This window comes from Chlorocebus sabaeus, chromosome 16 (genome assembly GCF_047675955.1).
Source record: "Chlorocebus sabaeus isolate Y175 chromosome 16, mChlSab1.0.hap1, whole genome shotgun sequence".
Lineage (NCBI taxonomy): Eukaryota > Metazoa > Chordata > Mammalia > Primates > Cercopithecidae > Chlorocebus > Chlorocebus sabaeus.
This window is the reverse complement of record NC_132919.1, coordinates 41276267-41346799: the sequence shown is the minus strand read 5'-3', so window position 1 is coordinate 41346799 and position 70533 is coordinate 41276267. Positions and strand designations below refer to the sequence as shown.

General features: G+C 46.9%; 1 protein-coding gene and 1 long non-coding RNA gene across 10 annotated transcripts; one reads left to right on the top strand and one right to left on the bottom strand.

Annotated features, from left to right (window-relative positions):
- Positions 1-14489: 14489 nt before the first annotated feature.
- LOC140708654 (uncharacterized) lies at positions 14490-25891 on the bottom strand. Of its 2 annotated transcripts, XR_012088810.1 has the most exons (3): positions 25548-25866; positions 20359-20491; positions 14490-19648 (listed from the first exon to the last, which is right to left on the bottom strand). It is a non-coding gene; the product is annotated as an uncharacterized lncRNA (long non-coding RNA). The 2 variants fall into 2 exon arrangements; XR_012088809.1 differs by having other exon boundaries at positions 14490-20491; positions 25548-25891.
- Positions 25853-62094, top strand: AKAP1 (A-kinase anchoring protein 1). 8 transcript variants are annotated; one of them, XM_008011367.3, is made up of 12 exons: positions 26463-26574; positions 27067-27231; positions 46210-47941; positions 50773-50906; positions 52540-52666; positions 53238-53365; positions 55207-55384; positions 56854-57004; positions 57598-57665; positions 59117-59190; positions 59711-59773; positions 60985-62094. In XM_008011367.3, exons 3-12 carry the CDS (start codon positions 46234-46236, stop codon positions 61057-61059), a joined length of 2706 nt encoding a protein of 901 aa, XP_008009558.2. In that variant the 5' UTR covers positions 26463-26574; positions 27067-27231; positions 46210-46233; the 3' UTR covers positions 61060-62094. The 8 variants fall into 8 exon arrangements, with proteins under 8 accessions (XP_037849429.1, XP_008009556.2, XP_008009558.2 ...); XM_008011366.3 differs by lacking the exons at positions 26463-26574; positions 27067-27231 and adding exons at positions 36225-36691; positions 37303-37475; XM_037993501.2 differs by lacking the exons at positions 26463-26574; positions 27067-27231 and adding an exon at positions 25853-25870.
- The last annotated feature ends 8439 nt before the right edge of the window (positions 62095-70533 follow it).

The following is a 70533-nucleotide window of genomic DNA, read 5'->3' as shown; positions in this document are numbered from 1 at the left end:
CTTTGGGAGGTGGGAGAATTGCTTGGACCCAGGAGTTTGAGATTAGCCTGGGCAACATAGTGAGACCTCATCTCTACAAAATAAATAAAATAAAATAAAAATTAGCTGGGCATGGTAGCATACACCTGTAGTCCCAGCTACTTGGGAGGCTGGGGTAGGAGGATCATTTGAGCCCATAAAGTTGATTATGGCTGCAGTGTGCCATAATCATGCCACTGACCTTTTTTCAAATAAAGGAAAAAAGCAAAGTAAAGCAAAGCAAAGCAAAGAAAAGAGAGGAAAGGAGAGGAAAGGAAGGGAGGAAGGGACGGAGGTGGCAAGTTGTGCCCACATCTAGGGATAGATCCAAAGAAGCCTAGAGTCTGTGTTGTAGGATTTTCCTGAGAGCAGCACTATTCATCCAGGATCAGGAAAGTGAAAAACCGAACAACCAGACAAAAAGCAAAAACCCACCAAACAAAAAACACAGTAGGATGACTGAAGCCTTCCAAGAGAGGCCGGTACTTTTTCCATCTCAGGGCATCTGGTCAGTTTAGCTTTGCTAAGTTTTCTGGAAAAATTGCTTACTGTTACTCTTTCTTTTATAGTGACATGTTCTCTTATTATCACATAAACAGTGGCTATGTACAAACTATATAACTGCAGAAGAATGAGCAAAGTAAAATATAGTAAGAAAAAAAAAAATCACCCGTAATTCTACCCATACTAATCACTGTTAAAGGTTGGTGTATAACCTTCCAGTCCTGTGTATATGTGTTTCACTAAAAATGAGATCATACTGTAACGACTTTTTCAGAAAACAATGAACATGTATCATATAGCATACATATTGATGAACTACCAGCAGGGAGAAAAAACAAAGAAATTGAAATCAGTTAATATTTCATTGGTTGTACATCTGCAGTAATCATTACATTCAGCTATCTTTGCTATTTCCTCTACTTTCAGTCATGTAAAAACCACCAGTTCTATGAATTTTTAAAATTTCATTGTCATTAAAGTGTTTTGTTGTTATAAAGCTATATTTGTTAAAGGAGGGAGTTAGACCACATTTTATTTATTTATTTATTTATTTTATTTTTAATTAATTATTACTATTATTATTTTGAAATGGAGTCTCACTCTGTCACCCAGGCTGCAGTGCAGTGGTGCGATCTCGGCTCACTGCAACCTCTGCCTCCCGGTTTCAAGTGATTCTCCCACCTCAGCCTCCTGAGTAGCTGGGATTGCAGGCACATGCTACCATGACTGGCTACTTTTCGTATTTTTAGTAAAGACGGTGTTTCACCAAATTGGCCAGGCTGGTCTCAAGCTCCTGACCTCAGGTGATCCACCCTTTCATAGTTGATGGGAAATTAATGTGAAGCTGCTGAAGGCCATTTTTGTTACGCCTTGGGGAGACATCCACTGAGAATAAAGCCCAGACAAAGGACAGATGGATGATTGATGACATATTTGAGTACCTGGATCCAACTGTGTCTGAAGCCAACAACCCCTAGACTTAGACGAGCCAGTAAATAAATTCCCTTTTCTGCTTAGGCCAGTTCTAATTTAGTTTTTGCCATTTGCAACTGAAAGAGACCTACAGTATTCACCGGGCTCATCACAAATATTTAAAAATATTTAAATATTCCATGATTTTTGTCCATAACATAATCTATTTAAACTGAGTAAGAGTTACTTCTAAATATGTTGTCTATGATCTCTTCTCTCACTTTAAAACCAATTAAAGTAGTAACCTCATTTTGAGTTCTCCATTCTACATGGCAATCATTTAGTGTATTTTAAATTATATAATTATTTTTATTTTTATTTTTGCAGAGATGGAGTCTCACTATATTGTCCAGGTTAGTCTCGAACTCCTGTGCTCAAATGATCCTCCCAACTTAGCCTACCCAAGTGCTAAGATTACAGGCATGAGTCATTGTGCCTGGTCATTTAATGCATTTTTTAAAACCTGCATTACATGATAAACATTTTTGCATCACATAATTTCCATAAAACCTAGAAAATGTCCACTGTTTTCTATAAACATTGAGCCGTCATTGACACAAATACCATTATGCTTGATTTTTTTTTTTTTTCTTTTGTGACAGAGTCTCACTCTGTCACCGAGGCTGGAGAGCAGTGGTGTGATCTTGGCTCACTGCAACCTCCGCCTCCCAGGTTCAAGTGATTCTCCTGCCTCAGCCTCCCAAGTAGCTGGGACTACAGGCATCCGCCACCATGGCTGGCTAGCTGGTATTTTTAGTAGAGACGGAGTTTCACCATGTTGTACAGGCTGGTCTGGAACTCCTGACCTCAAGTGATCTGCCTGCCTCGGCCTCCCAAAGTGCTGGGATTACAGGCGTGAGCCACCGCGCCCGGCCTATGCTTGATTTTTTAAATGCTTTTTTTGTAAAATTGCCTTTATTTATTTATGGAGAGAGGGTATTTCTCTGTAGCCCAGAAGTTGTTGTAAAACTCTGTCACAGTAATAACAAAAGACTTTGTACTTAGGATATAAAATATATGTATTAAAAAATGTAACACCAATTTCTGCAATTTCTTTCTCCATCTAAAATAATTTTGGTATAAAATTAAATACTCAGTTATCTGCCATGTTCATGCAGTGGGAAGTTGTAATGATTAATTTGTGGATTTTTCTTTTTTTTTTTTTTTTTCTCTTGCCTAGGCTGGAGTGCGGTGGTGCAATCTTGGCTCACTGCAACCTCTGCCTCTCGGGTTCAAGTGATTCTCCTACCTCAGCCTACTGAGTAGCTGGGACAACAGGCACCTGCCACCACATCCAGCTATGTTTTTGTATTTTTAGTAGAGACGGGGTTTCACCATGTTGGCCAGGCTGGTCCTGAACTCTTGACCTCAGGTTATCCACCCACCTTGGCCTCCCAAAGTGCTGGGATGAGCCACCACACCTGGCTCATTAATTTGAATTGAATTGCATTTTGCTAGAAACATCTTTATGCTATTAGAAGGATGTGATCACCATTTTTTAGGATCACCATCCAAAAAGCATAACAAAGCCCCAGAGGTTTTTGATTTTCACATTCAATTGCAGCTTTTATAAATGCAATTTTCTTCACATACTAACGGACACGCTGGAGTTGCATTTGGGTTTTTGAGTTATAAATTTGTTACAAATAATTCTTTTCTTGTTCTGGTTTTGATCAATAATTCAGTCTTCATTTAGGGAAGAATGTGAAGTTGTATGGATTTCATCTGATCTTTTCAAATTATGGGTTTGAAGATATTTTTTGTTCATTATCATACGATTAGTAATTAAATCTTTATTAAATAAGGAATTCGTAAAAGTCCTGTCTGCAAATTTTATGTGAGTCATGCTCAGCAGATGTTGATTCACTTTCATTGTTTTCAGTTTTTAGAAATTTAAGCAGACTGCTTTCTATTTTATCTTCTTTCAGGCTTTTTGTTCTCTAAGTTCCACTTCTGTATTTTCTTTCTCTTTTTCTCTCCCTCCCTCCCTTCCTCCCTCCCTCCCTCCCTCCCTCCCTCCCTTCTTCCCTCCTTCCCTCCTTCCTTCTCTCTCTCTTTCTTTCTTTCCTTCCTTCTTTTTTTTTTTTGACACAGTTTCACTCTGTTGCCGAGGCTGGAGTGCAGTGGTGAAATCTCGGCTCACTGCAACCTCCACCTCCTGGGTTCAAGCACATTTCCTGCCTCAGCCTCCCGAGTAGCTGGGACTATGGGCTTGCGCCCCCATGCCCGGCTAATTTTTTTTGTCTTATTAGTAGAGATGGAGTTTCACCATGTTGTCCAGGCTGGTCTTGAACTCCTGACCTCAAGTGATCTATCTGCCTCGTTCTCCCAAAGTGCTGGGATTACAGGTGTGAGCTACCGTGCCCAGCCCATTTCTGTATTTTCAATCTCAATGTGATCTTGACTTATACTGATTTAAATTATTTATGCTTATTAAATTATACTTATTTAAATTAAACAATTTTAAAATTATTTTATTTAAAAATATTTAAATAAAGCTGAATTTGTATTTAAATTTCTGGAAATCCTAATGTTTTTATAAAAATTCTTAACTCTAGCATTCAGTGTCAATCTGGTTGTCATTGTATTTGTCCATGTAGTTGCCAATTCATATTGTTTCATGAATGTTGTCTCTATTCCTGAGTATATACAAATATAAGAATAATAAGATTTAATGTTACAAAATATTCAGCTGTCACTTGCAACTGTTGCAAATACCAGAATCATGCATCACTGACAAATGGTACCTTGTTATGCAAGAATCTATTGCATTTGTGCTGAGATTTGACAAGTTCATTAGTCTTTTCTTTTTTTTATTAATGTCTCCTCCTCCCTGAGATCTCAAGTAGTGTCTAGCTCTATGTTAGCAGCAGCACAACTTACAAATCTCCAAGGCATTCTGATTAATTTCCTTTTTTTGTTTCAAGGACATAGGGCTAGAGTGTAAAGAAGGAATTTCTTGGGTACTGAAACGGTGTAAGTCATGATAACAGATGGATGGGGTATGTGGGTTGTACCATGCCAGCACTAAGGGGCAAATATCAAGTTGCAGACACCTATACATTCCTTAATATACAAATGTGTTGTGTTTGTTATATATGCGGTCCTCCAAAGCTCAAGTTCCCTGCTTGCCCGGGTTAAGGGCAGTGGTCACTTTGGATGTCGTCTTAGGAACTAGTCAAAGATCTTTGGAGAGTGGGATCTCCGGCAGACTAGAACAGGGAAAGGAGCCATGCTAGGTGAGATTTGGGAGACAGGGCAGAGGCAGATTTACCATGAGGCCCACATTTGTACAGATTGCTTCAAGGTTTTGGTGCTTGCCTGATTTTGTGTTCTTTTTCTTGAAGATGTTCCCAGCTCACAAAAGTGAAGTTTGAAAAACTTAAGGCAGGATATCAGAGCCCAAACCAGACAGGTTCAGGGTAGTTCAGGGCAGGGTTCTCTTCTGGTAGTGTCCTGGAATACTCGACAGGAACCAAAGGCATATGAGCTGGGAGCAGAAGATCTGGGCCAATCCAGTAGGGTTTTAGAGTGGCTTCTGCAACTGCAACAGTGAGGTGGGGTGTGGTGGGGCGTGGTGGCTCACACCTGTAATCCCAGCACTTTGGGAGGCCAAGGTGGGTGGATGCCTTGAGTCCAGTTTTGTCATGGGCAACATGAAAAGTCTTATCTCTACAAAAATTACAAAAATTAGCCGGGTGTGGTGGCGCGTGCCTGTAGTCCAACTACTCAGGAGGCTGAGGTGGGAGGATCACTTGAACCCAGGAGGGAGAGGTTGCAGGGAGCCGGGATCGTGCTAATGCACTCCAGCCTGGGCGACAGAGTGAGACTGTCTCAAAAAAGCAAAAAAAAAAAAAAAAAAAAAAGAAAGAAAAAAGAAACTGCAGTAGTGAGATTCATTTAGAGCAGCTGTGATCAACAGAAATATAATGAAAGTTACATGTATGCTTCTGAATTTTCCAGTGGCCACATTTAAATAAGTAAAAACAAACAGATGAAAGTAATTTTAATATTTTATTAAACCCCTTATATCTAACATGTTAACTAAGTCCTTAAAATCTTGTTTTGTTTTGTTTTGTTTTGTTTGAGATGGAGTCTTGCTCTGTCACCCAGGCTGGAGTGTAGTGGTGTGATCCTGGCTCCCTGCAACCTCTGCCTCCCCGGTTCAAGTGATTCTCTTGCTTCAACCCCTTGAGTAGCTGCGATTACAGGCACCTGCCACCACTCCTAGCTAATTTTTGTATTTTAGTAGAGATGGGGTTTCAGCACGTTGCCCAGGCTGGTCTCAAACTCCTAACTTCAAACGATCCACCTGCTTCAGCCTCCCAAAGTGTTGGGATTACAGACATGAGCCACCATGCCAGGCCTGGTGTGTATTTTATACTTATAGCACATTTCAATTCATATTAACCCCATTTCAACCACTCAATAGCTACATGTGGCAAGCGGCCACCATATTGTGGGCAGCACGGCTCTGCCTCTGCCTGTCTTCCCATCAGCGCTAGCTGGGACACTGTAGTAGTTTCCTATTGCTGCTGGAATGAATCACCCTGAACTTAGTGCCATAAAATGGCACACATTTATTCTCTTACAGCTTTGGAGATAGAAATCGAAAATGTGTCTCACAGGGCTAAAATCAAGACGGTGGTCAGGCTATCTTTCTCCTGGGGACTCTGTTCCTTGCCTTTTTCAGCTTTCGGAGGCTGCCCATATTCCTTGGCTCATGGCTCTGCACTGCTTGGACTTCTGCTTCCATATTCACATCTCCTCCTCTGACTCTGACCCTCCTATAAGGACCTTTGTGTTTACAGTGGGCCCACACAGATAATCCAGGATAATCGCCCCACATCTCAAGATCCTTACCTCAATGACACCTTTATGGTGTAAGGCAGCATATTCACAGGTTCTGAGGATTAACATATTTGGGGAGCCATGATTTGGCCTACGATAGATGCGTAATAGCAGGGGCTATGGTTACAGAGGAAGAGTGCTCAGGCCTGTAGCCAAAATAGGGCTAGGGACAAAGGAATGATACCATTTTGTCCACAGTAAGAGTAAAGAATGAGCTGAAATTCCATAGGAGGAAAACCAGGGGAACCTGAAGGCGTTGAGTCTCAGGTGCACCTATGGTTTGAATATTTGTCTCCTCCAAAACTCATGTTGAAATCTAGTTCCTAATGTGGCAGTGTTGAGAGGGGGCAATTTAAGAGGTGATTGGGTAATGTGGGCAGAACTTTCATGAATGGATTAGCCCATTCGTGGATTAAAAGGTTAATGGGTTCATGGATGAATGAGCTATCATGGGAGTTAGACTGACGGCTTTATAAGAAGGGAATGAGACTTGCTAGCACACTCAGCCCCTTGCCCTGTGATGCCCTGAGTTGCCTCCAGAGAGACCCCACCAGCAAGAAAACCCTCAGCAGATGCAAACCCTCGACCTGGGATTTCTCAGCTTCTAAAATTATAAGAAATACATTTCTTCTTCTTCTTCTTTTTTTTTTTTTTTTGCGATGGAGTCTTGCTCTGTCGCCCAGGCTGGAGTGCAATGGTGCGGTCTGGGCTCACTGCAACCTCCACCTCCTGGGTTCAAGTGATTCTCCTGCCTCAGCCTCCTGAGTTGCTGGGACTACAGGCGCCCACCACCACGTCCAGCTAATTTTTGTATTTTTAGTAGAGACAGGGTTTCACCATGTTGGCCAGGCTGGTCTCGAACTGCTGACCTCGTGATCTGCCCACCTTGGCCTCCCAAAGTGCTGGGATTACAGGCGTGAGCCACTGTGCCCGGCACATTTCTTTTATTTATAAATTACCCAGTTTCAGGTATTGTTATAAAGAACCGAAAATGAACTAAGAAGAGAGAAAACCTGGCCAAGGCCCATCCCAACCAACCAGCAGTCTCCCTATTCTACTCCCTGTTCTATTGATTGATTGATTGATTGCCATTTAGTAAACTTGTCACAGTTACAAGTCCTAGAACAGAACTTTTCCTCCAAAGATTTTATATGCACACAGACACACAAGACACACACACACACACACATTTTGAGACGGAGTCTAGCTCTTTCACCCAGGCTGGAGTACAATGGTGTGATCTTTGCTCACTGCAACCTCCACTTTCCAGGTTCAAGCTATTCTCCTGTCTCAGCCTCTCGAGTGGCTGGGAATACAGGTTTGCACCACCACACCAAGCTAACTTTTGTATTTTTAGTAGAGATAAGAGTTTCACCATGTTGGCCAGGCTGGTCTCAAATTTCTGGTCTCAAGTGATCCGCCGGCTTTGGCCTCCCAAAGTGCTGGGATTACGAGTGTGAAGCACTGTGCCTGGCCCAAAGATCATATTTATTTCACGAAGTTTCAAGCCCAAGCCCTCACCACTACTCTGTGCCACACATGCCCATAACCTCAGTGCCAAGTCAGAGGCTGAACTCTCTATGATGTGCTTAGTGTAGAGTGGATCGTTTAAACATTAAAATATTCATGGAATGAAAAAAATAGGTACGTTGCATTTTACCATAGGAAAACAAGTAAAATGGGACCATGTACTCCTGACCAAGGACTCAGAACTAAGTCAGTCAAAAATACATCCTAAAAGATGATAAAATCTGTAATCATCTAAAACAATAAACATGTGCCACTCCAACTTCTATAAAATGGGCTTTGAGGTACTCTATACAGTGATTACACAGGGAGTCCAATGAACTGTAGAGCACATAAAAGTACCATTGGATCATACACTTGAACTCAAGCCTAATTTGATGGCTATCATGTGGTCAATTATAATCTTGCTGGACTTGTTAGACCTTAGCATGGCTCATATGAGATGACTTAATGATCCAAACATATCTCAAAGATGCCTTTATTTTGTCTTGATCTGTTTCCCTGGAGAGCAAGCAGAGGTATTTAAAACAATTTCCACGAGTCAGTACCTTCAGTGCTTAATGTGCTATTGGCAATGACAGCCCTTCTAGCCAACTGGGTCCAGAGTATTGGGGAAACAAGATGCACTGGGAGGGGTGGATGCCTGGCACGTGACACACCCACTGGGGTGGGGCGTGCCCTGGGAGGGAAGCCTATGAGTGTGGGTGCCAGGAGGCCATCCAGTATGGCAGGCAGAACTCGGAACTTGGGGTGCAAGGAAACTGATAATAAAGTTTTTTTTTGTTTTTTGTTTTCTTTTTTTTTTTTTTGAGACGGAGTCTGGCTCTGTCGCCCAGGCTGGAGTGCAGTGGCTGGATCTCAGCTCACTGCAAGCTCTGCCTCCCGGGTTTACGCCATTCTCCTGCCTCAGCCTCCTGAGTAGCTGGGACTACAGGCGCCCGCCACCTCGCCCGGCTAGTTTTTTGTATTTTTTAGTAGAGACGGGGTTTCACCGTGTTAGCCAGGATGGTCTCGATCTCCTGACCTAGTGATCTGCCCGTCTCGGCCTCCCAAAGTGCTGAGATTACAGGCATGAGTGAATAAAGTTTTATAGTAAAATGGGAGGCCTCAGAGTCATCTGGTATAACAAGAGGTGGGCAGAGGGTAGCAACAGATCAGGTATTTAATTAACACCCTTGGCATTCTTGGATACCACAGTCACCATTCAAAATACTTTGGGGTGATCCCAGAGATCCATGAGATGTAGTCATTTGCCATTTTGCCAGGACAAGTATCTTAAAACTCTGAGGACCTAAGAATGACTTGAGTGAATGTCTGGCATTCCATCTCGATATAACTTTGTGGTTCTCTGATCATGGTTGGGTATGCTGAAATTTTCCTTTGGTAATTAAAAAAATAAAAATGACCACAATGGTTTTTTCTTTGGAAAAAAGTCAGCTGCTTCTTACTGGTATTAAACTCAAGAGAAATTCAGCCAGAAAATGAAATATAACTGAATGTGAAACTCAGCTGTGCTGGGCTAGAAGGGGTTTACCAGGCCCACTTGTCTCTCCCTCTCCCTCTCAGTCTCTGGAATGCAATGATATGATCACTACAGCCTCTAACTCCTGCTTCCCAAAGTGCTGGATTACTTGAGTGAGCCACTGCCCCTGGCCCCCACTTATACTCTATACAAAAAAAAGACATTGAGGAAGCTGTCTGAATATGACCCCAAAAAGGGTCATCAAAGGAGACTTAAACTTTAGTGAAAGTTGAGCGGGAGGTTAACATGCGATGTGAGGGTACCTACAAGAAGCAGCGAGCCTTCGATTCTGGAAAACAAGGTGCATCTGCATAAACAACACAGAGATTCAAAAAGGCTTGGAAAAGTGTTGCTCAAGCATGTTATGGGTTGGCTGTAATCAGAAATCAAGCTTGTGGGAGCTGTTGTTGGGAAAGCATGTCAGCAGGTAAGCAGCAACATTGCCCCTGGCTGGATGGGTGGAGCACGGGGAGGGACTTAGTCCGGGAAGGCCTGGAGGGCCTTCTCTGCCTTCGTGCTGTCTTCTGCTCCCAATCTACCTCTTCTTACCAACTGCTGATGCTATGGAACAATGGTGGCTTTGTTTTGAGACAGAGTCTGGCTCTGTCCCCGAGACTGAAGTGCAATGGTGTGACCTTGGCTCACTGAAACCTCCGCCTCCCAGGTTCAAGCAATTATTGTGCCTCAGCCTCCCAAGTAGCTGGGACTACAGGTGCGTGCCACCACTCCCAGCTAATTTTTGGATTTTTAGTGGAGACTTGATTTCATCATGTTGACCAGGCTGCTCTCAAACTCCTGGCCTCAAGTGATCCAACTGCCTTGGCTTCCCAAAGTGTGGGGATTACAGGTGTGAGCCATTGCGCCCAGCCCAATGGTGACTCTTGACTCACCACCAGATACTTGACAGTGATGCACAAAGGCAGTAGCTATGCAGAGGGACGGCTTCCCACTAACCTCCCATGAGCTTGTTTTGCCATCCTATTTTGGGGCTAGATGTGCTTAGCTTCTCTGATTGACCAAATAGTAATCTCTTCTCTGATCCCCAACTTTTCTCCTTGACCTTCACTTTCTTGGCTCCCCTTACAAATGTGTAAGATCTCATCCTAGAATACATTTCCTATCCCATAAGTAGTAGTTCTGCTTCCCTGGATAACCTCTGACTATATACTACGTAGACTGAAAAATCCAGGCGGGTGCTTACTTACTCTGAGGATTATTTGGTTCCAAGAAACAGAAAGCCACACTGAACTAATTTAAGCAAAAAAGGGGGCCTTTATTGGCTGATGTTCTCAAACCACGAAAGTGCTGGAGTGACTAGAGCCAAGAATTTAAAAACTGTCAGTCTCTTATCTCTGCTGCTCTTTTCCTGTTAGCTTTATTCTTCCCTCCATGGGGAAAGGCTGATCAGCCCAGCTTGGGCCATGCGTCCACCATGTGGACTAATCACAGGCTAGAGGAATGAGGCATTATCATTGATCCACCTGGGTCACTTGCCCACCTCCATGATTTGGAATTGAGCCTATCATTAGAAAAAAGTGTAGCATGAATGTGGCTGCTGGGAGAATTGTAAGCCAGGAAACTACCTCCAGTTACATCTACTACACTACATTTAGTAAAATTAAACTGGGCAATTTTGAGCATAACAAAAGCCCTTTCTAACTAACACATCTAAAGACGTATCTAGTAGTTGGAGGACACAAATAAGTTGCATAGGCCCTTCATAGAAACTGATATTACAGGCCAGGCGTGGTGGCTCACACCCGTAATCCCAGCACTTTGGGAGGCCGAGGCGTCAGGAGTTTGAGACCAGCCTGGCCAACATGGTGAAGCCCTGTCTCTACTAATAATACAAAGATTAGCCAGGTGTGGTGGCACATGCCTGTATTTGCAGCTACTCGGGAGGCTGAGGCAGGAGAATCACTTGAACCCGGGAGGCGGAGGTTGCAGTGATCTGAGACTGCTGCACTCGTCTGGGCAACAAGGGCAAAACTCTGTCTCAAAAAAAATAAAAAAAGAATCTGATATTACACTAAAATGCATTGAGTTTTTTTTTTTTTTTTTTTTTTTTCTTTTTTTTTGAGATGGAGTCATGCTTTGTCCCCCAGGCTGGAGTGCAGTGGTACAATCTCAGCTCACTACAAGCTCCACCTCCCGGGTTCACGCCATTCTCCTGCCTCAGCCTCTTGAGTAGCTGGGACTACAGGCACCCGCCACCAAGCCCAGCTAATTTTTTGCATTTTTAGTAGAAACGGGGTTTCACCATGTTAGCCAGGATGGTCTAGATCTCCTGACCTTGTGATCCACCCGCCTTGGACTCCCAAAGTGCTGGTATTACAGGCGTGAGCCACCGCGCCCAGCTTGAGAGCTTTTTGTACTTCACTGGAAACCTTACGAACATCAGGTTACTATTGAGGATCTTTTGATGGAGCTCCAAAATGTGTCTCACTAGAGGCTTGCTAAGATGGGCAGGAGACATTCTGACAGTGAAAGAAGGGTGAGAAGAGAAATATAAGTCTTTTTTTTTTTTAGATGGAGTCTTGCTCTGTTGCCCAGGCTGGAATGCAGAGGCACAATCTCGGTTCACAGCAACCTCTGCTGCCCAGGTTCAAGTGATTCTCCTGCCTCAGCCTCCCAAGTAGCTGGGATTACAGGCACACACCACCACATCCAGCTATTTTCTTTTTTTTTTTTTTTTTTTAGTAGAGATAAGGTTTCACCTTATTGGCCAGGCTGGTCTCGAACTCCTGGCCTCATGCGATCTGTCAGCCTTGGCCTCCCAAAGAGCTGGGATTACAGGTGTGAGCCACTGTGCCCAGCCAAAAGCGATATAAGTCTTAATTAGGAAGCAAAGGAAGTGAAAGATGGAGAAGATTACATCTTTACTACATTGAATCTCTCCATCCATAAACATATTTAATAATGTCTCCATTTGTTTAAGAATTATTTTATGTCTTTAAATAAAGGCTATAAGTTTTCTCCATGAATGTTTTGGCCATATTTTATTAGACTTATTCCTAGATACTTTATAGATTTTGGTACTATTATAAATGGTATTTAAAAAATTATTCTAATTGCTTGCTATTAATAAATAAGAAAGTATTTCCCCCTCCAGCATCCCAGGCATCTTATATCCAGAAACTTTAGAGAACTTTGTCATTAGTTCTAAGAATTTATCTGGAGAGGCTCTTGAATTTTCTCTATATTGTCTGCTAATTTTTCACATTAAAGTTAATTTTTCTTAGGTGAAAAATCCAAATTAAGTAATGCAAGCCTAGGACTGTAATATCCTATATTAATGTTTTATGCCTTAACAACTGACAAAATTTATTTAGCTCTTACTGGAAATCATATTGGTCTATAGAAGTGCTTTGCAATGCGTGTTCCATCAGCCAGGAGAAAGTTTTCATCTTTCATACTACATTCTTTTCTTGGAGATTCACAAAGGCCCTGAGAAGTCCTGCAAAGAAACTTCTCAAAATTGGGTAAACCCTGCATTCCAAACTGACTTCATCATGGAACCCCTTTCCAAACAATACTTTCCAGCCTTCTGAAGAACTGCTTTTTATAAAGAACACACCTTAGGAAATGATGGTCTAACGAAACGAGTCATGAAAACTGGGTAACTCCAGGATTTTCTCAAGAATCTACTCTCTCATTCACAATGTTCTATGGAAGCTAAGCTGGGTGGAATAAGGCTCTATCTGGCTTTTTCTTTTTCTATTCTTCAGTCTGTAACAATAACTCCCTGTGGGTTAATGCCGGCATCTGAAAGAAAGAAAAACATGCACATTACATCTCATGAGGCTACCCAGTATGTCTGTTCCTCAGCAAAGCATCACAGCTGGTCTCAGTGGGAGGTTATCCCTGGAATTCCCATCAGTATCTCTTAACCGATGTTGAGATCACATTTTCTGTTTCTGTTTCCCTTCCTGCTCAACCCTAGGCCACCAGCTCTCACGCTGTGTGTTTTTCCTTACATTATACAGAACCACAAGGGTTTATCAAAAGCTGTTCTTTCTGTGTTCTGCATTATGTACAAAGGCTAAAAATTTGACAGAGTACAACTAAATAAATGGAAATATAAAAGTTCCACAAGTAGGAACATATTTTATTGGGGAAAAAAAGCTGTGATGATGTAAGTTTTCCTTGAATTGCTATTTCTGATCAGGGTACTTATTACATTATCTGAAAGGATAATAATGAGTGTCTACCTTAGTGGGTCTCACATCAAACTTACTTGAGGAGCTCTGAAAAAATACAGGTTTTTCCCCAACTGGGACCCTCTGAATTATAATCTCCACTGAGAAGCCTAAGAACTTGTATTTTTAAATTCTCTGGACTTCATTCTCTGGCGTTTATTATGTGGCCTTTCCTTTTAAATAAATCATCTTTCAAAGTGGTCTTGCCTATATTTTTTTCCTGACTTCGATTTAAAATAACAATAAAGAATATTTTTAAAGAAAAAAATCAGTTCCGGCCAGAAGTGACAGCTCATGCCTGTAATCCCAGCACTTTGGGCGGCCAAGGCAAGAGGATAGCTTGAGCCTAGGAGTTCAAGACTTGCCCGGGCAACATAGGGAGACTTTGTCTCGACCCAAAAAAAAAAAAAAAAAAAAAAAAAAAATAGCCCGGTGTGACAGCTCATGCCTGTAGTCCCAGCTACTCAGGAGGCTGAGGTGGGAGAATCACTTGAACCCAGGAGGTTGAGGCTGCAGTGAGCCATGAATGCACCACTGCACTTCAGCCTGGGTGACAGAGTCAGACCCTGTCTCAAAACAAAACAAAACAGAACAGAACAACCTTGCAAACACAAACAAATGATGTCTTTTCCATGTCTGGCTCTGATCGTCGTTCATATAGATAAATTTTGGAATTCTGAATTCGTCACTTACCATTTTATTTTTTTAAATTTCCATGCTACCATACAGTAATAATAATTGTCATTTTTAGCAATTGCATGATATTCCAACACGTATTTATTTGTATCATAACTTAGCTAACCATTCCTTTACTATCAGACATTTAAGCTGCTTCTCTATTTTTAGTTGCCCTAAGGAGCTTGATATGTATGGACTTTGCTTTTGTTTTGAACCAATTCCCTTGGGATAATTTTCTGGAAGTCTGGTTATTGGGTCACAGGATATGAACTTTTTTTTTTTGAAAAGGAGTCTCGCTCTGTCGCCCAGGCTGGAGCGCAGTGTGCGGATCTCGGCTCACTGCAAGCTCCGCCTCCCGGATTTACGCCATTCTCCTGCCTCAGCCTCCCAAGTAGCTGGGACCACAGGCGCCCGCCACCTCACCCGGCTAGTTTTTTGTATTTTTTAGTAGAGACAGGGTTTCACCGTGTTAGCCAGGATCGTCTCCATCTCTTGACCTCGTGATCCCAAAGTGCTGGAATTACAGGCTTGAGCCACCGCGCCCGGCCGAGATGAACGTTTTTTATGTCTCTTGTTAATGATTACTAAATTGCTTCCCAAAAGGTCGAACAAATTCATAAAGCCATGCCCCAACTCCATGACATAACTGCTGAGGTTTTCAGGGAGGGGCAGACAATACTAGAAGTCTGTTGGGTTTTCCCATGACAAATCAATAAATGACTCCAAATATATGTCATATTACCTTACCTAAGAAGAAAGGCAAGAAGTGTATTAATAAGAATAGTATTATGGTACTGCTCGACCATCTCGTCCTCTACGGGTCAGCACTTTCCTTGCATTTTTTCTATTACAGAATTCTATAATTCTAATATATATTCAATAATTCTCAAATAACCCTAGGAAGTTAGATCTTGCTGCTCCTCAGTTCACAGATGAGATGAGGGTGGGAAGAGAGGTTTAATGCCTTGCCCAAGGGTTACACAGTCAGTTAGTATTGTAATGTGGATTTGAACCCTGTATTGTTGGGCTTTAAAATTTTATTATTTCATCTTTTTTAAAAACTTAAAAAAATTTTTTTTTTGTTTTCTTTTTTCTTTGCTGCTTGAATCAGAATGAACCCTGTGTTTTACAACTGCTGCTATGCTATCAGGTTGGTGCAAAAGTGATTGTGAGTTTTGCCATTACACTTTACTTTTTTTTTTTGAGACAAAGTCTTGCTCTGTCACCCAGGCTGGAGTGCAGTGGCACGACCTTAGCTCACTGCAACCTCTGCCTCCCAGGCTCAAGCGATTCTCCTGTCCGAGCCTCCCTGGTAGCTGGGATTACAGGTGTGTGCCACCATGTCCAGCTAATTTTTGTATTTTTAGTAGAGACGGGGTTTCACCATGTTGCCAGGCTGGTCTCGAACTCCTGACCTCAAGTGATCCACCCACCTTGGCATTCCAAAGTGCTGGGATTACAGGCGTGAGCCCCCATGCCCAGCCTTATAGTTTACTTTCAATGGCAAAACCTGCAATTACTTTTGCACCAACCTAATAAATTTCACACCACTGATTCCTAAAGCAGTCCCAAAATCTCACCAGCTAGGTGCCTCCTAATTCATAAATTGGCTGTAAAATGGAATATGACACAATAGATGCAATAGGTTACAGATGTCCACAATGTCCTGCTGCTTCTCCCATCAAGAGGTGGTCTATTGACCCTCCCCTTAAGTCTGGGCTGGCCTGTGACTATTTTTGACCAATAGAATGCAGCATCACTACATCACACCCAGACTTAGGTTTAACAGTTTCAGTGTTCACCTTTTTGGAGCCCCAAGCCACTACGTAAAGAGGACCAGTCTTTCTAGAGAGACCACAGAAGAAAGAAATGTGTGGCCAGCCCAGCTTTTTCAGCCATCACTGCTGAGGCTCTAGACATGATTGTCACCATCTTGGATCCTCTATCCTCAGTTAAGTCACCCAGTTGGCAACATGTGGAACAGAAACAAACCATCCCTGATGAGCTAAGAATCAGCTGTTGTTTTAAATGCTGTTAAATATTGAGGTGCTCTGTTATGCAACAAAAATAACTGAAGAAATAGGGTTTATTTTGGTGAAAACCAGATGCAGAAAGAGTATCAGCAATATGTCCAGTCCTCCCAAACCCTAACACAAGCAGAATAAAACTCACTGACATTTACCACTTCTCATGCCACCTAGCACTTAACCTCTATCATGACACTGACTCTGCTGCACCCAGCCTTAACTTATGTACATGTCTCCCTTCCCTACCAGATTAGGTGTAAATTACCTTGGTAACCACAGCCTTTTACACAAGGCCTGGCACAAAAGAGTTGCTTAATACATATTTGTTGAATGAACTTTGACTTACTCTTGATTGATTGATGAAAGCACTTGAAATGGAATGATAGCTCTTATTTTTTGTGCTCAGCATTGTGCAAAGTATTTTATATAGATTATTTCATTTAATCTTCACATTGATCCCAAGAAATAGGTCCTATGATTATCTTCATTTCACAGATGAGGAAACTAAAAGGCCAGGTAACTTGCTTGAGGTCACACTGCTAGGGGCCAGCACAGATTCAAACCCCATTTTGCAAAGAGAAAGTATTTTCTTATAAAACATTTCAATCACACAAATAACTATAGAGATGAATACAACACACACCAATGTAATTCTGCTTCCGCAAAGCCTTAACCTTTTATATTTGCTTCGTCTTTATAATGCTTTTAAATAAATAAAATACTACAGATTCGGGTTAAGTTCCTTGTGTACTTGCCATTGGGAGGGTACACAGTGAACTTCAACTGATCTATATCCTTCTCTTCTTCCTTTATCCTTGATCCCAAGATAACTATCAACCTGAATCTGGTGACACTCATGACAGGCAACTCAGGCCTGTTTTTGTTTTTTCAATATATGCATGCATTCACAGGCAATGTTTTGTGGGTGTTAAAAAACGACATAGAAGGAATCATATTGTTTACACCCTTCCGTGCCCGAAATGACTTTTTCTCAGTCAATAAATACATTTTTGAGATTCATCCATGTTAATATATGTAGCTTTTTGATGCTATGTAATATTTCACTGTAGGACTACACCATAATTTATTGTCATTCACCTGTTGATGGACAGTGTTTCCAAAAAGAAATTTTTTTTGTTGCTATTACAAACAATGTCTCAATGGACATTTGTATACATGTCTCCCTAAGCAGATCAGTAACAGTTTCCACGTAGGAGTCCAGTTGCTGGACTGCAGTTTACACACATTTTTAAGTCTACTAGAGTTTTCCCAAATTGTTGTGCAAAGTGGTTGTACTGATTAATATTCCCAGAGTCCAGTTTCTTAAACACTATGCAATTGTCTTTTTTTTTTTAGACAGGGTCTCACTCTGTTGCCCTGGCTGTGGAATGCAGTCGTGCGATCACAGCTCACTGCAGCTTTGATCTCCCAGCCTCAAGTGATTCTCCCGCTTCTACCTCCCAAGTAGCTGGGACTACAGGTGCATGTCATCACGCCCAAATAATTCATTTTATTTTTATTTTTAGTAGAGACGAGGTTTCACTATGTTGCCCACACTGGTCTCGAACTCCTGAATTCAAGCAATCCTCCCACTTCAGCCTCCCAAAGCACTGGGATTATAGGCATGAGATACCGCACCCAACCGTAAGCAAAAATCTTGATATCAGTTCTAGGGTTGTCACCAAACAAGTGTTTTTAAAGTATTTGTGCTGGGCAAGGCAATACTTTAGGCTTCTGCAGCAATTAAATGAATGAAGCCATTGCAGTGTGTGCACAAAATCCTAAGAGGTCTGGTTGGTTGTGTCATGGCAGATAGCCCTAGCTCTGTTAGGACTCATCCCCAACTACAAAAGTGTCTCAGAGGGTCATGCAGGTCAAGCCCTGCACATGGAAATCCAACCCAAGGGCAAGTAGGGGCCGACATCCAGGCTGGGCTTCTGCACTCCACTCACTATGAAGCTTCGCACAGGACTGTGCCTGTCTAGGGAGTGGAACACCTGTTGCCTAATTTGCATAATGCCACTGAATAGGCTCATGGCAGTCCCAGGTAGAACGCATTCATCTGTGGGAAACTGGTGTGCCTGATCAAACGGGAGACAGAGATTACTAAGAAATTTGCTAGGTTTTAGAATAGGTAAAGCCAGAAAATGGTTCCAGAGGAATAGCAGGGGGTGTGTGGAGGTTGGTGGCAATGGGAAATTTGGGTGCAGTGTCCAAGCTCTCACATTGCTATGTACTCTGACCCATCACTCCTGGCAGTAGGTCACCTTGGCCAAATGTCTCATCCCCAGGGAAGCTCCTGTCTCCCTGCAGTTCTGTGAGACTTCTGGGTCTTGCTGTTTCAGACCATCTCAGCTGCACCTGTGTGCCTAAGGGTATGAAAACTAACGAAATAAATATGGTACATGAGATTACAAACCTCACCCAGAAAGGGTTCACTGCAGTTTCCCTCCAGATTCAAGCAATTCAAATGCCCATACACAGGCATCCAGCATGGTTGGGTGGCCTCCAGGAGGATCTCAATAGTTGGACCAGAAGATATCTCCCATGGAATCAAATGAGGTAAGTAACACTGTTTGATGATTTAATTGCTTCTCTATATGCATGAACCTTGCTGTAGTTAAAGGACCTAAATTGGCTGTGGACAGAACTTCACCCTACCTGAAAGAGTCTGCAGAGTTTCTTAGGCTCCATTTCTAAACTAAATTGCAATTGGAAGAAGCTGAGAAGAATGGAGAGGGCTCTGGGAAGCTGGGAAATATGGCCAACCATATTCCTGACAACCACCTATTAAACAGAACCAGAATCAGGATCTTAAATAGCTAGCTAAAAAATTCTCAAGTAGTATGTGGTGGTAATGATGCCTGGCCCCTTCATCACAGCCCCTTGGATGGGGCTCCTGCCCCGGGAAGCCAGGGCACCTGAGGTTCAGAGGGGAGGCAGGGGACAGCCCTCTTTTATCACATTCTGAATGACATCACATTCCCTTTTACCAACTGCTGTCCATGGTTCAAGAAAGAAGGGCACTGTGTTAATTTCCTAGGGCCTCTGTAACAAAATACTGCAAACTGAGTGGCTTAAGACAGCAGAAATTTATTGTATCACAGTTCTAGTGGGAAGAAGTCCAAATCAAGGTGTCAGCAGGGCCATGCTCCCTCTCTGAAACCTGTAGGGGAATCCTTCCTGGCCTCTTCCTTACTTCTGGTGGCTTGCTGGCAATCTGGCATTCTTTGGCTTATAGATACATTAATTCAATTCTCCGTCTTCACATGGTGCCGTCTCTGTGTCTCCCTGCCTTCACATGGTTGTCTTCTGTTTTTTTGAGACGGAGTCTCGCTCTGTCGCTCAGGCTGGAGTGCAGTGGCACGATCTCGGCTCACTGCAAGCTCTGCCTCCCAGGTTCATGTCATTCTCCTGCCACAGCCTCCCAACTAGCTGGAACTACAGGCGCCCACCACCACGCCCGGCTAATTTTTTTGTATTTTTAGTAGAGATGGGGTTTCACCATGTTAGTCGGGATGGTCTTGATCTCCTGACCTTGTGATCCGCCTGCCTCAGCCTCCCAGAGTGCTGGGATTACAGGCTTGAGCCACCGTGCCAGACCAAAACATCATTTGCCCAGGCTGGAGTGTGATGGCACCATCACAGCTCACTGCAGCCTCAACCTTTTAGGCTCAAGTGATCCTCCCACCTCAGCCTCCCAAGTAGTTAGGATCACAGGCACATGCCACCATGCTGCGCTAATTTTTTGTATTTTTAGTAGGGACAGAGTTTCACCGTGTTAGCCAGGATGGTCTCAATCTCCCGACCCTGTGATCCACCCGCCTCGGCCTACCAAAGTGCTGGGATTACAGGCGTGAGCCACCGTGCCCGGCCTGGTTGTCTTCTTATAAAGATGCCAGTCACATTGGAATAGGGGTCTAATCTATCCCAGGATGACTTCAGCTTAACTAACGACATTTGCAACAGCCCTGTTCCCACATAAGGTCACATTCGGAGGTACTGAGGGTTAGGGTTTCAACATTCTTTTTGAAGGGACATAATTCCACCCATAACAGACCTGTTTCTGTAGAAACTGCTCCCGTGGTCTTTGGATTTGCCTCCAGTGGCAGTATAGTGAGTTGGTTAATCCATGGGTTCCAAGTCAGATTGCTTGGGTGAAAATCTTGCCATTGCTGTTGTGTGACTAAGGTCTGTGAAACAGAAATACCATGACACAGATTGCTGTGATACAGAAATAAATACAGATAACAAGAGTATCTACTATTTGAGGTTGATGGAGTATTAGGATAAAGGACTCTGCATGGTGCTGGGCATTAAGTGCTCATTAAACCTTAGTTACTTAAGTGCCATTAGTATTGTTATTCCCCAGCTCTTTCCATTGACTTTTCTGGGAGTGGGTTATTTATTCTTCCCTGCAGACACACATGGTCCTGGGGCATAACCAAATGCGTCTCCATTTTAAGAGAACTGGGAGTGGGGTGGAGTGTGGGAGGGCTCCTTCAGTGTATACATATAAAGGAGGCAGTTCATCTTTATTAGCACTAAAAAAGTTCTTTATGTAGATGCTTCCAATAGAAAAGTAGGGCATTTCTCAAACATGTGCCCCTGAAATTGGAGGGACTGCCAAGAGAAGAAAACCAGCAGACTAATTTTTTTTTTTTTTTGAGACAGAGTCTTGATATGCCCAGGCTGGAGTGCAGTGGTGTGATTGTAGCTCACTGCAAACTTGAACTCTTGGGCTCAAGCCATCCCTCCCCCTCAGTCTCTGGAGTAGTTAGGACTACAGGAATGCACCACCACATCCAGCTTTTTTTTTTTTTTTTGAGACAGGGTCTCACTCTGTTGCCCAGGCTGCTATGCAGTGGCACAATCACTGTTCACTGCAGCCTCAATCTCCTGGAGTCAAGCAGATCCTCCCACCTCAGCCTCCTGAGTAGCTGGGGCTACAGGCGAGTGTCACCATGCCCAGTTAAGGTTTTTTATTTTTTGTAGAGACAGGGTCTTATTTTGTTGCCTAAGCTGGTATTGAATTCCTAGGCTCAAGCACTCCTCCTGCCTCAGCCTCCCAAAGTGTTGGGATTATAGGTGTGAACCACTGCACCTGGCCATATATTGAGCTAATTTCTAAAATTTTCTGTAGAGATACAGTCTTGCTACATTGCCCATGCTGCTCTTGAACTCCTAGCCTCAAGGGATCTTCCTGCCTTGCCTCTCAAAGCTCTGGGATTACAGGTATGAGCCACTGCGCCCAGCTCAAAACTAGCTAACTGTTTTTTGTTTTTGTTTTTTTCTTTTTGTTTTTTCTTTTTTTGAGACAGAGTCTCACTTTGTTGCCTGGGCTACAGTGCAGTGGTGTGATGATAGCTTATTACAGCCTCAACCTCCTGGACTCAAGCAATCCTCCCGCCTCAGCTCTGCAAGTAGCGAGGACTAAAGGCAATTACCAGCCTATTTAGCTAAATTTTAAAATTTTTGTAGAGATGGGGTTTTGCCATTTTGTCCAGGCTGGTCTTGAACTCCTGGGCTCAAGCGATCCTTCTGCCATGGCCTCTCAAAGTGCTGGGATTAGATGCATGAGAACCAGCTACCTTTTTAAAAGAGACTCACAACATGACATTTACCTTGATGGATTTTCCCATGGTCCTGTGTCAAGCCCTCACTAAGCTTTAAAACAGGTTCAGAAACTTCACCATGTTCAAGTCCCAGAACTGAAAGCTGACTCATACTAAAAATATTCACATGATGTACAAGATACAAAAAATGAGAGAGGGTAGGTTATGTAATTTATAATGATAAAAATGTATTGGTGGACCAGTGCCTTTCATCGGTCCGATCACGGCTTCTCTCCTTAGTGAGAATGATCAGAAGGCTGCTGGGTGGGTACAGAGTCACAGTGAGAGGATTGGGTCATATAATTTAAATGAATAATAGCACTGGGTTCAGATCTGACCAGTTTGACTTCTCAGAGAGCCCAGCTTCTTGATTAAATGAGACTGGATACCTTCTTCCTTTCACAGACACTTACTACTTCTTCTATTTTTATTTTTTGGTCTCCTTTGAATCCTTCTATTTTTTACCTTCTCATTCTGGCTGACATGTTCCTTTTTGGATGAAATGTTTTGCTCTATTCACCAGATTCTAATTTTTTGTTGTTGTTAAGGTCAGGATTAGAGTCTGATAGAAATGATCCATAACTAATCTGAACAGAAAAATGCCATATTTATAAGACCATGCAAATGATTTCAGGGTGTTGTGGACATCCTTGATGTCCCAGGTTAAATTCCCATGCATCCTAGGTTAAAATTCCTGCCTTAAGCAGACCTTGCCCATTTTTGAGCTGACAAAGCTGAAGCCTAACAATGTTATCTTATTTTCCTCATGGCCAAGTTCTTAGGCTCACCTTCCATCCTCATCTCTCTTCTCATTCCTCTACCTACAAATCTTCTATTAGGCCCACCTCAGTGACCTTGGAACTGCTCAGACCTTGTGGATACTTCCTCAACCACATGTACTGGGTTGAGGTCTAATGGTGATTGTAGTCAATCCTATTTTCTCACCTTTCCCCCTTTGACTTGTATCTTGTACTTTCTCTAGTATTCCAGTTAACACGCTCATTCCTTTCTTCCCTCATTCCTTTTTTCTGGCAGGCTGTGCCCATGTCCCCTTGCATTGGGTACGACTGACATATTTCTCTCATTCACCCCGGTCTTTGTCCTTCCTTCTCATATCCATATTCATAGTCCCATCTCCCTCTTTTACTACTCCTTCCATCTCCCTGTTTTTCTTTCCTACCAAAGTTTCCAGGGCTTACATCCCTGGACATAATTTTCTCAGTTTCTTTCTATTCCTACCTGCACTACTGCTAAGCATTTTCTTCTCTTTTCTTTTTTTTTCCCCCCGAGATGGAATCTTGCTCTGTCACCCAGCCTGGAGTGCAGTGGTGCGAGCTCAGCTCACTGCAACCTCTGATCCCGGAGGTTCAAGTGATTCTCCTGCCTCAGCCACCCGAGTAGCTGGGATTACAGGTGTGCACCACGCCCGGCTAATTTTTGTATTTTTAGTAGAGACTGGGTTTCACCATGTTGCCCAAGCTAGTCTTGAACTCCTGACCTCGTGATCCATCGGCCTCAGTCTCCCAAAGTGCTGGGATTACAGGTGTGAGCCACCGTGCCCGGCCTAACATTGTCTTTGTTTAAAATATCTTTTTAAACGTGATTTTCAAACCATATTTGTATTTCCCATTCAGACCACTCCTCTGAGCTCCAGACTTGCATATCCAACCTAATTACCACTTGCACTTCGATGTCACAAAAACAATGGGTCAAAAATGAACCAACACTTCTCTGCCCCCCGTTTTCTCCTTCTCAGGAAGTTGCACCCCAGTTCACATTGTAACTCAAGCCAGAAAAACCATCATTTGTTGTTCCTTTTTCTTTACTACCACCAACATGAGTACGTCTGCTGCTCTTTCAAAATATATCTTAAGTCCAAAGCAGTGTCTTCATCCCCAGAGCATAATCCTTAGCTCAAACTAGCATCATTTCTTACCCGAACCACGTCCAGCATCCTCTTTAACTACTCTCCCTGATTCGACACTGGTCTCCCTCTAATCTGTTCTTCCCACAGCAGCTACAGCTTGCTTTTAAAAACAGAAATTATATTATGTCACTCTCTACTTAACAGCTTCCTATTCATTCAGGAAACACATTTTACTGAACACCCTCTATTTACCAGGCCCTCAAAAATCTCTGCCCTCATGAAATAATGAAGTCTAGACAGGGGTAAGGGTTATGAAGGAAATAAGGGGTGAGGGATGGGGAATTTATGTGTGTTTGCGTGTGTGTGTGTGGTTACAATTTAAAACAGAGAGTCCAGGCCAGGCGCGGTGGCTCATGTCTGTAATCCCAGCACTTTGAGAGGCCAAGGCGGACGGATCACCTAAGGTTAGGAGTATGAGACCAGCCTGACCAGCATGGTGAAACTCCATCTTTACTAAAAATACAAAAAAATTTAGCTGAGCATGGTGGCACGTGCCTGTAGTGGGACTACTCTGGCGGCTGAGGGAGGAGAATCGCTTGAACCCAGGAGGTGGAGGTTGCAGTAAGCTGAGACGGTGCCACTGCACTACAGCCTGGGTGACAGAGACTCCTTCTCAAAAAACAAAAAATAAAATAAAATAAAACAGAGAGTCCAGGGGAGACTTCACTGAGTCTGAGTAGCTGACCTTTGAGCAAAGGACTTGAAAGAGGTGAGAGAGTGAGCTTTGCAGAATATTCCATTTGGAGGGAGGCCCTGAGGTAGAATCATGACTGGCTTTGGGACTGAGCAGAGGAGAATAAAATCCAAGCTTCACTATTTACTGTGGCAAATACTAAGTATTTACTAAGGTAGCCCAGGCCCCTATTCCCCCAAAAAACAAAGACAAGAAACGATCCTCTTTATCTCCTTTCCTGACACGCCCTCCGTCAATACATACCATCCACACTGGTCTTCCAGTTTACCAGAAGTTGCTTCCTACTTTTCCTGTGTTATGCATCTGCTAGGAATACTCCTCCAACCCTTATGCCCACATACAATTTGCAAGGCTGGTTCCTTCTCATCCAATAGGTCTCAGTTTAAATTTCACTTTAGGCCTTTTCTGACCACAGGACCTAAAACAGGGCTCTTTTTCTTTCTTTCCTATGTCAGTTTCCTATTTGTTTCTTTCCTGACATCTACCACACCATGCAATTGGGATTCATATATATGTGAATTTGACTTAAATCTCATTATAGTAAATGGCATCTGTCATTTAAATTTGCATTTGATCACTAGTGAAGATTAAGCATTCTCCCAAGTAATTGTTAGTTCTTAGCATTATCTATTTTCTATATTTTGGCCAAAGAAATGCTCATTTAAAGTCACTTTGTTTTAAGGATGAAAGCAGGGCTGACCAGTCAAAACCCTACCCTCTCCATTTATTTTGGGGGAATTTATTTTCCCAAGTTCCTGGCAGAGATAGTGACTCACCGTGACTTTCTCTGCAAGAATCATTCCACAACCCAAACCAATTCAGAGAAAAGTGTTTCATTTCGATGACATCAAGTTGTAAAAACGGGCAAGAAAGTTGCATTTGAGGAGTACCATGTTTTACCATTACGCAGCTAATTGAGCAATGATTAATGGCCAACTCAATTATACGTTACAAGGAAATGACGGTCACAGGGAAGCTCAAAACCCTGAAGCGAGTGAAGCCCTGATCCTCACCGGCCCCTCTCTGCCTTTTCCAGGGCGCTCTCCGTCCCGAGGCAGGAGATGGCCTGGCTGACCCTTCGAGCCAAGGCGGCAGAACCGGTGCTGGGCTGGCGGGGCAGGGCATCAAATGGTCCTCCGAGTTCTGTATCGTCCCGCCCGGCCCCTCCGCCGGGCACCGACGAGATGACGGCTCCTCTCGCGAGAGCTCGAGCAAGACCCGGCTCGGGGCGGCGGCTGGATGTTAGCCCAGCGCTTTAGACCGCGCCCCCTCTGGCGCAGCTGGCGGAGGCGCGGCGGAGGCACTGCCGCGAGCTGCCGGCGGCGCGCACGCGCAGGTGAGCGGGGCGGGCTCGGGAGCGCGGGGGCACGAGGGCGAGGGGCGGGACCTGCGTCGCGCTGCGGGCACGTCGCCGCGAGTCTCCAGTATTTAATGTCTCTGTGTTCCACCGGCCTGGGCGAGCACGTGGGGGAGCTGCGGAAGAGCTGCGCTGCGGGCCGGGCCGCGGGGCACAGCCGGGGGCCGGCGGCGGCGTGCGGACTCCGCACCCCGCACCCCGACGGTCGCCGAGGAGCTGGTAGGTTGGGGGCGGCTGCGCCGGGGACTCCCTGCCGGAGCCCCGAAGGCGTCGGGGCCAGGGCGATGGGGAGCCTGAGGTGCAGGTGCAGGGCGCGACGCGCGCTCCAGGTACACCGGGGGCGGGACGCTCCGGACGCAGATGTGTCCTGGGGTCTCTTGGCCGCCGCGCGCTGTCAGGCCCATCTTTCCCTTCCTCGCCTGCGCTCCCTCTCCTCCTCCCCCGCCAGTTGTCTGCCGGCGGGCTCCTGACAGATCGCGTGTGCGCGGTTCTGGGCGGCGCTCTGCGGCCGCGCGGTCCTCCCCACGCGCGTCACTGTCCTCGGGGGCGGGGGGCGAGGGCGCGGCGCCCGGGTCTCCTCTCTGCGCCTCAACTTTACTGGAGCGCGCACACCCGCCTGCCAGGCTGACCCGAGTGCGTCCCACCCAAGGTCGCCCAGCCCCGCGGGCGTTTACTTTTCAAAGGTCGTGTGTACACAGTCTGAGCCGGAGCTACCCCTTCACTTATGGAGCCTCACCCAACTTCTCACCCTCGGCTCGCCCCTAGGAGTTCCGTGCGGCGAGCCAGGGGAACCGGGAATATGGGCCGGGACATCCGCCGGTTGTGATCCAACCGTGTTTCGGGCTGAGGGTCCGTTCGAACCGAGTTGGGGTCTGGAGGTCGGAAGCTCAGGGGCGTCTCGGGGGGATTTGCATTCGTGGCCCCCGCAGTCGTGTCCGGAGGGACGGAGGCCGTCCAGCCTGGGGTGTCTGCCGACCTCAGGCCCGGGGACGCCGAGGGTCACGTGCCCGGAGCCGCCTGCGGCCCAGCGCCCCGGGTCCACGATCTGGAGGGACCGTGCCGGTTTCGGGGTTACGATGTGCTAGGAGAGACAGTGGCTGGACGCCTCGAACGCGGGCTTTCTGGCGTTCAACTCTTTTGTGCCCTAGCTGAAGGTCTTCTTGTTTGCCTTCTAGGGAGGGATAGGAGAAGAAAGGTGCTGATCATGGTGGGCCCTGCTGTGGCGACTCGGAACGGCATGGGAGCCCTGGGCGTTTCGGGATCTTCCTTTCCCGGGGGATGTCCTGGGTGACGGCACCTTCCTGCCGCGGTTAACACAAACCCGGTGGACTTCGCTCCAGGTGCTTGTCGAGGCCTCTCAAGCTGGCTAGGGTGTATGCGCAGGGCAATTAGTGAGGTTAACCTGGGTATCTTTCCCGTACTGTAGTGCGCGTTACTTAGTGTTTAAATTTGTCTCCAGTGAAATCTAGGCTGCTGGACCTGGTGCAACAGTATCTGTTAGTTACTGATCAAGGAACACCGTTCACAAAAAGCAATTAATTCTGGCAACTAGTAACCTTACATGCTCATGTAACTGCTAAGTCCTTCCCAAATTAGTACCTTTTTTTTTTTTTTTTTTTAAACTCTTTATTTAGAAGGCAAAGCTTGGACTCTTAGCACCACCCATCCACTTTGCTCTTAAAGGTACAGAACATCTTTGAAATGAAGAGGGCTGCCTGACTTGATCATTTATATGATTCCTCTGTTCTTGGCATTCAAGTGGTTCACCTGCTGATTATTTAAGACCCTGAGCACTGGAAGCAAGTGAAGTTTTGTTTGGGGAGCCTTTTGACTTGTGTTGAACCTTTGTTCTTTAACCTCTAACTAGTTTTGTAGGTTCTGCATAATCATTCCTGGGTGTATTCTCTTTGAAATATGGCCTTAGGTTAGAGGAGGTCCTCTGGATCCTACAGGTATGCAACTCACTAAAGCTCCAATCTATTCTGAATTAAATAGGCTCTGTCTTCATGCATGTTAGATGATGCCTCAGAACTTGCAGGTAACAGATCATAGCCAGTGAGTGAGACAGGTCTAATGGATTTGCGTCTAGGTGGGGTTCCTTGTAGGAATATCTCCCATCTCCCAGCTGTTTCTAGGAAATGCATTCTCACTTGGCCACTGCAGGGTGACAGTGGAGGTGTCTGTTGTAAGTGGCCTGCTCAGGTGCTCGGTATGTCTCCAGTGTAAGGTTGCTGAACATCAATGTTTAAAAGCAATTTATCTTGCTACCTGGTAACCCAAATTATTCTTGAGCTTTGGACATAGGCTGGGTTGCAGCCATATTTTAGGGGAAGGCTGGTGTTAGCCTCTACAGTATTCCCTTTTCCTGTCCTAAAGACAAATGGAGATCATATTTGTGATACTGGGGACTGTGATAGGTGCGTAAGTATTGCTCTTCCCCTCTCCTCCCTAAACAAGCCTTGAGACTGACTTTGTTTCTCCTGAATTACTTGAGTGACTTGAATTCTATTAAAAGCACCCCTCTCCTTAGCCTCTGACCCAGAAGCTTGTTTGGGAGGAAAAACAAATTGGTTTCCCTAATCTTTGCTGGCTAGCCTCCTGGCCCCAGCCTGCAACATGACTTGATTGTGTGTGCATTTCAGGGCTTTGAAGATCAGGCAGCTTGTAGCCAATGTACCCAGAGAGCTGACCGTAGAGTTCCCCTAGGTCACTCTTTCCTAATCTTACCTGTGAGTCTAGAATGATTGGGCCTCTCTGTAGCTTGGTCTGTTTTCCTATTGTGGGGAAATCAGTTGTTTCAGGTATGAGTTAATACTTTCAGCTTGTCATTCTCAGGCATTTTCTTCCACTATGGATCCTGTGGGCATCTTGTCCCATTGAAATCATCTCATACTATTTGAGAGTTGCTCATCTTTATGGTGGGGGGTGTATTTTAGTCCTAAGTTTTGCTTCTTAGGGCAAGTTCTGTTTCTTCCATGTTCATTCCTGGTGTAATACCTCAGGCAGTTTTCACTTTTATGATCATTTAACATTAAGTTCCCATCATATGTGGCATCCCACTGAAGGAACCTGCTGACTTTGGTACCTAATTTTAAGCTTGGGCTGTGGAAATCATCATCAGTGAGCATGTTCGGAGTAGGACAGAGTCTGGCTGGAGAAACAGGTAGTGGGGGACCTGGGAACTAAATTTGAGAGGATGCCTCTTTCTTGATAGTTACTGTGCTAGGTTAGTTATGAGCAAATGGCTCCCTAATCCTTTAATCCTCACACCTGATACAGTGAGGGTGAAGCTGGAGGTCATTCTGGATTGTTTCAGTGGCTGTCAAATTCAAATTGAGGGGTAGAGGAACTAGGAAGTAGGGGTGTGGACTTAAAACTAGGTCCTCTGGGTGGCTTTTGTGAGAAGAACCAAGGAATATTCTTAAATCCCTGGGCTTTTCTCCTAATCTTTCTGCTGCTTTCTAAGTAGATTGTTAACATTGTGTGTGTTATCATTCAGCATTCTGAGAACTAGCTTTCCAGCAATAAATAGATTTCAAGGTGTCCTTTGCCTTAACGTTTTCATTTTACTAAATGGTGCAGCCTTGTCCACATTCTGTCCGGGTCTTCGCCATCTGGTTGTTTTTTTTTCTGCTTGGTTTGATAGTTTGCAGCAGTCAGTGGTAAACATTGTGTTCCCTATTCTGTAATGGTGGCTGGCTGCATTCACTGAGCCATGTGTCACTAAGGCCCAGTTGCTCTTGGGAGCAAAGAAGGGCCCTGAGGTGAGTCCTGGAAGTAAAAGTATGTATAATTGAGGGCTGATGAGGCTTGTTTAGCTGCTGGGCTTAGCTGACAAGAGCCTGGGACTTGGTACAGCTCTCAGAGCTGAAACCTGGCTGTGATTCTAGGCAGGCTGGTTGGCCTTCCAGGTCTTGGTTTATTCAGTGGCTAAAAGAGGGTTGGTCAGAATTATCAGTATTGGGATTATGGTCCTGGGAGCCTTGGAGTTAGGACCAAACGTGCCCAGGGGCGACAGGAGAGATGCGTTTGGGCTGGGAAGCACAGCTCAATGGGTAGTACATGTCAAAGACTTAAGGGGGGGGAAAAAAACAACTCACTGGTCATCTCAAGTTCTTAGCTCTAAGGTGTGCTACTGTTCTAAATATTTTTTTATTTTTAAAGATAGCTCTATTTGCCTAAATTTGTCCTGGTTGGGGGGAGTTTAGAGCCGCCTTGTCTATAGGGTAGCTACTAGCTGTGTGACTAATTACATTTTCAAAGTATTGAAAAAAAAGTTTCTCAGTGACATTAGCCACATTTCAGGTTCTCAGTGGCCTCATGTAGCTAGTGGCTGCCGTCCTGGTCAGTACAGGTCAAGAACATTTTCCATAATTTGAAGAAAGTTTTGTTGGACAGTACTGGCCAAGAAAGTTTTTTTCCTCCAACTCTAAAAGCTTAATTGTCTCAACTTGTAAATCTCTAAAGCATAACATGTTTGAGCTTAGTCTTCCAGAGTCCATAAACCCAACAGCTTTGGTGACAAATTATCTACTGGTTGTCTTCATGGCATACTATAGGTGAGTTCTAGTCCGCCAGTTGGGAGTGGACAATCAGTTATGAAACAGGTGGAGTGAGGACCTTCAGAAAGGACCTGGGGATAGGAGCATGAAGCAAAGGGCCAGACACTAAGCCCTTAGAAAGCCCTTTTGGTTTGAGAGCCGGTTTATTATCATAAAGATCCTTGCTGGTTTGTCCTTGGTCTCCAAATGTCAGATGTCAACATATTGTTACTTGGTCCTTCAGCCACCTGATGACTTCCTACAGATCTCAGTGTGGCCGTTAAACCAGGTTGTGTTTTCATTCTGCTCTTTCCAGTCCACCTAAATGTTAGGGGCCATTCTTCACAGAAGGTATTGGGGGAGAGTGGGGCCACAGTGCGGATCTTAACGTGTTCTGTTGTGGCAGGGGTGGGGGGTTCTTTGTTTCCAGATGCCCCCTCTTCTAGTCCTGGGTGTGCTTTGTTTGAACCCTGCTAGATTGACCTTTGGTATATATAATGTGAGATCTCTTTTCTTGGAGCCAGGCAGCATAAAAGACAAGTATTAACGAGCGCCTACTGGCATATTAGTGGCTTTTTTTTTTTCCCTAACTATGTCATTTTTATTCTCTCTCAGCCCTCTGAGGTTAGTACAGTGATCTAGCTTGTGGGTGAAGAAACAGGATCCAGTAGGGTAAGCTGGTCCCAGGACACAGCGAGGGCTGGACTGGCCTTGGGCCTGGGTTGGGATGTGCTCCCCACCTCCTCCTCTGCCCCTCTGCCCCCCATGCTCATAGGCTGTTGCTTATTTACTGCCCCTTTATCACCACATCCTCATTCAGGAAACTAAACTGGGTTTTAAAAAGATTAAAATCATTTATCCCACATATGGAGTCTGACTATTAAGTGTTTTCAGCCTCGTTACAACTCTGTGAGGGAGATATTCTTACTCCATATTACAGGACATCTTCATTTTATGGGAAACTGAAGTATAGGATCCTGCTCTTAACTCTCTTGTCTTTCCAAAGCCATATTTTATCATCAGAGTTATGCAACCATCAGGTGCTTTTGAAATGCACAAGTAATGACTATGAATAAAAAAAGCTGTGCCTGAGGGCTCAGGGAAACTGCTCTGAAGACTGAGCAGGTTGTAAAAGACAATCCTGAAGTCACTAATTTCCCGGACACCTGTCAGACCTCACTTGGAGGTCACAAGACCATCCCCTGGCCCTCCAAAAAGCTGTCACCTGGCAGTAGCTGGCCTCCTGATTAGAGGAGACAGTAAGATCTGTTCAAGCACAGCCCCAGTCCCCAGCCCTTCTCTGGCCCGGGCCTGGGTGTGTCTTTGTGAGGCTGGGTCGACGACAGATCTGAAGGACAGTTCAGTCTTCTGTATACTCCTTCTTGCCCCTCCTTTCTGCCCCTCCCAAGAAAAAGGAGCAGGAGTGAGTCTCACTTTCCTGAACTGCCTTGGAAGGAGACCCACACTCAGCTTTGCCTTTAGCTGTCTCTGGGAGAAAAGGCCGTGCTGCAAATAACCTCCCTGCTTTGTCCTTTGGCTTTGGTGTGGCTCACCTGGCCAAGCATGTGCTGGTGCTATTTTTAGCAGGTGGCATCTTTTAGGAGGGCCAAGTGCATGTGGCTGCAGTGTATGGGACAGATCCTGGTGCCAAAGCTGCTGCTGTCTCTGCCGCCACCGCCTCGTCAGGAGAGAGAGGAGAATAAAGCCACCCTAGAAGCTGCCAAGGGGTGTGTGGAGGGGGTGGCTGCTTAAGAGGTCTCCAGGGCTGCCTTTTCTATTCTGGATCTGTGGCAGGGACCCAGCCTGCCTCCTGGTGCAGGCAGGCATGTGACCGAGGCAGCCCGGGGAGCTGGGGAGCTAGGTGTCAGGACTGCTGCCTGGGGAGTGAGGACCCCTTGTTGCCCCAGCAGCGAATTTCTCAGGAAACCACATAACCCCATTACAAACTTTTATTTATGTATTTATTTATTTATTTATTCATTTATTTATTCATTTATTTAGAGACGAGGTCTTGCTTTGTCACCCAGGCTAGAGTACAGTGGCATGATCATAGCTCACTGCTGCCTTGAATTCCTGGGTTCAAGGGATCCTCCTGCCTCAGCCTCCCAAGTAGCTGGGACTATAGGTACACGTCATGATGCCTGGCTGATTAAAATTTTTTTTTTTTTTTTTTTTTTGTAGCGATGGGGTCTCACCACCTTGCCCAGACCGATCAAAAGACTCCTGGGCTCAAAGTGATCATTCCATGTTGGTCTCCCAAAGTGCTGAGATTACAGGTGTGAGCCGCTGTGCCTGGCCCCATAACTTCATTTTTGTGTGAAGTTGCCCAACCTAAGGGCCGGCCACTAAATGGACACTAAAAAGTCTCTAATAGTTTGGAACAGTCTGGTTCCTTGTGTCCTCTGGCTTAAACCAAAATGCAAACATGAAAGGAGGCACGGCCATAGACCCCCAGTGAGAATTCTTTACTGGGATGCCACAGAAGCTGAAGAGGGGTGAACAAGCAGTTTGACCAGCAAGCTTACTGGTTCCCCAGGCCACCCTGTCTTCTCTCCTTTTCAGTTCCTCCTTCCCTCTAACTTGGAGCTGCTAACTCCAGCCCATCTATCTGTTTCTGATTAAGAAAGCTTCAAGCCATATAAGGCCCTCTGTTGCCTATGGTTTATGTTGGCTGGAGAGCAAGGTTGTTTTTTGCAAAGTCCGATTCAAAGAAGTGGCGAGGGCTTACGTAGCTGTGTGTCTGCCTACTGGGGCCGGACTGCCTTATTGGAACAGGTTCCTTTGAAGGAGCCTGAGAGTAAGGGGGGCTTACTACGCCTTACCCTTAGTGGTGGCTCTCTAAGGCTAATATATGGTATGGCCGCAGGGTTTCCTGGCAAGTGTATTCACTGACAACATGAAGGTAAAAGCAAGCCCTTGTTTACTTACACAGTGTACCTGTCATGCTACCAGCCACAGAGGCATCCTGTTTCAGAAAACAAGTCTGGAAGCAGCTTCTGCTTATTAATTAAGAACTAAAGCCGCTTGGCTCTTCAGGCACATCATTTTCCCCCCTGGAGAAAGTTTGGTGGACCATATCCCTTGGGGTTCTTGCGAGTCCGACTGGCCTTCCACTCAGTGATGTTGGAGAGCCCTTTCTTTGAGAGCCATGCTCTGACCTCATCTTCACCTCCCCTCTTGCTACCTCTTGAGTCAGCCAAGCCTGTTCCTGCCTTAGGACTTGGGCACATGTTCTTCCTGCCTGGAACTTTCTCCCCCCACTCCTCCTGCCTCCCCGCAGATCTTGGCACAGCTCTCAAGTGTTCCAGTTCTGATGCCACCTCTTCCAAGAGGCATTCCCGCCCCATTCTGTCTGCAGCTTCCCCTTCCAAGCGCTCCATCCAGCCTTTCTCGTTTCAACCACAGCACACAGAAAAGGACTGTTCCTCAACTCTCCCAGCTGGTGCCCTGCTACACGCACAGGGATATAGGTAATTCATCACATGCAAGGGCAGCTTTAGGGCTCAGTTTTCTCAATCTGTGGAGAGAGGCTGCAGGTCTTTAAGTCGCTGAATCTTTGCAGTATCTTACCTATAATTTGACTCTCTACCCTTCCTTCCGCCTTTGCTTCCTGAAGGCTCTCTTTCCCTTGTGTGCCCAGTGAACTTGGCTCACAGTACGTGTTAAACTCTTTGTTAAATGACTAGCCCTGAGAGGTCCAGCCATCTGATGCTGGCTAGCCTTCAGTGCCTTGCTTCCAGAAGGGTCTAACTATCAATAAGCATGCTCTCTTTTTGATATTACTATTATGTCAGCTGGGCAGTTGAGGGTCTCTGAAGCACAATTGGCATCAATTATTATAATAGGAAAGTAAGGTGTTACAAGTTTGTGCATAGATGAGTTGACATTAATGCAAATTTAGGATGGTTAATAAGAAACATAAAGCTGCGTGGTAATAGAGCATGCATTGCTACTTGTATGTAGCTTAATAATGTGTTTTCTATCAAAACATTACTTGTAGAAAGATTTGGCTTTTGACTGTGTACAAGGCTTGAAAGGACAGTCCTTTGCCCACTGCCCCCCACCCCCATTGCTTTCAGTTCTTCCAGCTGTCCCCATCTTTGTCAGTAGTATTCTTTTCTTTCTTTTTAAGGATTATTATCTGATTTGTTTTTCTGCTGTGGGAGATAGGACTTAGCTTGTTCCTATGCTTTTTTCTTCCCTCATCATCCCAGTGTAGAGATAGCCCAAGTTTTGGTCAAGTTGCTATTCAGAATATACATTATTATAATATGAACCTTGTTTATGGCTGCAAGGTTTTTAGTTTTCCATATTTCTTCTTTTCCCCCACTTCTCCTCTCCTAGTTAATTTCCTTAGTTTCTTTTGCTTAATCTTCTGTCTCTCACCAGTTCCCTAACCCCCCAGTGCCCCGCCCCACCAGCCTCCACCGTTGCTGTGGAACTCCTGTCATTGGCAGAAAGTGGCTCTCACCGTGGCTCCACACACCAGGTGCTCGCAACAGTTCCACATTGCTCCTGGGCACATCCCTCTTCCCTGGCTCTGCTTCCCCTTCACCCTTGGAATTCCCTTTCCCCTTCTCTTGTCTCCTTTGTGGATCCAGTGCCCCTCCTTTCTTGGTTGATTTCCTTGTCTTGGGGGAGCCCATTGTTCAGTAGCTTGCTGAGAACGTGTGCATGGTTTGTGGCCCACAAGAAGCCAGCTGATCCATGCAGGGACAGGCATGTTTGAAGGCATGGATTGGGCCTTCAGTTGTGTGGCTGAAATCAGCAGACAGCTAGGCCCGTGGAGCCCTTCCGCCAGGCCAGGCCAGCAGAAGGTCTGGCTTTACTTTTTAGAGAAGTTGTAAATGTGGGGATCTGGATTTGGGTACCAGGTAATGGTGAAAATGGGTCCCCCCCCCTTTTTTTTTTGACAGGTCTCATTCTGTCCCCCAGGCTGGTGTGCAGTGATGCCATCATAGCTCACTGTAGCCTTGATTTCCTGGGCTCAAGTGATCCTCCCACCTCGGCCTACTGAGTAGCTTGGACAAGAGGCATGTACTACTATGCCCGACTAATTCTTTTAATTTTTTTTTTTTTTTTTTTGTAGAGATGAGGTCTCACCATGTTGCCCAGGCTAGTCTTGAACTCCTGGGCTCAAGTAATCTTCCCACTTCCCAAAGCATTGTGATTACAGGTGTGAGCCATCGTGCCTGGCTGAAGATGGGTCTTGAATGAAAGTCTGTATATTGAACGGGGCATCCCAACTCTCCTTGGCTCCCATAATGCTGGCATTCAGGCTTATATCCTCTCATTCCTACCCCAAGATACTAGAACATTCTAATCTGAGGACACTGGCACTCCGTTTTCTGTTCCTCCTTCACCCCTAACAGGACATTTCCCCGTCCCATGGACAAAACTTTCAGTTGGTCAGTAGCAGAGAGTGGCAGTAACAAGCCCACTGGAGAAAAGGTCATTGCTTGTTTTTTGAGACAAGGTCTCACTCTTGTCACCCAGGCTGGAGTGCAGTGGTGTGATCCGGCTCACTACAACCTCTGTCTCCCGGGTTTAAGCGATTCTCCCACGTCAGCCTCTCGAGTAGTTGGGACTACAGGTGTGCGCCACTACGCCTGGGTAATTAAAAAATTTTTTTTTTTGTAGAGACGAGGTTTCACTATATTGCCCAGGCTGGTCTTGAGCTCCTGGCCTCAAGCAAGCCTCCCAAAGTGTTGGGGATTACAGGCATGAGCTACCATGGTGGCCTGTTTGGGCTTTTTTTTTTTTTTTTTTTTTTTTTTTTCCTTCCGTCCTCATCTCCACTACTCCCTGCCCAGACTGAAAGTGCCTTGAGGGCAGTGCCTTGCCTAATTAATTTGTGTCCCACCATGCTTTTCCCTGTGAGTGCCAGTAATTATTTGTTGAATAGAAATTACCTTCTATGCTTGTATGTGATTTCTGGGGTGGTCGTAGTTCACAGTCTGCCATTAGGAAGATCAGGGTCTTACCTCTTTGGTTTTGCCCATGTGAGGCGCTGTGAAGGGTTTTTTGCTGCACACCAACATCTTTTCTGATGTCTTTACTGGCTTTTAAGTAAGGTTGTTGTCAGGTTGCCATTTCATACCTTTTGGGCAGTCCTGTGTAATGTCTTCTGTGGTCGTGGGCGGGAACTCCATGTACCCAGGAAGGCATTCCTGGCACCTGCGTTGTGACCATCTTTAGAATCCTGTCGGAATTCACTTGTAAAGCAAGATGGTTGTCAAGGCCAGAGGTGAGGGGCCAGGTGAGTGTGACGTAGTCTTCAAAGTTTTAAAATCCACACCCCTACCCCCCAAATGAAGTGATTGGGGAGGTGCTGATGATTTTTCCTTCACGAAAAGAGGCACGTGACTTGGACCTGCCATGGATTTGGCCAGCAGAGCAGGAAGGAGGCTGGGCAGTTCACCCTTGTGTACAGAGCAGGAGTTACTTTAGCTTTTAGTTGGACTGGAGGAGCTCTTAATTTGAGGCCATGTCCAGAGATGGTCTTTCTGACTTTTGGCTTGTCTTACCTAGAACTCCTGGTAGTGGATTCAGGGTTTCCGTTTTGGCCGTAGAAGGCTTTGCCAAGCAGGTACTCAGACACTACTGGGTTAAGCCTCTGGCCTTCTGGCCTTCCTTCTGTGAATTGGGCTGGGAAAGTGTCCCGAGTTCCTGACAGCTGCTCTACATGGAAGGGCAAAAGCACCCCCAAAGCGTGCTGGTCTGGCTGTGCTGGCTCCCCTGGCTGCTCTGTGGGCCGTCACAATGGAGGGTGGGGGACAGTCCTGGACAGGACCTCACAGCCCCACTGTGAGCTCCTTTGGGATCTCTAGGGTACCCACATGAAGTCATAGCTTACTGTGACTTATACAGGCCCTTGAGGATGAAGGTAACAGTCCTGTGAGCACTGAGGCTGGGCTGGGACCAACACCTGAGCCATGGCTCCAGCACTCTGATTCCTGGCCCAGCCATGCTGCTGAGGGTGCACAGCCCAGGCCTACCATCGCCCCCACCCTTGGTGGCAGAACCGAGCACTACCCAGCAAGGTAGGTGTTGGCCGCCGCAGCATTTATGCAGCCCTCCTGTTCGTTGGGGTCTTCCGGGAACACGCTCTAGAGCCGCGTTGTCCAGCAGGTAGGGTCAGCTGCAGGTGGAGAGTTCAAGTTAAATTAACCTGAAGTAGAATTCAGTGCCCTAGTCACACTGGTCACATTTCAAGTGCTCAGTAACCTCCCATGACTAAGTGACTGCCAGTATTGGATAACAGTCACTCTTGAGGGTCACCCAGACCTTTCTTTACCTCTTGTGACCTACTCTACTTTACCACATTGCAACTGCCGCAACTATGGCTCCTGTGGCAAATGTCAGACTCTTTTTGTCTCGTCCGACCAGCACTTCAGCTCCTAGGATTTGTTCCTGTTTTACTCTGGGACTCGCTGTTCCTTCCCATGCCCAAAGATATTAGAACCTCAATTTGTGTCCTGTCCCCCTCCCCACCCACCCATTGCAGCCTAAGGAAATCCTGGCCGTCTTTGAGAAAGCCTTCCTGGGCTCCCTTTGCCCACTTCTCAGCACGGCTGCTTATGGCACAGGGGTGTGTGCGTGTGTGAGTGAGTGAGAGAGATTGATTCTTCCATCAGAATCGTGCGCTTCTGGTGATCAGAATCTGCTGCTTGTAGCAACTTAAACATGTTTGAATGTATGAGCAAGGTGAATGACTGTGACCTGACGAGGAAATAGGTAAATGCATCTGATACAAGCCAAGAGGCCCTCTTGGAATCTTACAGAGAACTCTGAGTTTGTGATTTTCCTCCACCAAACTCCCATGGAAGGGAGTATGCCTCTGCCTGGCCACAGCCTGCTGTCATTCTCTGAATGCAGTGACTGAAGTGCTGGGCTTTAGGTTCTGATTCTCTGCCCTTGGAAGACACCCTTCAAGGGGAAGAGTCCCTCAGCAGGAACTTAATGAACTGGGCACTCGCGAGGTGGAGTGTCATGGGCAGGCTCCTTCCTATTGGTAGAACACGTGGGGACGGCCTTTGTCAGTGTGAACACTGGAATAACGGAAGAAATGTTCAAATTCCAGTGTAAATGCTCATTCAGAACGCAAAGTGGATGTGGCTTCACTGACCAGGCCCAAGCCCAAATTGGGCTTGTTGGGCCCTTGGCTCCTAAGCTGTTGTTTTTATGGTGGACTTTCCCATCAGTTACATGTGGCTCTTTTTGCAGTAACTGCAGCCAAATTGGCTTAGTCACTGGGACCAACACTCTATGTACCATTGCCAGGGATTTGTTTTCTTGTTTAGCAGAATGCTCTAGTCTGCAGTTACCAGGTTTGTCAGCTGAGTTGAGAGTGGGGCCATTACTTTTCTGAGGGCTGTTCTGAGAAGCTGCAGGTACCTCCCTGGAGAAAGAAGAGATCCTTTGGAACCTGGAGTGAGCAGATGAATGCTGAGGCCTCTGGCTGTAGCACGTGCCTGACTTCAGCTCTGTATGACCACTTGGCAACTAGCCAGCGTGCGTCTATTACCAGGCAAATGGACCTGCTAAAAATAAGCAGGCAGCTATTTAATTCCAACAGATTCAAAATGACGGAGTGTCCTCCCCACCAACCCTAGGGCAGGGCTCTGCAGCATCCTTCTGGGAGGCTTTTCTCTGACTGCAGACAGGTCTGCCCTTAGTCCTGGGCCTTGGGGAGGAGCCAGCCTTTGATTAGCTTGTGAGTATGAAGGCTTTGGGGACTACTGTGATACCACTTAACCGTTGAGAAGTTCAGGTTTACAAAAACAAACACCTCAGGGCAAAAGAGAGCAACTCCGAAGAGTCTGGCCCAGTGCAGGAAGGAAGATATCAGAAGAGCCTTGTAAGGCTGAAGGGGTATGTGTATGTATGAGAAGGTGGCACTACCTGGGCATTCAGGAAAGGCTGATGCATTTTATACCACCTCTTGTAGGCCTATCTGACCAGGTAAATGGCAAAATGGCATCTTACCAATTCCGAAGAAGTCTGTTTGACTGTGGTGATAATTGCCTCAGGGGTGAAGGGAGTGAGGGGCTAGCTGATATATATGTATGTATTTTTTTTTTTTTTTGAGACGAGTCTCGCTCTGTCACCCAGCTGGAGTGCAGTGACGCAATCTCGGCTCACTGCAAGCTCCGTCTCCCGGGTTCACACCATTCTCCTGCCTCAGCTTTCCAAGTAGCTGGGACTACAGGTGCCCACCACCACGCCCGGCTAATTTTTTTTTGTATTTTTAGTAAAGACAGGGTTTCACCGTATTAGCCAGGATGGTCTCGATCTCCTGATCTCATGATCTGCCCGCCTCGGCATCCCAAAGTGCCGGAATTACAGGTGTGAGCCACTGCGCCTAGCCTAGCTGATTTCTTGACTAGTGGGAATGGGGGCTGGTGGAGGGGCATCTGTGAAGTGTCTCCTGGCAATGGGTGCCCTTAGTGAGACCCTGCCAAGGCCTGCTGATCCCAGGGGCTCTTGGCTCTGTTCTTGTTGGAGGATGGTTCATATCTCTAAGCACAGTTCCCTGGTAGCAAGGAAAAAAAACATCTTCCACTCTGCTCTTTGGGGATCTTGTAATCTCTGTTCTCAAGTGCTGGTGGAATGCCTCAAGCCAGGCAGTTCCTGTTCCTGGAAGCAATGGTGTAGATAAGGGCTTTATCTTGAGCCACTTGCTGCATAGAAGCAGTGACACCTGGTTCCTGATTGCTCAGCCTTGGGTCTCTGGCTTTAGTCCAGAGTGTGGGGTGAAGGCTGAGGAGTAATGGGCACTGGGAATTTAGGTGGGACATGCTGGATTCTGTGGGTTGGGTGACATGGCTTCAGGGTAGCAGTATTCAGCGCCTTCTAGGAGGCCTTCCCTGGCTTGGAAATGTAGAAACCATGTTTCCTGGGCAGTAATTCTTCAGCAGCTCCAGTGACTGTAGGAGTGACTCTAGAGGTGGTGGTCTGAGGGTTTAGAGCCTTAGTCTCTGGGGAACAAGCTGGGCTGGGAGGGCTAGTGGCGATGTCCTGGTAAGCTACAGAGCAGCAGGCAGGGGTGGGCGTTGTGTTCCATAGTGGTGATTCTGTGCATTCTGTCTGAGGACCCAGAGCAGGGCAGGTGAAGTGCAGGGAGCCTAGTGACAGAAAGCGCTGGGGACTGGGTATGGGTGGCCTAGGGTACAGGACCAAAGCCAGGGCGGGGGTGCGTGCTTTGAGTCTTGGGTCTCTACCTCACTGTAGTATAGTCCCCTTGGGGGATCTTGGGAGGCTGGGTGTGGTGGTGTAGTGTGGGAGCAGCAACTAACTGCTGGAGACAGGCAGGACCCCTTGGGATCAACTTTTAGTTCTAAAGGGGTGGGGCGTCTCCCAGCCATCTTGAGAGGTGGCTAGTGTTTTGAGCAGACAGCCAATTAGAGTCTGTGGCCTTGGGCCCTTGTTATGTAAAATAAGGAAAACTGTCCCTGGGTGGGGTAGTTGTTAGGATTGTTTTTCTTCCTCTCTACCCCATCCCATTTAATCTTCTTCCTAGGATCAGATAATTGCTATGGGAGTCACAGCTATAAATCTGGGTGAAATGGGATTGCCTAGTTAGTAAGGAATCACAATCTAAATTTACTGACCTGGCCAGGCACAGTGGCTCACGCCTATAATCCCAACAGTTTTTGAGGCTGAGGTGGGTAGATCGCTTGACGTCAGGAGTTGGAGACCAGCCTGGCCAACATGGTGTGAAACTCCATCTCTGCTAAAAAAACAAACAAACAAAAAACAAACATTAGCCAGGCATGGTGGCATGTGCCTGTAATCCCAGCTACTTGGGAGGCTGAGGTAGGAGAATCGCTTGAACCCAGAAGGCAGAGGTTGCTGTAAACCAAGATCGTGCCCACTGCACTCCAGCTTGGGCGACAGAGCGAGACTGTCTTAAATAAATAAGTAAGTAAACAAACAGACTGACCAGGTGAAAACCTGGGTTTAGACTCAGCTCCTCTTCCTCCTGGCATGTGCGCTGTGGGGTAGTATTTGATCTCCTGACAGCAGGCCATGGGCACACTCCCCTGTAGCCACTTTCCCCATAGCCACTTTCCTGTCTCAAACTGTCCTTACTCCTTTTTTTTTAATTATTTTTTCCAGCCAGGCCAACATGGAGAAACCCTGTCTCTACTAAAAATACAAGATTAGCTGGGCGTGGTGGCGCATGCCTGTAATCTCAGCTACTCAGGAGGCTGAGGCAGGAGAATCGCCTGAACCCGGGAGGCGGAGGTTGCGGTGAGCCGAGATCACGCCATTGCCATTGCACTCCATCCTGGGCAACGAGAGCAGAACTCTGTCTCAAAAAATAAAATAAAATAAAATTATTTTTATTGGGCAGCCCCTAAACCAGAATAGGTTTAGGGGGACTTCCCTGTCTTTACTCTTTTATTTGAAAGACAGTTGAACACAAAGCAAATATAAGGCAAATCTCCCATCATTACCACCTTTTTGGGTGTGTGCAGGTTGTTAGAGAATAGTGATTCTCTTTTTTTCCCCCAGGATGGGGTCTCACTCTGTTGCAAGTGCAGTGGCGCGATCTCAGCTCACTGCAAACTCCGCCTCCTGGGCTCAAGTAATCCTCCTGCCTCAGCCTCTGGAGCAGCTGGAACTATACCACCTGGCTAATATTTTTTTTTTTTTTTTTTGAAGAGACAGAGTTTCACATGTTGTCCAGGCTGGTCTCAAACTCCTGGCCTCAAGCAGTTTGCCGCCCCCTCCATTACCCCCAACCCCAGCCTCCCAAAGTGCTGGGATTATGTGTGTGAGCCACCACACCTGGCCTCAGAACAGTGATTCTCAGACTTGACTGCACATTGTAATCACCTTGGTTTAAAAAAAAAAAACAACAACAAAACCCTGCTGCTGGGGTCTCACTCTAAGATTCCGATTTAATAGGGCTGGTGCTGCCTTGGCCTTGGGCTTTTAAAAGCTTGCCAGGTGATGCTAATGTGAAGCCAAGTTGGAGAACGGTCATGAAAGAAATTAAAAATCTCTCCTCCCAAAAGGAGGAAGTAAGACTATCTTTATCTGTGTGTAAGAAATCCCAAGGAAATCTACTAAATGGTTAGAATTAGTGAGTTCAGCAAGTTTGCAGGATACGAGATCAGTGTACAGACACTTCCCCTCTCCTACAACTGAATGACTTGTTGTGTGTCCTTCCCAGTTTTTCCATGGGATTATGTGAACATAGACATTCCATACACATGGTGGTCTGTTTTTGTTTTATGTATCCAGGTGATTTTTTCCACGTTGGCACATGAGATCAGCTTCTTTCTGTAACATCGGTATGTCCATGGATTCCATAATCTACCTAGCAGTGATTCCCCTGAAATGTTAATCCCAATTTTGTTTCAAATGATGCCTCAGCAGGCATTCTTGTATAGACCTCTGCCTATGCAGAGGTATGTGGGTTAAAAACATTTTGAAAAAAAAAATTTTTTTAAGGGACTAGTCTTACTATGTTGTCCAGGCTGGTCTCGAACTCTTGGACTTCGGCGATCCTCCTGTCTCTGCCTCAAGTAGCTGGGATCACAGGCACTTGGCTTTGTGGATTTTTCTTTGTTGTGGTTTTGTTTTTGTTTTTTTAATTTAAAGATGCCAAGTGTGGGATTTCTGAGTTGTAGGATGTGGTTATGAGCTTTTAAGAGCTATTATAAGGCTCTCCAGAAAGGTAGTACAGACCTCCCCTTTTCTTGGCTCATATAACGCCTCTTCCCCCCAGTTCTAGAATAATGGGTTCCAGATTTAATGTGGAAGAGAATTTAGGTACCCATCCCTTGGCTGTATGCCTTGAGCTATTTTTTTTTTTTTTTTTTTTTTTTGAGACAGAGTGTCGCTCTGTCGTCCAGACTGGAGTACAGTGGCACGATCTCAGCTTACTGCAACCTCCGCCTCCCGGGTTCAAGCGATTCTCCTGCCTCAGCCTCCTGAGTAGCTGGGACTACAGGCACCCACCACAATGCCTGGCTCATTTTAAAATTTATTTTATTTTTATTTTTAGTGAAACACGGTTACAACATGTGAGCCAGGATGGTCTCGATCTCCTGACCTTGTGATCCACCTGCCTCAGCTTCCAAAAATGCTAGAATTATAGGCGTGAGCCACTGCACCCAGCCTCCTTGAGCTATTTTAACCTGTAAGATAGTAATACATTTGGCTGGGCGCCGTGGCCTGTCATCCCAGCACTTTGGGAGGCCGGCTGGCGGATCACCTGAGGTCTGGAGTTCCAGCCTAGCCAACGTGGCGAAACCCCGTCTCTACCAAAAATACAAAAATTAGCCAGGCGTGATGGTGGGCACCTGTAGACCCAGCTACTCTGGAGGCTGAGGCAGGAGAATTGCTTGAACCCAGAGGCTGAGGTTGGAATGAGCCGAGATCACACCACTGCACTCCAGCCTAGATGACAGTGAGATAAAAGGAAAACAATCTAGCAAGGTTGTGTGTTTGAATGTGAAGTAAAATGGTAGCACTAAGTTTTCTCTCTGAGGAATTGATGTAAAGTCTTAGCCCTGGCTACTGCCTAACCCTGCATTTTGCTTCAAATGCTATCATTGCTGCTGCTTCAAGTATCAGCAAGAAAGTTTACCTTTAAAGATATGGGGACTTTCAAATGGAGGTGACCTTCTCACTACCACTGCTACTTCATCACTGTAGGCGCAGAACGCACCTCTTAGCATTCCTTCACAAACCGTAAGGTCCTTCGGAATCCCCTAGGGGTCTTGTTAACAAGCAGGTCTGAGGTGAGACTGAGGTACTGCATTTCTGGCAAGGCCCCAGGCGATATTCAGGACTTCCGGTACATGGATCCACTTTCAGAGGCGGAGTCCTAGAGTAGTGGTTCCCAGCCTTGGCTGGAAATTAGAACCTCTCAGGGAACTTTTAAAAGTACTGATGTTCTGGTCGTGCCAGAAAACATTAATATAAGTCAATTAAACCAGTATGAGTTGTTAAAACATGTACATTTGTTATCTCTAAAAACAAACCCAAATAAGGTGTAATTCAGCTTGTCAGTTCAAGGATTTTTGGTTTTAAAAAGACATTACTTTGGCAGAGAGATTTAAAGTTTGCTGGCACAGGAAGCATTGAATATAAGTGTTCTAGAATAAGCCCGTCATATACCTTTAATGAGTGTTAACCCTGCTTTGCAAAGAACTTTCTATATCTCAGCTAATCCTTATACCAACCATCCATTAAGAGATGTGTCCCCAATTTACAGATGAGGAAAAATTGAGTTTTCTATCCCCTTTCCATGTCTCCTGTTGCCTTCTAGGCCCTTACCGTTTCTCCTTGCTTAGACCTAACTGACTTAGGTTTCTAGGTTCCTTCTGCTCCATCTCTTCACTTTTCTTTTTTGAGATGGAATCTTGATCTTGGCTCACTGCAACCTCTGCCTCCGGGTTCAAGTGATTCTTCTGCCTCAGCCTCCTGAGTAGCTGGGATTACAGGTGCCTGCCACCACGCCCAGCTAATTTTTGTATTTTTAGTAGAGACAGGGTTTCACTGTGTTGCCCAGGCTAGTCTCGAACTCCTGACCTCAGATGATCTGCCCAGCTCTGCCTCCCAAAGTGCTGGGATTACAGGCATGAGCCACCACGCCCAGCCTCGATGCACTTTTCATCCTGTTCCCAGAATTGCCTTCTAGAAACAATTTGGTGTGTGTGCCTTGCAGACCTATGCTGGTTCTCTGTTGTCTACAGGATAAAGTCCAGACTACGCAGTGGGGCGCTGGGACACCCTCACTGACCCCACGAGGGTACAGATGCTCCTCAGCTTACAACGGAGTTACATCCTGGTAGACCCATTATAAGCTGAAAATAGCATAAATCAAAAATAAACACATCTAATGCACCTAACCTACTGAACACCATAGTTTAGCCTAGCCTATATTACACGAGCTGAGAACACTCACAGTAGTCTACAGTTGGGCAAAATCACCTAGCAGCACGGTCCACTCTGGGTGCCCGATATTCACCCTTGTGATAGAGTGGATGACTGGGAGCTAGCATCATGAGAGAGTAGCGCATCACATATCGCTAGTCCAGGAAAAGATCAGAATCCAAAATTGGAAGTATAGTTTCCATTGAATGGGTATTGCTTTCACACCATTGTAAAGTTGAAAAATTCGAAGTTGAGCCTTGGAAGATCAGGGACTGCCTGTACTTGAGTCCTCCAAGTCTGACCTGGACCTTCATGCTGCAGTTTGCTGTGTTGGTCCCTCACCCTGGAGCATCTCCTTAGCCATTTGAAATTTTATTCCTCCTTCATTCTCAGCGTCTCTAATTGCTGAGTAATGAAGTGCCATTTTATTGACTCATTTTGTGGGTAGATGTGAGGAACCCATGTACATGTGGATTCCATGGGGGTTTGAAATGCTTCGATGCCACTTGATAGATAAAAATGTTCTGTGAGTTTAGAGAACTGAGCCACACTGAGCAGAGCCAGCCCCTTTGGGGAACATAGGGAGACTTTGGCATCATGAAGTGATGGAGTTAAAGAATAGAATGCTCGGTTTGTTTCAAGAGGGTGTGTGAGTTGGGGAGCATGGAGGGGAAGATGCCTCTTCCTGGCCTCTGACCCCCAGTGGATCACACAGAGGGTGAACTGGTACAAGCTGAGAGTGTGCTCCTCTTGGAGGGCCGGGAAGGTGGGGGAGATAGCTTCAGCCCTACCCTGTTGACTGTCTTGCATGTGCAGTTGCCAGTATCCTCCTACCTGGCTCTGTAACATTCCTCCTCCCCACTCTCCTGCTCTCCCCAGGTGTAATTACTTCAAGCCTGCAGGATGGCAATCCAGTTCCGTTCGCTCTTCCCCTTGGCATTGCCTGGGATGCTGGCACTTCTCGGCTGGTGGTGGTTTTTCTCTCGTAAAAAAGGTCACGTCAGCAGCCATGATGAGCAGGTGGAGGCTGGTGCTGTGCAGCTGAGGGCTGACTCTGCCATCAAAGAACCTCTTCCCATGGAAGACGTCTGTCCCGAAGTAGTGTCCATGCCCCCCAGTGTCACAGAGCCGCCAGAAAAGGAACTGTCCACCGTGAGCAAGCTGCCTGCAGAGCCACCAGCATTGCTCTGGGCACACCCACCTCGCCAAAGATCAGAGTCCTCGGGCAGTCTTCCTAACACCATAGACATGAGATTGCGACCAGGAACACGCAGAGACAACAGTGCAAAGCTGGAGCTAGCCCTGACAGGTGGTGAAACCAAATCGATTCCTCTAGAGTGCCCCCTTTCATCTCCAAAGGGTATACTATTCCCGCACAATTCAGCTGAGGTGTGTAAGCAAGAGTCCCCGTTCAGTAGGGTGCCAGGCAGGGGCCAGCCAGGCTACCCTGCAGCACCCCCAGAGAAGCATGGCTCTGGGGAGAGGGCAAGAGAGACAGGTGGGGCCAAAGGGACCGGTGATGCTGTCTTGGGGGAAAAGGTGCTTGAAGAAGATCTATTGTCTCAGGAGCATGTCTTGGAATTGGAGAACAGCAAGGCCCCCAACCTAGCCTCTTTAGAAGGGGAAGAAGAGAAGGGGAAGAGCAGCTCATCCCAGGTGGGGCCGGTGCAGGAGGAAGAGTATGTAGCAGAGAAGTTGCCAAGTAGGTTCATCAAGTCGGCTTACACAGAGCTGCCAAAGGACGATGCGGCACCAGCACCCCCAATCACAGATGCCAAAGCCCAGGACAGAGATGTCGAGGGAGAACTGGGCAATGAGGAGAGCTTGGATAGAAATGAGGAGAGCTTGGATAGAAATGAGGAGAGCTTGGGTAGAAATGAGGAGAGCTTGGATAGAAATGGGGAGGGCTTGGATAGAAATGAGGAGATTGAGCAAGCTGCCTTCCAGATAATCTCCCAAGTGATCTCAGAAGCAACCGAACAGGTGCTGGCCACCACGGTGGGCAAGGTTGCAGGTTGTGTGTATCAGGCCAGTCAGCTCCAAGGGCAGGAGGAAGAGAGCTGTGTCCCAGTTCACCAGCAAACTGTCCTGGGCTCCGACACTGGGGAACCTGCCACAGCAGAGGCAGCTGCTGCCCCGTCGGATGCTGCCCTCCCCTCTCCAGGCCTACCAGCAGAGGGCTCAGCACCACCAAAGACCTACGTGAGCTGCCTGAACAGCCCTCTGTCCAGCCCCATCAAGGACAGTAAACCAAAGATCTCTGCACACCACATCTCCCTGACCCCCTGCCTGCCACCGACCACTCCTGGTGAAGAGTCGCCGGACCGGGCGGGCATCCTGGTGGAAGATGCCACATGTGTCACCTGCATGTCAGACAGCAGCCAAAGTGTCCCTTTGGTGGCTTCCCCAGGACACTGCTCAGATTCTCTCAGCACTTCAGGGCTTGAAGACTCTTGCACAGAGACCAGCTCAAGCCCCAGGGACAAGGCCATCACCCCGCCACTGCCAGAAAGTACTGTGCCCTTCAGCAATGGGGTGCTGAAGGGGGAGTTGTCAGACTTGGGGGCTGAGGATGGATGGACCATGGATGTGGAAGCAGATCATTCAGGAGGTAGGAGGGTCTTGGGTTCATTTAGAGGATGGGGCGCTCCCAGTATTTCTTGGAGAAAGGCCGCCAGTCTGCCTCTCCCTTCTGCTACTTGTGCAGCAAAGTCATGGTGCTCTTCAGCTCTTTGTCCTAACCTGCAGAGAGCTGGACACAGCATAAAGCTGGTGGGTAACTGAGCAGTTAGATTGCCCTGAAACCCCAAGTCTTGGGAGCTGTCACTTGGTTCCTCAGCCCGTGACCTTCCCCAGTGAACCCTTCCCAAGGAACCAGCTCCAAGTTGGGCTCACTGATTAACATTAGTGTGCCTTTTTTTCTTTTTTTAAAAAAATTATTATTTGGGTGCAGATGGAGTCTTCCTGTGTTGCCCAGGCTGGTCTCGCACTCGTGGGCTCAAGTGATCCTTCCGCCCTCGGCCTCCCAGAGGGCTAGGATTATGGGTGTGAGCCACCATGCCCAGCCCATTTTTTTTCTTTTTTAAACACTAACCTCTGTGTGTGTGTGTGTGTGTGTGTGTGTGTGTGTTTTAATGGAGAGGCCTCCTTAGCTTTACCTCCCTTGAGTGCCAAGTATGGGTGTGAGTGTTTTGAATGGTTTATTTCCTTTTAATCATGTGCTTGTTCCCATGTCTTCACCTGCTTTCCTTCTCCAGAAGCTCTCACAGGGTAAGTGCCCAAAGAATGGCCACAGCTTTAAATACTTGTGGGAGGCTCGAGCTTCCTGAGTTGTCGCTGTCACCTTTGCAGAGAGCCTCAGCCATTTTCTTTCTGTGCAGTTGCAGCTCCACCCCGGGAAAGCGGGGCACTTTGATAACGAGGTGTCCTGGGTTTTTCGAGTGCTGACCCCAGCGTAGACAGTTCAGACCGCTAACTTACAGGTCAGCAGCTCCTGACCCTGCTTCTGCAGCCGCCCTGGGGTGTTTTCATTTATCTCATGGAGAGAGGCCACGAATATCCCAGTGACTCTCTGACTTGTTTGTCCTGGAGCCATTCCCTCCCATTTCAGCTCCAGGAAGGTTGGGAATCTTTATCGGGAATTTTACTACTTTCGGCAGCATCTCGTTTGTACCACACACTACGTTTTGTCACCTCCAAGATGCTGTTGCGACACTACTGTTTTTATGTACCTTGGAAAGACAAAAGTGCTTACCAATCATGATTATAGAAGGCCAGATACTATATGATGCATCCTAATCTCTGGATGTTTAAATGTTTCTTAAAATACTGCATCTTAAAATGGGTGGTTTTTATTTTATTTGTTTTTTAAGAATAAAGGAGTTTCCCTTTGCTTACTGCCCCTCAGCTGAATTAACAAGCCCCGCAGCCTTGTCTGCCTACTCTAGATGGATAGTAGTAGCTACTCAGACCTGTTGAGTTTAGGCTTGAACCTAAGCCATGGTGATGGGCAGGGAGGTTTAGAGATGGCGGGTGGAAATGAGGTAATACTGTCCACGAGCATGCAGTGGGTGCTAAACACCAGGTTAGTGCCTCGCATGCACCCTCATATCAGCCCTGCTTTGTGTGTGAGAAAGTTGAAGCTGAGAGGGATCCAGGGACCACCCCACTGAGGGAGCTGGAAGCTGGCCTTGGAGTGCAGCCTGCTAGAGTCCTGGTGTGGTTCTGAGCCACTGCTGGGCGCCATCAGGATGGCAGGTTTTAGCCAGTCCCATTCTGTGGGACAGAGGCTGGGGGCTGTGAGTGAGCAGAACTGCCCGCCCCCTTCCCCAACCCCTGTCAGCCTGTTATGCTTCCCTAGCCAAGCAGTCTTCCCCCAGAAGGGGTACTTTTCCCTGCATGAATCCTGTTCCAAGCGCCTAGGTTAAGGGGGGATGTCACTTTGAAGGTGATTCTTCCTTAGCTGGGAGCAGGATCTCTTGGGCCTTAGTTCTCTGCATCCAGTGTATGGGTTACTTGGCAAAGGATTATGCCCAGGGTTTGGAGAAACCATGTGGAAGGTAACCTAGTTGGTAGACTCTCAGGAGTGATCTATTTCTGGTGATTGAGTCATCCATATTTAAGCCAGGGCCACTTCTCTTGAGCTGATCTGGACCCTCTTTTTTGTGACGGTCCCTTTGGCACACTCTTGAGCGAGAGTGAAACAGCCCAGGTCGGGAGCAGAGTCCTGTTCCCATTGGGTTTTCTTGGCCATGAGCTTTGGCTCTGTCTTTTGACCAAGGGAGTATTTGAGCCAGAAGAGTGTTCAGAGTTGCACGAATCAGGCCTAAGCAAAGGGAAAGGAGACTCTGCTTTTTTTGTCCACATATGGCAGAGGAACGAGCAGGTCCCCGCTAGGTATAAGAATGGGGCCCTCAGGCAGGCCAATGAGGACTTTCTCTAGCTCTGCTTGGCTGAAGGCCTGTACCTGTGACCCTGGAACTGGGCCCTGGGGACAGAAGACCGACCCTTGGACTGAGAGGGTAGGATAGTTGGAAGGGTGTCAAGGTGTTTGCAGTCCATCAGTCTGGCTCTCAGGACCATGTGGACCTCAAGCATGTCTCCTCCCCTGCCCTGTGGGCTCCCCTTCTCTGGGCGCAGTCTGTCCCTTCCCAGTTCACCACTTGTGTCTCTGCTCCAGCAGCTGTGGCTGGGTGCGGCTGCCAATTAAGCAAGTGGGACTGTAAGTGGCAGGCTAAAATTAGGTGTATCGACACCCCCAGTCCTCCTTTCATTGGGGTTGTTCTGAGCCTTCTAGACTGTAACTTGACAGTCACCTGCCAAGCTTAAGGAGCGGGTGTGGGGCAGGGCCTCCCCGGAATGTGAGTTTGGGAAGTTCTGGGTTACTGGCTGCTCTGAGCTGGGGTCTGTGTGTGTGCGCGCCTGCTGCTTCCTCCCCTGCAGGTTCTGACAGGAACAGCATGGATTCCGTGGATAGTTGTTGCAGTCTCAAGAAGACTGAGAGCTTCCAAAATGCCCAGGCAGGCTCCAACCCTAAGAAGGTCGACCTCATCATCTGGGAGATCGAGGTGCCAAAGGTAGGGGTGGAGTCCCCCAGGCTGGTTCCATGGTAACCCGCAAAGCTCCCTGGGGCCAGGGCCGTTAGACCTGGGGGAGGGAGCTGGGAGAGGGACAGTAAACCAGAAGGAGCCCTGGGTCAGCCAAAGGCTGCGGAGAAAGGACACACTACACTTTGCCAAGGCTCAGAGAGCTTCCTGCAACATGGAATTCCTCCGGCTGCCTCCAGGAGCATCTTATTCTTGTACTTCTCAAACTCCCAGGCCTGTGTGTCTCTCCCTTGGGGGTGGTTCTTGCATATTCTGGGGCTGAGATCTATTTGGAAAAAAAACACTGAGGCCGTGGGGGCCAGCCAGAATCCCTTCACTGAGCTCTGCTCAAGTGCTCCAACGTAAAGTGTGTTTTATAATTGAGCAAAGCATAAATCCATATTTTAAAGAACTTGAAAAGTATAGAAATATATGCAGAAAATAAAAATCAGCTCTAATCCTACCCTTGAGAGTGACTGTGAAAGACTTTTATTTCCTTCTCATCTGGCACCCTATGGTTTTTAAACAAAACTGAGATTATGTCACTTTAATTAATACTTTAAATATTTAACAATTTAATTTTTGTGTGTTATTCTTTGAAAATGTGATTGTAACTGCATTATTCATTGTGTGAATGTCAGTTTACTTCATCAGTCCGCCATTCCTGAGTGCTTAAGTGCTTTTGAGCTTCTTGCTGTTAGAACTTACAACATACTAGCTTGATCTTGATGTTTGTCTCTGGGGCTCGGAAATAGTTTGTCATACCGCATTCTCCCAGAGCCCTGGGCTCTGTGCTCGGGTGGAGATTTGACTTGGTCTGAACTCTGGGTCACAGTGGCTGTTTTGACCCTGGGTTGCCAGCTCTCTTGGTGGTTTCCTCCCTGGAGGGTCCTTACCCATCCTGCCTGCTTTTCCTTCAGTGGTTACAAAGGGCTTGACGAGAAAGGCTGTGCCTGAGGAGGGACCATGTCCCCAGTAGCTCCTCTGGGAGGGGGTCGTTGGGGGTTGTGTGGGAGCCCGTCTTACGTAAGGGTTAAGTTTGGCTCCTTCTGTCCGCCTTGAACTCTGGCGCACTGGGCACTTCTGCGTGCCTCCTGCTCTGCAGGCTCCAGTCTGCTGTCATTTGGCAGTGGGAGCCCAGGGTTCTTAGAGCTTCATTTTCAAATCGAGCCCCTTTATCTTTGGATCTGAGTAGACCAGAGGGAGAGGGGCACGAGAAATTGTGTGCTGGCAAAACTTCTCAGCATGGGTTTTAGAGGAGAAGATGCTGCTCCTTTTGCAGCTTTCTGGGTCTGGGCCACATTTTTGGGATGAAATGGGAACTTGCTTGGTCCTGGAGCCAGACTGCCTGGTTCAACTTCCTGGTTAGCAGCTGTGTGACCTTAAGGTAGTTCCTTAGCCTCTCTGGGCTTGTTTCCCCGTCTACAGAATGGTGATAAACTTATGTGTTTCATAGGTACTATGAGTAAATGTAAGTGCTTAGAATAGTCCTGGAAAATAAATGCTGACATGGCAACAGCTAATATGTTTGAGCGTGATCTTGTGTAAAACAGAAGTAGGTCTTTGGGTGTCCAGGGAATTGGTTTCCCGTTAATCCTCTCAACTCTTTTTCTCTTTCTGGAAGCACTTAGTCGGTCGGCTAATTGGCAAGCAGGGGCGGTATGTGAGTTTTCTGAAGCAAACATCTGGTGCCAAGATCTACATTTCAACCCTGCCTTACACCCAGAGCGTCCAGATCTGCCACATAGAAGGTCAGTAGCATCTGCTGCTTGTATTGCCTCTTACCTGAAATATTAAATAGAAGTGACTAGCATCTGAGTTTCAATTGCTATCTTTTTGGAATAGGAAACCCTACTTCTCATCCCAGGGAAGGGAGCCTTGGGTGTCTTCCCTGCAGCCTTTCCCCCATTTCAGGTGCCTGCGGGAAACTTAGGTCCCTCCCTACTCAGATCTTTGGCCAGGAGAAGGGTGGGTGCTTGGTTGGGCGGGGCCTGAGTCCTGGGTTCACAGTGCCCACCACCCCATAAAGCCTCCTCTCAAAGCAGAAGTGCCCTGTGTACAATTCCCCTTTGGTGTTTTCCCAGCTGCCTACCTCTTCCTGTTGCGTTGAAAGCATGGATCATAATATTAGGCAGAGGTGTCATTTGAAAGGCTTCGATGCCTTTCTTCCTAAAGCAGAGCTTAAGTGTTTTGGTACTTCAGAGATGCACTTGAACTCTATGCAAAGTCCAGTGGAGTAGGGTATGTGGCTGTGTTTTTGTGAGTGTGTGTGTGACTTTCCTCTTACAGTGATTGTGTGTCCTGCCCCCATCCTCTATTTAGGCTCTCAGCATCATGTAGACAAAGCGCTGAACTTGATTGGGAAGAAGTTCAAGGAGCTGAACCTCACCAATATCTACGCTCCCCCATTGCCTTCACTGGCGCTGCCTTCTCTGCCAATGACATCCTGGGTGAGCGTGCTACTGGGTGATCCGGACTTCTTGCCTCTTTCCCCGAAACCTACCCCAAACAAGAAACTCCCCAGACCTCAGGCTAAGAAGGCCAAGTGCACATGAGTGCCTGTGCCCTCTCCCGTCTGGCCTCCACTGGTCGGTTCTGCTATGGGATTGTGTTCTGGGGACAGGGGTTAGGTGGTGATAGTTCTGGCAGGAAACCAGAGGCCTCTTGGTCCCCACATGGGAGGACCACTTTCCTTGGCTCTGCGGCCTGGGCACCTTTTAAGAGTTTTCTAGGCATTTGCTTAGAAAGGATGGTGTAGTTCAGCCAGGAGACTGGGTGTGTCCAGGGTCGCCATTCAACACCTGAGCCCTGAATGGGACTAGTATCATGGGTTTGGATGGCACTTGTTCTTTCTTCTGGTTGAGTCAGGCCTTAGCAGTGGCCCTGGTAAAGGATCTCCTTCCCCTTCCTCCTCCCCAGGAGGTGCCTAAATTACAAAGAAGAGTGAATACTTCCCACCAGGCCCGGAAGCCCAGTGACTCTTTGTAGGTTGCCCCAGGAGTTTGGCAGAGGGAAGAGCTGCCATCTCCGCGGCTCCTGTGTGCGGCTGACTGCAGGGTCTCTCAGGGCCGTCGCCATGTCCTGCAGTATGGCTCTGACCCTAGTAGGGCCTCATCTCACTGGGAGTAGAATTGCAGAGTTCTGTGGACCAGAGACTACATTTTACACAGATGGACTTGACTGTGCTGCTCCAAGGAAATTGCCCTCCTGGGTGGCTTTTTTTTTTTTTTTTTTTCCTGTTTGTTTGTTTTTTTAAAGGATGATAGGCATTTCAATTTTGTGTCTTCCCCTTTGCAAAGGCCCTTGGACTGGAGGGAAAGGATTGGGATGTCTTTTTCCTGTGGATATTTGAGGGTGGGCTGAATACCACTTTATGCTTTATTCCTGAATCAAGAGTTTTTTCCCAGGAGGCTCGGTCCTAGACTCACTCTCTGTTTTTCTTTTCTTTTTTTTGAGACAGAGTCTTACTCTGTTGCCCAGTCTGGAGTACAGTGGCATGATCTTGACTCACTGCAACCTCTGCCCACCAGGTTCAACCGATTCTCCTGCCCCAGCCTCCTGAGTAGCTGGGATTATAGGTGTGCTCCACCATGCCCGGCTAATTTTTGTATTTTTAGTAGAGATGGGATTTCACCACATTTGCCAGGCTTGTCTAGAACTCCTGACCTCAGGAGGATAAGCAGCAGGAGGGAGAGCAAATAGGAAGCAGACTCTGCTAGACCTTGACCACGGACCTGACCTGAGGCCACTGCTTGCTCTTGGGAAGGCAACGTAGATGCTGTCAGATCATAGGCTCCTGGGGTCAGCTGCCAGTCCACAGGAGTTGGCTAAAGGGCCTGAGGGCCTGCCTACTGCTTATTTTCAGGAGCCCTGTTCTCAGTGGCCATCTCATTCCTGTGTTTGCCCTCCCTGGGTCTTACAGATTCATCAATGGAAGTGGGAGGGAGGGCACCGCTGGTAGGTGGACCCTGCCCAGGCCTATGCAAGGCCCAGCACTACCTCCGCAGTTGCTTCTTGGTTGCCCCGTATCTGTGGGACCCTCCCTGCCTGGCCCTGAGGTGAGACTGTCCCTAATGGCTGCTCGTGGTCTTGCAGGACAACAGCCACAGGGTGTCGCACATTTTCTATTAAGGTAGTCCTTCAACCTCTGCCTTCTGGGTGCCATGTTGTCTCGAGTTGCCCTTTTCAAAGGTGTGCCAGCCCAGAGACTTGCCCTTGGGCCTCGGGACTTATTCAGAGATGAGATGAGAGGGATTGTTTCAGTGACCGCTGCCCCTTCCCCTCTATACAGCTCATGCTGCCTGATGGCATCACCGTGGAGGTCATTGTGGTCAACCAGGTCAACGCCGGGCACCTGTTCGTGCAGCAGCACACACACCCTACCTTCCACGCCCTGCGCAGCCTCGACCAGCAGATGTACCTCTGCTACTCTCAGCCTGGAATCCCCACCTTGCCCACCCCGGTGGAAAGTAAGCAGCGCCCTGAGGGTTCGGGAAGGGGGACCCCTGGGGTGGCCTGTTCTGCCTGGATCCTGATCAGGAGGAGGCTGTTCTGGGATCCTTCATGGAAGCAGCATTCTTCAATTCTTGCCATTGTTATGGAGCTGGGGTGGGTTTCCTGGCAAGGCAGAGCTGGGGTTTCCACTGGCTGGCAGAGTGATGGGTGTTGGAGTAGAGTTTTGACACAGGGATTCAGATCCCAGCTCTGCCACTGATTTTTTTAAAATTTTTTCTTTTTTTTCCCTCAAAGCCAGTGTCACAGTATCTGCCACCTATTTATTATCTGTTAAAGGGGGTGATACCTACTTGTTCCAGGAATTAGTGTTGAATACTGTATGTGTTACATATAAAGCACTTGATGCATATACTGGTTACCATGAAAAAATCCCTAAGTCCAACAAGCCTGTGCAGTGTGTTGGGTCATCTTTGTTTAACAGATGAGAAAACTGAGCCTCAAGTGACTTGCCCAAGTGAGCAGGATCTGGGGTCTGAGCCCAGCCTTTGTCATTATTGTCTTTGTTGTCCTTATCAGAGAGGATCAAATGTCAGAACATCACCCATTCCTCACCAGGGGCTGGCGGGGTCCCTCAGTGCAGTAGAAAACTTTTGAAGTGATCGGTAGCTTTTTGTGTGTTATTTTTTTCCTTTTGGAAGGATAAGGATTTAGTTTTCATCAGCTTCTCTAAAGTTGCCTTAACCCAGCAGTAAAGACTGAACTGGAGTCCGAGGGGTAACTGCCAGGGGTTCTCTCTAAGGGTCAGGACCCAGCACAGTCAGCCTCATGTCACACGTCCTCATCCTGGCCAGCCTGGGGCAGCTGTTGGGGTGCTGCTGGGAACCTTTACCTCATGGTCTCATCTGCTTCTGACCCACAGTGGGTTAGTGACCCCTTGATCCTGGGCGACTGCCCAGGTGCTCTCAGCACCTTCCAGAGGCAAAGGTTAGAAGAAGGGAGTTTAGGCCCAGGAGGCCCCTTCTGGTCAAGCTCTCCGTCTGAGTTGTGGGCTGGAGCGCACCCTAGGTACGAGGATGCCGAGATCTGCTGCACTTGATTTCTTCAGGGGCTTCCTCTTAAATGTAAGGCTGGCCCTGGCCCCCATTCCTGAGTGCTATGTTTACTTGGTTTATTCCTATTCATTTGTGTCCCTCTTGGGTCCCAGTAAGTTTTGGAGTAATGGATCTAGACTGAATGCTTTTCAGTCTGGATGGCCTTGGGGGCGGCACACTTGCTAGGCTGAACTTCTCACACCCAGGTTCTTCCCTCAGCTGGTCTTGGGCTTGGGGGAGGCTTTGCTTGGGGCCGGTTGCTGTTCCTGTCCCCTGCGCTGCGGAGGTGCAGGTCTCTGAGAAATAACGCAGGGAGGTGGGTAGTGGCCAGGTGGCCCTTGGTTCCCTGCCCTGGGCCAGGCGTTCCACACACTCCGCTCCCTGCCCTGCAGTAACGGTCATCTGTGCCGCCCCTGGTGCGGACGGGGCGTGGTGGCGAGCCCAAGTGGTTGCCTCCTACGAGGAGACCAACGAAGTGGAGATTCGATACGTGGACTACGGCGGATATAAGAGGGTGAAAGTAGACGTGCTTCGGCAAATCAGGTGAGCGGAGATGCCTCAGACAGGCCTACGCCCTGCTTGTCTGGGATGTATGATCTCTGCATGGCTGGCTCAGTTGTGCCAGGGCTTGGGTGAGGGTTAATTCTTCTCTCCTGCTGCTTACTGTGTTTTAGCAGAGTCTGATAGAAACAAACTCCATTACTCGCTCAGCCAAACTGAGCTAGAAGGCCTGTCTTGTGGAAGAATCCTCAGCGTCATCCTTCAAAAGGGAAGCTGAGCCAGGCGTGGTGGCCTGCTGCAAATCCCAGGGCTTTGAGAGGGTCACTTGAGCGCAGGAGTTCAGGCCCAGCCTGGGCAGTATAGCAAGACCTCATCTCTACAACAGCAACAAAAAAGGAAAAAAGTGAAGTGGGCTCTTTTTTAGGAATTTGCTGTAGGAAGTCTCTCTGAGGTCAGGCTTGCAGCAGGGCCGGCTGTCTGTGTTTGGGTGTGCCGTGAGCCGTGGCCTGCTGCAAAGACGATCCCTCTGCTTTGCTGCATCCGTTGTGGGCGTCACTGTACAAAGATGAGTACTGGCTTGGAGTGGAGTCAGCCTTCGTGTCTATGTTAAACTTGTTCCTTTCTTGCCTTCCCAGGTCTGACTTTGTCACCCTGCCATTTCAGGGAGCAGAAGTCCTTCTGGACAGCGTGATGCCCCTGTCAGGTAACAGCTGGGGCCTCTGGCTTGGGGGATTGTTGGGGACAGTTGTTGAGAGAGTAGGTCTTTCTCTCTCAGAGCCTCCGTTCTCACCGGGAGGACTTATGCTAACATAGGTTGCTGCCACTCAAGAGCTTCTGATTGAATAGGTTTGGGCTTAGGCCCAGGAGCTTACATTGCTATCAAGTTCCCAGGTGAGACCAGTGCTGCTGATCTTTTGAGATCCACTGCTCTAGACTGTACTCAGACCTCAGGCACTGAAGGGCTTCCAACAAAGGCACTTTCCAGATTATAGTCCAGACCCAGAGTCTTAGCCCCGGTGGTAGAGGGTGTGCTGTACTGCTCAGCCAGGCCATAGCTCCACAGGACACAGTGGGAACACCCTATCTGGTGTCTTAGACTGTGAAAGCATTGTCAGAGGGAAGAGGACTGGCAAAATCTTGGGCAAATTACTTAGCCTCAACTTTCACCCCAGAACATGGGAATGGTACCTGTCTTTGATGCTGGCTGTGAGAATTACGTAAACCTAAGGTCTGGTATGTAGAGGGTGATGAAATGGCAGCTGTTTATGGCTAGGAATTTTGTGTTTGTAGGTGATAGTTCATCCCATCCCATTACCTCCCCAGGTTTGCCCCTTCTGATCATCTTCTTGCTTGTCTTAAGCAATTAAATGCGTTAGAAATACTACAGTCTAGCTGGAGTCGGCTCAGAGGGAACACTAGGGCAAGATCTTTGTTTTGCTGCTTTTATTGCTGTTGCCCCTCCTTCCTCTCTGCTTCTGTCCTTCTAAGCGATCTGTCCAGACCCAGCTGAAACTCTTTCTCCTTCGTAAGATTTTCCTAGATCTTCCTTGGTAAACCCCTGTCTCTCCCATCCTTACCACTGCTTGCCTTGGGTGTATTGTTCTATGTTAACTTTTGTAATCCAGCAAAGCTGAATGCTGCCGCAGCGCCTTGCCCCCTCTGAGTGGCTGCCCTTATTGGGCTGTGTGGCCAACTGCCTCGGTTTGATTCCCACCTTCTCCACTTGGGAACTGGTTGACCTTCGGGAATCCACCTTTGCCTCAGTGTTCTCTCCTGTAAAGTGGGGATAGCACTGCGTGTTACTAATTTGGTGGAAGAACACATACTATATGCTCTGCACTGCCAGCACCCGAGTTGGTGGTGGTGCTGCTGCTGCTGCTGCTGGTATTGGTGGTGATGGTGGTGGTGAAGGCAAGAGTTTCTGTCCGTCTGTTGTCTGTGCTCCAGTGGGCAACATGCCGCAGCGGCCCTGAGTTTATCCACTGGGAGTTGTATGGAGGCCTAGGCTCTGTCCCTGACCCGGGTGGATCTCCCCACTGCAGTCCCACAGCATCTGAAGCATTCTACTTGGAATGCATCTGAAACTTATGTATATGACAAGGGTGCCTTGCCTCAATGACAGCCTAAATGCTGCTTTTCCTTTTCCTCCTGAAGATGACGACCAGTTTTCACCTGAAGCAGATGCTGCCATGAGCGAGATGACAGGGAATACAGCACTGCTTGCTCAGGTGTGTGGTTGGTGGGGGTAGGGGAGGCAGGCTGGCTGGGTTCTTGGGAACTGACCTTTCAATGCCTTCTTTCTGTGGCTTGGCCCTGGATTGACCAGTAGTATTTAAGGAAAGGTGCATGAAGTAGCTAATACTTGATATTAGTCTGTTCTCACATTGCATAAAGAAATACCCAGGGCTGAATAATCTATAACGGAAAGAGGTTTAATTGACTCACAGTTCTGCGGGCCTGGGGAGACCTCAGGAAACTTACAATCATGGCAGAAAGGGAAGAGGCACGTGATGGGCAGGCAAAAGACAGTATGTGAAGGAGGAACTGTCAGATACTTATAAAACCATCTGATCTTGTGAGAACTCACTATCACGAGAACAGCATGGGCACACCGCCTCATGATCCAATCACCTCCCACCAGGTCTTTCCCTCGAAACATGGGGATTATGGAGATTACAATTCAAGATGATATTTGAGTGGGGACACAAAACCTAACCATATCATACTCCCCCCTCCCCACTTCTTCAGGTGACAAGTTACAGTCCAACTGGTCTTCCTCTGATTCAGCTGTGGAGTGTGGTTGGAGATGAAGTAAGTTCTGCCCTTCTTTTCCTTCTGTGTTGCTGACCCGAAGTAATGGATTGATTAAGAGCTGGTCCTGGGATTTGTTTCCTGTTGAGTTAATCAGAGGATATAACTGTAGACAAGCACCTCCCAGGGGACACTTTGGATATCCTGATTGGGGGTGGTGGTGTCAGTGTCCTCTAGTGAGTAGAGAGAGGCCAGGGATACCACTAAACATCCCATAGTATTCAGGACAGCGCCCCACAGCAAAGAATTATCCAACCCCAAATGTCAATAGTGCCAAGGTGGAGAAACCCTGTGTGAGACCTTCTGGGACCTTCCGTAGGTTGGGTTTTTCTGTCTTCTATCTTATGGTATGAAAGCTTAGATTTCTTCAGCATATTAAAAAGCCTATCCTGGCCAGGTACAGTGGCTCACCCCTCTAATCCCAGCACTTTGGGAGGCCGAGACGGGCAGATCACTTGAGGTCAGGAGTTTGAGACCAGCCTGGCCAACATGGCAAGACCCCCATCTCTACTAAAAATACAAAAATCTGCTGGGTGTGGTGATGCACACCTGTGATCCCAGCTGCTTGGGAGGCTGAGGCAGGAGAATCATTTGAACCTGGGAGACAGAGGTTGCAGTGAACCAAGATTGTGCCACTGCATTCCAGCCTGGGTGACAGAACAAGACTCTGTCTCAAAAAAACAAAAACAACAACAACAAAAAACACCTATCCTCATGCCACAGCAGCCAACAGAACACTTAAATAAATGTTCCTGTTGGCTAGAGCACAAGCCATGTCCCCCACCCTGTTACTCGTTTTATTTTTTTTTTGGAGACAGAGTCTCGCTCTTGTTGTCCAGGCTGGAATACAGTGGCATGATCTCGGCTCATTGTAACGTCCGCCTCCGGGGTTCAAGTGATTCTGCCTCAGCCTCAGTAACTGGGATTACAGGCATGTGCCACCACGCCTGGCTAATTTTTGTATCTTTAGTAGAGACGGGGTTTCCCCATGTTGGCCAGGCTGGTCTTGAACTCCCGACCTCAGGTGATCCACCTGCCTCAGCCTCCCAAAATGCTGGGATTACAGGCGTGAGCCACCACGTCCAGGCTACACTGTTAGTCTTGTGTATCTCTTGCCTGCAGTGGCAGCTGGGGAGGGGAGAGCTCATGTTGGCTTGGGAGATGGCCCCAAGGTGCCATGGACAAAGCTTTAAGGGAACTTTCTTTTCTAGGTGGTGTTGATAAACCGGTCCCTGGTGGAGCGAGGCCTTGCCCAGTGGGTAGACAGCTACTACGCAAGCCTTTGACCCCCGGTTCCCCATGCTGCTTCCTGAGAGTCTTTTTTTGCACTGTTGAAACCGGGCTTGGCACTCAAGTCAAAGATTAACATCAGAATAACAAACATTGCCCTCTCCAGAAAGTCCTTTCTTCCTCCATACTGTAGTCCTATTGAGAAGACGTTTCGTCTCTGAGAAAAAAGGATGAAACCGTGGGTTCTCTTCTCAAAGCTAAAGGATAGTGTTTAACAAGCCAGCTGGCTTATCCTGGTTCTCAGCTGTTTAAAAAAAAAAAAGAAAAGAATAGAAACAGTCTCAACCAGATTGTCCTCTTCCCCTGTTCCATTCCCTTCTTCCTTCTATCTCCTTCCCGGCAAAATCCAAACAAACTGGCAGACAGGCCAGGGATGTGTGTTGCTTGCTTGAGAGGGTTTCTTTTACTTCAAATCTTTCTTCAGGGAGCAAGACATGAACTGACTAATTGGTATCCACTACTTGTACAGCTTACATAAATGAATTGATGATATTTAACCAGTTTTTATAAACTTCATCTAGGTCTCTAAATACAGACTTTTTAAATTGCAGCTGTAAATATGAAGTGGTCATCACTCCTGACCTTGGTCAGTGGGGAGGGGAACTAGTATCCTTCGAAGCCTGGTTGTAATTTGTACCCATTTTCTATTTGTGCAAACTCTGTAAATATGTGTTTAAACAAATGTAATATTTTGTACAAGATACACTGGAGAACAAAGGGAACTCAAGATTTTTCCAGCCACATATCACCTGTAAGTAGAAGTCAACTCTGCAGTGCAGCTGCCACCCTTGGCCCCTCTGGCCAGGGCCCCTGTGGCTTCCTGCGCACTGGACGGTTGGCTGTATGGTAGAGACTGTGATCTGGGAACTTTCTGCTGTACAAATCTGTTTAAAAAAAAAAAAAAAAAAAAAGTAACTCATTGAATTAACTTGCAGTGGTGTGTTTGATTCTTTTTTAGACTGGCTTCAGCATTGTGCAGTTTAAAAATAAGTAACTTAAGTCACTTAAACTTACATAAATCTTCAATTGTATGAACTATAGCTTTGAGTCCATTTTTTTCCAGTGGTGAAGAATTGAGGGGGGTGGAGAGTGAAGAGGGGGCCGGTGAGTGTGGTGAGCTGGATCACAGGCCCCACACAACCACCTCTACAGGAGACCCGTGGTTTTTTGAAGACAGTTTGGCCAGAAATTTCTATCTGGCCTTTTCCTCTCTCTCCTTGTTCCACCAGGTGGCAGCCAAGTGTCCTCTGACTTCCTTCACTGCATATTAACTAGCCAGACTCAGTTTAAAGCACTGGCTTCTAAAACAGGTTGTGCCGCCTTTGGTTGTCATTCTTAATAGATTCATGAAGTTATTTAATCTACTATAGTGATGAGAATGATGTAAGAAATACATCATTATGTATGGGAAGAGATACTGCCTCAATATAATAGCCCCTGCTCTTAAAGAAGGCTCTGGCCACTGCTGCCCAGGCCTACCCCAGTACCCCGCCCCGCCCCCTACATTTGAGGCCTCTGGCTGCAGGGCTGTTGAGCTTGAGCTCTAGTCTTTAGAGCGCTAATGTAGCCTGAGGGCCATTCAGATTGGAGGTATTCTCCCCACCGCACAAGCACTCCTGGGAGTTCCTCCCAGTTCCAACCCAGCTGGCTTGTTCTCCTTCCCATCTCCTGGCGGAAGACTGCAGCCCCATGAGCCTGAGCTGTGGCCATTGTCAGGTGCCCATCTTCCCCTCCATCCAGGTTCTCACCTGTGTGGTTAAGAGCCTCCGTTTCCCTCATCTGTAAGATGAGGTAACCTCATAAGGCAATTTAATCATGGAAATGCCCTCTGCTTCTACAGGGCTTGGTCTCAGGGAGCTCCCCTGCAGTTCTTAGTCACTGTTGGCTTTAAGTCCTGGCAGGAATTGGGTGTGACTTTGGCCAAGTCACCATACACCCAGGTCTAAGCTTTTCCTCTATAATCCAGCATTGCTGGAGCATGAAAAGGTCTATGGAAACCTTCCTGCTAACTTAGGGAATGCGCACAGAACCTGGTGTGCAGATTGAGCTTTTATCTCCAGGGAACCATTGAGGGGTTTCAAACATTAAAACATGATTCTGGTGCAGGGAAAAGGATGGGTGAGGTGGAAGTGTAGACACAAAAAAAGGATTCTTCTGGGATGGAGCCTGGGGCAGACAAGATGTGATGAAGTCAGGATCCTCCAATAAACCCCCCTGCGCTTTCATGAGTGAGATGGGCTGCTACTCGGGACTCCCAGGCCTTAGAGTCCTACCCTGCAAGGGTGCCTCCATTAAACTCAGTTTGGAATGCCAGAGGAAGAGCAGGTTGGAGGCTGGGGAAGGACTTGTACTCCTCGAATAAATGCTCAGATTGTTACGGGCCTTTGATTAATTTCCAGAGTTCTGAAAACCTTGACTTTTAACCATTTTGCCAGAAATCTCATTGTCCTCAAGGAGAAGCAGATTTATGGAGGTCCTCACTCCATCCCTCCGCAAGTCAGCTGCCTGGGCAAGTGCATTTGAGACACCCTCTTTGAATTACCTGTGGGGCATCCAGGGGGTGTCTTGGTGTGAATTGGAAACTCATAGGAGAAACCAGTGCTGGTGAGAGATCTGGTAATCTGCCCAGGCTGTAGGGGAGAGAGGTGGCATGCTGGACGCAGGAGGCTAGAGCTTCCACCCTGTTCTCACTGCCGGTGTTGGTGTCAGTACCGCCCCTCTGGTCTCTGGGGCATCACCGTGGAGGATGGGTTCTAGGGTTACTGCTATACCTTGTACAACTTCAGGTAAGCCACTTGTAGACATCAACATCTGTCAGACGATAACTAATGTCAGTTCTAAGATAAAATGAGAGTTGTAGCTAGAGTTAGGGAGTGCTTACTGTATGTCAGGTGCTGTCTCTTTTACAGGTAACACTGAGTCCTTGACACAACCCAGGGAGGCAGGGACTCCGTAGATGAGCAGACCCAAGCGATAGAATATGGTGACTTTGGAAAGTGGTTTGTGGTTAGAGCAGAGCTGAAACTAACCACCAGTCTGCTACCCCAGGCCAGGTGCTCTTTACCACCACCCCTAAAGCAGCATGGATTCATCTTGCCCCAGTCCACATCCCCAAATAAATGCCACAGTGATTAAATGATCAGTCCATGGGAAAGCTTTGGAACTTAGAGTGGGAAAGATACCATGACAGGAGACATCAATGATTTTGCTTTTATGGAAAATTTAAGTAACACAAAGCTGAGAGACAGTCACAGCAGCTAGGGCCGAAGAGTGGACATTTTGAAACTGTGGTAATGTAAAACGAGGAAAACTGGCTAGGCGCGGTGGATCACACCTGTAATCCCAGCATTTTGAGAGGCTGAGGTGGGTGGATCACTTGAGGCCAGGAGTTCGAAACCAGCCAGGCCAACGTAGCGAAAACCCCATCTCTTAAAAATACGAGAAAAATTAGGCATGGTGGCACACACCTGTCATCCCAGCTACTTGGGAAGCTGAGACAGGAGAATCGCTTGAACCTAGAAGGCGGAGGTTGCAGTGAGCTGAGATCATACCACTGGACTCTAGCCTGGGTCACAGAGCCAGACTGTCTCAAAAAAAAAGGAAAAAAAAACCCCCAAAAACCTCTAAGTTTCCATTGGGGAATATAAAGGATATAAAGGATATGGATGGAAAATCTGGGTCTGTTCCTAGACCAGCAGTGTCCAATAGAAATATATGAGCCACATCTGTAATTTAAAACTTTCTAGGAGCCACAATTAAAAAGTGCAAAGAAACAGATGAAATTAATTTTCATAATATTTTAAGTCATATCATTTCAGCATGTAATGAATATGAAACGTATTAAGGAGTTGTTTTACGGTGTTTTTCCCACTCAGTCCAGTGTGCATTTTATACTTCTGCATACCTCTGTTCAGGCTGGCCACATTTTAAGGGCTTGATAGCCACATGTGGCTTGTGGCTACCACGTTGGGACAGTGTAGGCCTAGACTATTGCATTGATCAGCATCACACTGATTCTGACAGCCTTATTTATGTTCTTCCTTATTCACAAAGTTGTATGTTCTTTTGCACATTTATTTTTCCAGATGAACTTTAGAATCATTTTGCAGGGAAGGGGACCATACTAAATATTCTATTGGTATTTGAAAATAATGCACACTATTGAGTTGGTATAAAATTTTAATAATCTATGAAGTTGGGTGTCTAAAATATTTAAATTTGTTGTTTTCCTTTCTTGCCCTCTCCTTCCCTGTGACTTTTTTTTTTTTTTTTTTTTTAAATACAGAGTCTCAACCTGCTGTCCAGACTGGAGTGCAATGGTGCAGTCAGCTTATTGCAGCCTCGAACTCCCTGGCTCAAGCAATCCTCCCTCCTCAGCCTCCTGAGTAGCTGGGAGCACAGGCGCATGCCACCACACCCAACTCATTTGTTTTTTCATTTTTTTTGGGTAGAGATGGGGTCTGCCATGTTGCCCAGGCTGGTCTCGATCTCCTGGCCCCAAGCGATCTCCGCCGCCTCAGCCCCACAAAGTGCTGGGATTACAGACACAAGCCACTGCACCCAGCCCTGAAATTTTGGTTGTTATCAGAGCATATATGAGACCTTGTACATCAACACATTTATCTTTTTGTAGTTTAGCTGGGCATCTCTGGTAGACTGGATGTCTCCTTGCCAAAAATTCTGTCTTCCTCACAGTAGGAGGGTACATCCTAGTTTTGTTGGACTCAGGCATGGATTCATCCTGGTCAGTGGAAGAGGGGTAAAGGTGGCACGAGTCACCTAGGCAGATGCCTTGAGCCAGCATGTGGTTCACTTTTCTTCTCCCTCTGCACCAGCATCGGCCACATGCCAGGTAGACACCCATCCACCCGCCTGGGTCCCGGTGTGGAGATGACATGGAACAGGGCTGCAGCCGGCCCTCATGGGTGTGTGGTTTGTGAAACATCTCACATGAGCCTCTGAGGTTTGGGGCTTGTGTGTTCCCCATGGCCTGCCATTCTAAGGGCCCACACCTTTCCTCCAAGGGCTCGGAACTCTGGCCATAGAAGCTGCCAGGGTGCCATGTTCTTATGCCTGACTGGGGACGAGCTCACAAGCTCCTCGCCCTCTCTTCTCATCACCCCATCTGTAAACAGTGGGGGTGAATTAGGTGAGTGCTGACATGCTTGCCAGGTTTGACTTTTGACTGATCTGTGAATAAGAGCGTTCCTGAAGATTCCTCTTAATGAGGCTGACTTGTATTTTTACAAAGCAAATCATCTAAGAGAGATCTTGGCTGTTTCTTGCTAGAAACAGGCCCAACTGACATCTGGTGGGGACAGACGGTATTTGAGAAGCCCTGATGCTCTGGGCAAGGAAGGCGGATACCTCCTACCTGGAGCTGGGATGGATTTCTTGTCTTTCCCCGGCCTCCCTGGCTTGGTGACAGGCAGGAGCCCCGACTGCTCCCACTGATTTCTTTCTCTCCATTGAGCGCCTGCATCCGGCTGGGTGCTTCAAAGATGAAACTTGCATTGAGCCTTTAGGGAGCTTCTCTGTTTCGGGAGCGGAGTTTGATGATCTCGATGCAGATGGTGCTTTCCTGAGTGGGTGCCTTCTCCCACTTTCTAATGGGATCCTGGCAATTGCTGATGAGGTAGGAAGGAAACTGAGGCTTCAAATCAGCAGAGCCAGACTTGAACCTGGGTATTCTGCATTCCAGACTCTGTCTTTGCTTGCATGTGATGCCTCTGCTTCTCTTTATGATGGTCCAAGCACCAAATGGACATGTTGACAAGAAGGATGAATGAGGTGACAGGTGGGAGGGCTCCTCTCCAGAGCTGGCCTCCTCCAGGCTTTGAAGGAAGAGGAGGCTGAACAGAGTGGCGTGGCAGGTGAGGGAGAAGCTGAACGGCCAGGGTCATTGTTCCTGCTGAGATTGGGGCTGGTCCTGTAGGTCTGGCTCATGGACACTTGGAAAAGGAGATGGTAAAAGAGCAGGGGCTGGGTGTGATGGCTCACACCTATAATCCCAGCACTTTGGGAGGCCGGGGTGGAAGGATCACTTGAGCCCAGGAGAGCCTGGACAACATAGTGAAATCCCATCTCTACTAAAATAGAAAAATTAGCCAGGTGTGGTGGTGCATGCCTGTAGTTCCAGCTACTCGGGAGGCTGAGGCAAGAGGTGGAGGCTATAGTTGAGCCATGATCACACCACCACACTCCAGCCTGGACAATAAAGTGAGACCCTGTCTCTAAAAAATAAAAATAAAGTGAGAGCATGACATCATAGGAAGCTGTCTGCGAAAACATCACTTATAGAAGTCCTGTCTTTTTCATCTTTTAATAGGTAATAAACACGTAATACATGATTCCAAAGATACTTAAGGATAACCAGAAAAAAGGAAATCTTCCTGTTTCCCCCACACACCCACATTTTCTCTCTGGAGGACACTATATCTAGTGTCTTGTGTTTCCTACCAGAGGTTCAATCCTTACACACCGAGCACACACAGATGATAGCATAACATAAACAGAGTCACACACTAGGTCTGGATTTGTCAATAAAGTTTTATTGGAACAGGCATGACCATTTGTTTACATATTGTCTGTGGCTGTGTTTGTGCTACAACCACAAAGGTGAGTACCTACAATAGACTGGATGCCCTGCAAAACCAGAAATAACTAGTCTTTCACAGAAAGTTTGCTGGCCCCTGCCGGAAACACTCATGTGCAATTCCTACCCCCACCCTCCATTTAATCAAACTTAAATGCAGCTTTGATATTTATTTGCCTCTTTTCCAACCATGAGTTTTTTTTGTTCTGTTTTTCTGTGAGACAGAGCCTCGCTCTGTCACCCAGGCTGGAGTGCAGTGGCACCATCCCGGCTCACTGCAATCTCCACCTCCTGGGTTCAAGCGATTCTCCTGCCTCAGCCTTGTGAGTAGCTGGGATTACAAGTGTGCACCACCACACCCAGCTAATTCTTATATTTTTAGTAGAGACCGGGGGGTCTCACTACATTACCCAGGCTGGTCTCAAACCCCTGAGCTAAAGCAATCCACCACCTCTGCCTCCCAAAGTGCCGGGATTATAGGCGTGAGCCACAGTACCAGGCCAACCGTGAGTTCTTTAGATTTTGAAAATTGCGGAATCTCAGGTTCCTTATGACAGTGGGCAGCTCTGTGCCTTGTAGACTTCCTTCATGGTACCTGCCTTGTTCCTGGTAGAGTGATCAGGCACAGGACCCTCCACACCCAGAGGGTGGGCATTCTTCCCAGGATAGACTGGGAAGACCCTCTTTAGACAGCAAAGTATGGTCCACGAACCTGCAGCGCTGGCAGCTCCTGGAAGCAGAATCTCAGGCTCCACCCTCCTGAATCCTCATTTTTGTGACTCCCAGGCTATTCATACATTCATCAAAGTTTGAACACTTCATGAGCCCAGGGCATGGATGTTCAACCCTGGCTGCATTTTGGAATCATTTTGAAAACTACTGATGCCTTTGCAGGACATTCTTAAGTTATGGCTAAAAAGACAAACAAACAAACAAACAAAAAACCTTTAAGTGACTTGATGTCAGAGACCCGTTTTCAGAGACACGGATTTAATTGATGGGCACTGAGAGAGATTTAGAAAAATTATTACCTTTGGAGTGTAACTTGTACACCAAAGCACACCAACTGCACACATCTTGAGTGTAGAACATGATGCATTTTCACATACGTGTGCCTCTGGGTAACCATCACCAGAGGTTAAAGGAACATTTCTAGGATCCCAGGAGTTGACCTCATGCCCTCGTTTAATCAATACCTTGTCCCTTAGGGAACTGTAATTTTATCGCCGTAAGATTAATTTTCCTACTCTGGAATTTTGTGTTAATGGGATGGTGCAGTCTGCACTCTTGCATCTTAGTGTTTGCACTCACCGTTTTGCCTGAGATGGCACGTGCCTCAGCTCTCTTGTGTGCATTCCGCTGTATGAATGTACTACAATTTATTTACCCATTCTTTGATGTTCATTGAGGTTTCTGGTTTTAGGCTGTAATGTTTAAAGCTCCTATCCTTCATTCTTGTATTTTTAGTGGACGCATACATTCATTTCTCTCGGGCACATACCTGTAAGGGGTACACACCACAGAGCAGGAACATGTTTAGCTCCAGTAATTATTTGTGTTTGGGAATTTTTTCGGTTTTTTTGAGACAGGGTTTCTCTCTGTTGCCCAGGCTGGAGTGCAGTAGCTGTGTTATAAACATAAAATATACACTTTATAAGAAAAGGAATAATTACACATTGAAATATTATTTTGGACATAGTGGGTTAAATAAAACATAGTTACACTTGTTTTTTTGTTTTTCTGAGACAGAGACTCGCTCTGTCGCCCCAGGCTGGAGTGCAGTGGTGTGATCTCGGCTCACTGCAAGCTCTGCCTCCCGGGTTCACGCCATTCTTCTGCCTCAGCCTCCCGAGTAGCTGGGACTACAAGTGCCCGCCACCACACCGGCTAATTTTTTTTTTTTTTTTTTTTTTTTTTTTGTATTTTTAGTAGAGATGGGGTTTCACCGGTTACACTTGCTTTTTTAAAGGGTGGCTAGTGGACATGCTAAGATCACATGTGTGCCTCTTAGTTCCTGTTGGACATCACAGGGTGGAGGAACATCCTGATAGGAGGCCACACCATTTCAGACAGTGTTTCTCAAATGAGGGCGCTCAGGCCATTAGCCTCAGTTTACCTGGAGTGCTTGTTAAAAATGCAAAGTGCTGGGACCTGGAATCTGCATTTTCAGTAAGCCTCCCAGACTAACCTCATGCCCACTGCTCCTATAACTTGGGACCATTTGATTTTACTCATAAACAGGCATGCTCCCTTGCTTTAGGTTGTGAGTAGATGGAATCCTTGTTTCCTGCGTTGACTTGGCTGCTAAGAAGTGTTCGGGACTAAGTTTTTGGTTAAGTTAGGGTTTAATTATTGTGTAATCTGGGTGGCTGTGTCGCTGTCTTCCAACATCTTGCCTTAGGCTGGAAATATCCCGAGGACAAATACCAAAGTCTATTTGCACAGTTTTAAAATTTCTAGCCTTAAAATAGCCGTCTTCCAGTCTCAGTTCTGCCGCTGTGGGACTTTGGGTAGGACACAGTCTGTAAAGATCCCATTCTCCAGTGGTTGTTCAGAGTATGAAAAGTGATCATTTAACTTCAATAAAACTCTTTAAAAAGTAGAGATGATAAAGGTGAAGGCGCGTGGAGAGGGCTAGTTTTCAAGGTTACTTAATGCACGCAACACAGATTGCTGCCACTATATCATAGACCACTAGATGGCGCCACAGCACAAGCTACTGGAAGTGTCCTCCCCGCCTTCCGCCCACTGCCCCCTACCCCAATAGTGAGAACAGCCGTTCTCACTACGCGATCTTATTATTAGAACTTAATAGAAATGCACATTCTTGGGCCCTCCCCCAGACCTCCTGAATCCAAAACTCTCTTTTAACACA

Coding starts and splice junctions, on each gene's coding strand:
- AKAP1 (XM_037993501.2), top strand. CDS start 46,234: ATGGCAATCCAGTTCCGTTCGCTCTTCCCCTTGGCATTGCCTGGGATG. Junction 50,907..52,539: donor GGGAGATCGAGGTGCCAAAG/GTAGGGGTGGAG, acceptor TCTTTCTGGAAG/CACTTAGTCGGTCGGCTAAT. Junction 53,366..55,206: donor CTCTGCCAATGACATCCTGG/GTGAGCGTGCTA, acceptor CCCTCTATACAG/CTCATGCTGCCTGATGGCAT.